The sequence below is a fragment of the Drosophila subpulchrella genome, unplaced genomic scaffold (assembly GCF_014743375.2).
Source record: "Drosophila subpulchrella strain 33 F10 #4 breed RU33 unplaced genomic scaffold, RU_Dsub_v1.1 Primary Assembly Seq28, whole genome shotgun sequence".
Classification (NCBI taxonomy): Eukaryota; Metazoa; Arthropoda; class Insecta; order Diptera; family Drosophilidae; genus Drosophila; species Drosophila subpulchrella.
The window spans coordinates 1,612,068-1,684,156 of record NW_023665563.1 but is presented as its reverse complement, the minus strand read 5'-3'; the positions used below and the strand labels follow the sequence as shown (position 1 = coordinate 1,684,156).

The 72,089-nt window shown below is 37.3% G+C and overlaps 1 long non-coding RNA gene across 6 annotated transcripts; it reads right to left on the bottom strand.

The window, feature by feature from the left end:
- Positions 1 to 24,723: 24,723 nt before the first annotated feature.
- On the bottom strand, positions 24,724 to 61,477 carry LOC119559658. Of its 6 annotated transcripts, none has more exons than XR_005220904.1 (4): positions 61,197 to 61,477; positions 25,292 to 25,586; positions 25,142 to 25,206; positions 24,725 to 25,077 (listed from the first exon to the last, which is right to left on the bottom strand). It is a non-coding gene; the product is annotated as an uncharacterized LOC119559658 (long non-coding RNA). The 6 variants fall into 6 exon arrangements; XR_005220905.1 differs by having other exon boundaries at positions 61,253 to 61,477; XR_005220901.1 differs by having other exon boundaries at positions 24,726 to 25,077; positions 25,292 to 25,708; positions 61,197 to 61,476.
- Positions 61,478 to 72,089: the final 10,612 nt, after the last annotated feature.

The window sequence follows — 72,089 nt, the reverse complement described above, 5'->3', positions numbered from 1 at the left end:
CTTGGTCGTCACTATTTTGTGGAAGAGAATCAGTGTCCTAAATTCGACTAAAGTGGAAAAGTCTAGTCCAAAGATTTGTTTAGCATGACTCGAAATTAAATCGTGTGGCTTAATATTGAAAATAAATCTTGCTATGTTGATCTCAATTTATTCCTACTTATTGAGTCACACTTTCCAAATATTTTAACGCAGTATTATAATGATGGGATTATTATCGACTTTGCCAATGCCCTTTTACTATGGGTTGGTAAAATATTCTGGATCAGTTTTATTAGCCGTAGTTGACAAGTCTTACCAACTATATAATTAATATGGTTGGACCACGAAAGGGTGCTTTTGAACACAATTCCAAGGTTATTTGCTTGACTTACATAATCAATCTCGTCAGTATCAACCCTGAGCCTTTGCATTGGCGCGTTTATTTCTTTTATAAAAATAATCAAACATTTAGATTTTTTTGAATTTATTTGAAGACCATTATTCTTTGCCCAATTGCTTATTAGTTTAAGTTCACTATTAATGACATCAATACATTCAGATATACAGCTACAGGAATGACTCATATACATTTGCATATTGTCAGCATACATCTACACTTCACAATTAGACAAGACATTTGGAAGATCATTCACATATATCGAAAACAGTAATGGTCCAAGGACTGACCCTTGGGGGACACCACGCTTAATGAATAAAAAGTCGGAGGTCTCAGACTCCGTTGCAACACATTGAAATCGGCCCGTTAGGTATGTTCTCATCAATCTTGTAGATGGGTTCGAAAAATTATACAGTTTTTTTTAACTTAGTGCACGGAATAAAACAGTGGTCGGCACACACATACCATCACAAGTTTGCCTTGCGTTAGTGTGAGTGTAAAAATTGAGAAAATGGACCTCCAACAACAAAGAAATATTAGCTCATATCCAAAGCGATCATCTTCTGACAACCGACTTCCTCGACATCGACACTGAGAGCACAGCCAAAACTCTCGGCGTACGATGGAAGGCGACGTCCGATGAGTTCTTTTTCGTCCCACCAGATTTAGCAACGGAAATCTCCCACACGAAACGCCAAGTCCTTTCCCAAATTGCCAAGCTGTTTGATCCAGCAGGCTGGCTCGCTCCATTTGTTGTGTGTGCCAAAATCTTTATGCAAGAGATTTGGCTTCAGGATCTAGGTTGGGACGATAAACTTCCAGTTGAGCTGTGCCAAAGGTGGAACAGCTTTCTCTAGAGCTATTCGGTCGTAGACCAGGTCAGAATACCCAGATGGGTTTCCTTCCGTCCAGAGTTCCGCGTAGAGCATCACGGATTCTGTGACGCCTCGCAAAAGGCATACGGTGCTGCGATCTATGTGCGCGTAGAGGTGGGCCATAAGACGATGGTGCACTTGCTCACGGCCAAGACGCGTGTGGCGCCAGTCAAAACGGTGTCCCTTCCCAGGCTGGAGTTATGTGGGGCTCTCCTTTTGTCCGAGATGGCCGAAGCCATTCTTCCTAATATGCCGAGGCTGACCTCAAAACTTCATTGTTGGACCGATTCCACGATTGTGCTAGCATGGTTAGCCAAACCAGCGTGCCATTGGACAACGTTCGTCGCCAACAGGGTGACGAAGATCACCGATTCCACAGAGGCAGCGAATTGGTCACACGTTCAATCCGAACATAATCCAGCTGATTTGGCTAGTCGAGGAGTTCCCCTCCAAGAGCTGGTTTATAACCCGCTTTGGTGGCATGGCTGCAACGTCCACGCGATCTTAGGCCCAGCCAGGGAACCGACCTGCCGGTGACTGAGATCGAAAAGCGTGCCGTCAAAGCCCTTGTGGCGTCTATGCCGACAGAAGATTTCCTAGATCGCTTTTCCAAATTAGATAAAGCATTGCGTGTCCTAGCGTATGTCCATCGATTTGTCCAGCGATGTCGAAGGCAATCACCGCTTTCCGGGGTCCGTCTAGAGGCCCAGGACCTTGTCGCCGCGGAACAGCTCATGACACTTTGCACTCAGGGCAGGTATTTTTCTGAAGAATACCGCTGCTTGAGTCAGAAGCGTCCTGTGCCCGCGGCGAGTTCGATTCGCTCCCTAAACCCCTTTCTAGACAAGAAGGGGTTAATCAGGACATGCGGCCGCGTAACGGCCTCCGACAGTTTGCGGTATGATGAACGACATCCGATAATCCTGCCGTACGAATGTGCACTCTCGCGGCTTCTGGTAAAATTCACGCATCTCATTACGTTACATGGTGGTAACCAGTTAGTGGTGCGTCTCACTCGGTCCAGATACTGGGTTCCGAGAATAAAGAACTTGGTGAAGACAGTGGTTAACTCCTGCAAGGTCTGCGTAATCCACAAAAAGAGATTGCAAGTCCAGATGATGGGAAGTTTTCCGAAAGAGCGAGTGTCGGAAGTACACCTTTGAAGAGCTGTCCACCCTCCTGGCGAGAATCAAAGCTTGTCTGAATTCCAGACCGCTATCTCCCATGTCCGAGGATCCAACTGATCTCTTAGCGTTGACACCAGGGCACTTTCTTGTTGGTGGACCTCTTCTATCCATATTGGAACCTGAAGTAAAGGGCGAATCCAAGTCCATTCTGAACCGGCGGCAGCACTTAAAGTCTCTCCATCAACAATTCCGCACTCGATGGAAGGATGAGTACCTTAAGGAGCTCCACAAGCGCAACAAGTGGCAAGTCCCCACAGAAAATCTGCGTGTCGGCGATCTGGTCGTCATTAAGGATGACAATTTGCCCTCAAATGAGTGGCGACTCGGAAGAATAGACTCCGTTTTTCCGGGAGCCGATGGCAATGTCCGCGTAGTCGACATTCGTACGACACGTGGCATTGTCAAACGTCCAGTGACCAAGGTGGTTCTTCTTCCAAGAGAGCCGCAAAAAACTACCTCGTAACGGGCCGCGTTTCTGACACACCTTAGTCCGTAGCCATTATCCACGTCATTGTTAATCAGCCCTGTTTGTTTTTTCCTTATCCACACTCTAAACAGAAAAATGGCTCCTCGTCCACGTAGCGCTCAGGCTTTGGATAGCAGACGTACGAGAGGTACTCAGTCCTACCGATGCCGAGTCTGCCGCGGAATCCATCCTCTTCGGAAGTGTCAGAGGTTCCTAAAGCTGAGCGCAGAGAAGCGGCTGCGGGCAGTTCTCATAAACAAGTACTGCGCGAACCGTCTCGCACACGAGCACTCCACTGGGAGCTGTCGTAGCGGTGACCGGTGCAGAACGTGCCACCGGAACCATCACACGCTGCTGCACATGCACGACCTTGTTTCCCGGAAAAAGTCCGGCTCCAAGCAACAGCCCGCTTCTCCTCGCCAAACGCTTGCCCCTCCACCGCGCTCAGCAACCTCGACACCAGCTCCGTCGCTCGCCGCACTTCTCTAGCGTCATAGCGTCAATGTCCTCCCGACTGCTTTGGTGATCGTCGAGACCGGAGAGAAGACGTTCGACACCGCCGCACTCATCGATCCGTGCACCCCGACAAGCTCAATCGATGCATCCCTGGCCGCCGCGTTTCGTTTGCCGACAACAAACGTGAGCGATGAGAGCATATGCACGGCGACGATTCGTTCGAAGGTCGACATCAAGCTGGAGGTGGTCCTCAAGATCGAGCCGAACGTGCGCACCCCCGCACCCCCATCCGTGCGCTCAGTGAGAGCGTCGTCCAGAAATTTAAGGAGCTACCGCTCGCGGATGAGCGTTTCCACCGGTCAGCCACTATTTCATTGATCCTGGGCGCGGACGTCTACACGAAGGTGATACAGCCGGGCATCCACATGGTCGACGAGGGACTGCCAGTAGCCCAGAAGACGGTGTTCGGGTGGATACTCTTCGGCGCCTGTACGCAGGCTTGAGGCGTAGGCGACTGGCCGAAGTTCCGTCTCCCTTTTTTTTTTGCAACGCTAGCGGCGAAACTGGACCGGCCCCGCTATCCAGCTGCACCGCTCTACCGCTCTCCCGCTCTCTCGCGCTCCCGCTCTCCTGCGCTGTTCCCAGCTCCCTCCATGAAGTCTCCGCTGTGCTTTGGAGCGCAGAGCAGAGCTTAGACTTAGTTAGTTCGATTTTGGAGTTCAATAGAAATAAACAGCGGTCGCACCCCCGCCTACTATTATCAGTTAACTTTTGTGCGTAACTTCTTTTCGGTTAAGGGGCACTTCGCGCAGCGTGTGTTTTCTCCCCTACAGCGACCGCAAACATATCGGCGCATCCAACGCCCGTCAGCCGCACCAGCAGCCTTACGCCGAAGCCCACCGCAGCAGCCCTCCGACGCCGCCAGTTTCCCGCCGTCGCCTCCCACGCCATTCCACCAGCGCCGCACCCCGCTACCCCCCGGCGTACAAACACAAAAATCGCGAAGCAGGACCTCAGCCCCAAGTGGAAACGCTGCCTGCTTGGCTGCTGACGAATTGTGCATGACGCTGGTTTCGTCCCATAAGTAACGGTGTCTAGCTTGAACACCCGCTATTGGTCTTCACAGAATGGATTGCAAATAGCTGTCCTGTCATATCAATAATAAAGTCCTGTGCAATAAGTACAGTAGAGTTGGAAGGCAATACAGGGGGTTCTATGACACGAGTTATTGAGACAGAGGCAATCGCTTTTGGAGGCTGCGATGCTTCTTGCGAATAAGTGGAGGCTAAATTTTCCAGGTGAAGCAGGGTGTGGTGCTTAGATCCGTATGTACTGCATTTACTGGAATTGTATTGCCTCACTTGATGACCAGTCTTAGGGCAATTTATGCAAACGGCGAGCATTTTTGCCTCCTAATGGCGACTTGTAGGAGTAAGGTATTTAAAAGTCTAACAACGGTAAACAGAGTGGCCCGCATCATTACAGAATGCACAGATCTAAGGGTTAAGACTTCTGGCAACAAATGCAGACCTGATTGCCCGGCCCATTGTTCGCCATGGCAAAATCTCGAAGCATCGAAACGGAACCATTCTGCACCGCCTTCAGGATCTCTGTAATGTGTTGTGTGGTTGCCATCCAATGGTTTTCAGTGCTGCGTCCCTTAGACATGGTCGTAGATGCTGCAGCTTTTCTAGGTTGGTAAGGTCAGGATCTATCTATGATCGTAGTAAACATAGAAGAAAACAAGAGGGGACAGTAAGGTTGCTCTATGTCAAGGCTGACGCTGCTGAGGTCCAAAAGGATCGGGAGCAAATGTTGAGTGCAAAAGCAATTGCAAAGCGCGTTTTGAACGTCATCCAATCTCTCGCTCAAATCACTTTCAATTTCCTCTAAATCAAATTCTTCGAGCGCGTTCAGAACCTTTTTAAATGTTTCTTGAAACTCCAACCTCACGCAAAGGCCGGACTCGTCACATAAAGTCAACGTCGCCACTCTATTAAAAAGTGCAGTTGCCTTGCGCTTTTTAAAAATATCACACTGTTTGCATCAACGCACACAGCCGATCCGATTTTTGGCCAAAAATACGTTTTTTTTTAAAGAAAATGACCGGACCGAGTATGGAGTCTTTTTTATAATACGTTATACTAATTTGTGCCAAAGTTTGAAAGCATTCGGGCAAGTAGTTTTCCTTTACCGTATTTTTAAAGTAAAAAATTCATCAAATATTGATGGAAATGAAAAAAAAACTAGAAGTCAAAGATGCTTATTTAGCTGTTAGACTTCTTCACAAAACTTTTAGAAGTCATTATTTTCAACAAGTTAAAAATATTAAATAGCTCGTATGTCTTACTTGTTTCCTAAGAAAAACTTTTTCGTTGATTTTTACTGCTTTTTTTTAGCAAATGAGTACATTGCTTTTCGAGTGCTTTTGAGTGCCATCTCCAAATGGAGTCATTACATCAAAAATAAATTCTTTGATTAATTTACTAAAATCGCTCATCGCCGACTCGATGCGGTTTTGCCTTAATTTTCAGATATTCGAGTTTTAAGAATAAATAAAAACGCCATAAGGTTCTAGTGAGAGCGAGCGAAATGGCTGCTGAAAATATCAGAGGGCTTGTTACATTAAATTCGATATCTTGAAAACCAAAAATGGCTCCAATCTATAAAAAAAACCGATTGTATTGGGTTGGCAAGAAAGTCATGTCGTTTTTTTTCAATATTTTCAAAGATGATTTATTTATATCAGGACTTATAATTAATCAATTATGTATTGGCCGTTTTGTTCGACCACTAATGACCATCTCTCGGGCAGCTGCATAATTCCGCGCTCGAAGAACTTTTGGTCTTTTCCAGCAAAGAATCGAGACAAGTGGTTTTCGACAGCCTCATCTGAATCAAAGTTTTTACCATTCAAAGAGTTTTGAAGAGAGCGAAACAAATGGTAATCTGAAGGTGCTAAGTCCGGACTATAAGGTGGATGTGGTAGCACTTCCCAATTCAGCTCCGTTAATTTTTGCCGAGTGACCAAAGATGTGTGGGGCCTAGCGTTGTCATGGTGAAAGACTATACCCTTGCGATTAGCTAGTGCCGGCTCCTTTTCTTTAATTTTTTCCGCCAAATTGGATAGCTGGCGACAGTACACATCTGAATTGATGGTTTCATTCCGTCCCAGCAGCTCAAAGTGCACTACACCCTTCCAATTCCACCAAACAGACAGCATAACTTTCCTCTGATGGATATCGGCCTTTGATGTGGCTTGGGCTGGCTCATCTTTCTTGCTCCATGATCTTTTTCGTTGGACATTATTGTAAACAACCCACTTTTCGTCGCCAGTAATGATCCGCTTCAAAAAAGGATCGTTTTTAATCCGTTGCAGCAGAGAATAGCAGATGTTGATACGCTTAGTTAGGTGAATTTCCTTTAAGTTATGCGGAACCCAAACATCGAGCTTGCTTACGTAGCCAAGTTTCTTCAAATGGTTTTCAACCGTTGTATGCGACACACTGAGCTTCTCTGACATCTCCCGCGTTGAATAGCGCCGGTTTTCATCCAGCAAAGCCTGAATTTGTTCGTCAAAAACGGCCGATGGTCGACCAGAACGTGGGGCGTCTTTAACTCCAAAATCTCCAAGCCTGAATTTGGCAAACCAGCGCTGACATTGGCGATCACTCATGGCATCTTTACCATACACTTCGCACAATTTTTCGCGAGCTTCGACCGCTTTTTTTCCTTTTCGGAAGTAAAAAAGCAAAATATGCCGAAAATGCTCACTTTGGTCCTCCATGTTTAATTTGCTATAGCTTCCACAAATGTTATCGAATAATTACCAAATTTTCGTCGATAGTACCTAAGACAATAAGCTTTAAAACGATACTAAAAAGTGTGACCCTGGTGCTCGATTAGTCGTAAATAAATTAGATTAAAAACGATTACTAAAAAAAACGACATGACTTTCTTGCCCACCCAATAGGTGACGAATGGGGGCATATTTTAAAATTTAATAAAAAATATTTTTTGTGAGGGCAATAGTTAAAAAAAAATTTAAAATTAAAATTTGATTTTATTTTTAAGAAATTAAAAATGTAGTGTGTTTAAAAAAATGTATTTAAGAAGAGGAGGTTTCAGAGGATTTTATGCGAAAGACACGAAATCAATCGGATAACTACAGATGGAGATATAGACTTGCAAATAGAGGGTACTTTTTTAAAACTAGCTTTTATTTACAAACTTTAAAAAATTCTAACTAATAAAAAATAATTTTTTTTCGGCCAAATCCTGATACACATGTTTACTTATTTTCCGAAAAGTATACGCAAAAAAAGTTTCAGGCAAATCAAAAATGTGAATTTTTTTTTTTTGCCAAATCCGTTCGGTTTGTTAAAGAACGGCCCATAAGTAGATTCGTATGACTTGCACCAAATATTGTTCATGCACAAGTCACGTCGCCAATGTTGAGCTAATAAGCTTTTTATTAGCTGTTGTAAAATTTAAGAAATACGAAATTCTTGGATTGGTGTGTATATGTACTGGTTAACTATTTGTTGGCGAAAGGAGTGTGCTTAATGTACTACTTTACAAGAGTTAGTAGGTCGTACGCTGGGTACAAGAATGCAAACCAAAAGAGCGAAATCGAAGGAGATGCAGCTGATATAAGAGTTGGAAGAAGTTATTTAACTGCTGTGGCTGACCCAACAGATAATATATAATATATAATATATAATATATAATATATAATATATAATATATAATATATAATATATAATATATAATATATAATATATAATATATAATATATAATATATAATATATAATATATAATATATAATATATAATATATAATATATAATATATAATATATAATATATAATATATAATATATAATATTATATTAATAAAGAATAAATTGAAACAATTCGTCCTTTTCAATAAGTACTGAATAGGTTAAGAAATGTATTGTATCGTTCAAACGGCATTTAAATTACCTTTCCATTGATGCCAAAGTTAACAAGAAGTATGTTCAAATTATGAGTATATTTAACTTTTGTTTTGTGAAAATACTTTTGACCACCAATGGATACCCTTGCAGTTACATTAATTTTCCGATACTTTCTATGGCAGCTATTTGTTGAAGAATCCCATTTTAATCAAATTTAATACTTTATTCTGAAGTATTTATAAATGCTATATAACGGATTAAAAGAGAATGTAATCAAAAATAACGAATCTATAATTATTTTGCTATCATTTTCCCATGAACTATCTGATCGTTCCTATATACCGAAGTTATAATTACTTAAAATATTATCATTCTTTTTCCAATCATTCCCATGGCAGCTATAGGTTATAGTTGTCCGATCAAACTTATATACTACCTGCAATAAAAAAATATATTTTTGGAAAGGTTTCGTCCCGATATCTTTTAAATTGAGAGACAAGATCGCGTAGAAACAAACCGAAAGGATTTCACAAAAAATATTTTTTCGCATTTGCTTGAAACTTTTTTACTATTCGGTTAATAAGTAAATACGTGTATCAAGAAAAATCGAAGACAATCGGATAACAACAGCTGGATATATAGAATTTCAAACAGAGCTACTTTATTAAATTTGGCGTCGTTAAATTTAATGTTGGTAATTAGAAAAATTCTAACTAAAATAATTTTTTCGCCCAAGTCCTGATACACGTGTTTACTTGTTTACCGAATAGTGTAGGTATAAAAAAAATTTGCCATATCAAAAAGCACATAAAGTATAACAGAACTATTGCCGTTTCTACGCAAAATTAACCTCGGTTTAAAAGCTATCACAATAAAATGATTATCTTTCTATTGCAGAAAGTATATATAACATACTATTCGGGAACAATAAGAAAAACAAGATAGGAAGCTAGCTTCGGCAAGTTACAGTTTCTATACCCTTGCAGGTCCGTTTTAATTTACTACCGTATATGTACTACTTATTGAAAAGAACGAATTTGTGTGAAAATCTACTTTTAGAACTTTTTTCCTCGACTTGAATACTTAAATTTTTTGATGCAAAAAGATTCTTCAAACAAAAATAATAGTAACTGCAAAAAGAATTTTTCATTTTGCTTATATTTTATATAATTTTTTGAAAATGCTTAGAAACATTCATTTGAGCCATATTTCTCTCTTTTTCATACAAATTTTTTCCGACACTGTCACCTTCAAAAAATCATAAAAAATAAGCAAAATGATTTTTGAAAAATTCTTTTTGCAGTTACTATTATTTTTTTTTGAAGAAACTTTTTGCATCAAAACATTAGTTTTCAAGTCGAGGAAAAGAGTTCAAAAAGTAGATTTTCACACAAATTCGTCCGTTTCAATAAGTACTGAATGGGTTAAGGAATGTATTGTATCATTAAAACGGCAATTAAATTACCTTTCCATTGATGCCAAAGTTAACAAGATGTAAGTTCAAATTATGAGTATATTTAACTTTTGTTTTGTGAAAATACTTTTGACCACCCTTGTATATTTTTTTAACACTTTTTGAGCTATATCCGAACCGGCTCGTTCCGACTTATATAATACCTGCAAAAGAAATAAAACTTTTGGGAAAGTTTCAGCCCGATAGCTTTAAAACTGAAGACTAGTTCGCGTAGAAACAGACAGACGGACATGGCTAGATTGACTCGTATAGTGATGCTGATCAAGAATATATATACTTTATGGGGTCGTAAACGTCTCCTTCACTGCGTTGCAAACTTCTGACTGAAATCACAATACCCTCTGCAAGGGTTTAAATATTAAAAAAAAAATTATAGCTTCCGTGTTTTTTGGCTATTAACTTCTACTCTTATGAATATCATTCTTTTAATATTTCAGAATATCGAATAAATTTGACAAGAATGTAAGCTAACTGCTTCACGCCGAAGCTTATACCCTTGCAGGTCGTTACCGTTAGAGCATTGTGTGTACAGAGCTTTCCGATTTTAGGAAAACTAAAAACTAATTACGGAATATAAAGATAATGTTCCGTTTTAATTTTTTACCGTAAATACACGAAAAGAAACGGTCTAAGTATTATATTGATATTAATTACCCGATCGTTCCTTTGGCCGCTACATTTTTATATATTATTATTATTTATTTATCTTCCTAGCGCTAAAGTTAACAATTTAACTTAAATATAAAGCCTAGTCTCGAGACAAAATTTACAATCTTACAGAAAGTTTTAAAAAATGACTTTATCATATATAATAATTTTTTTCGAAGCTGCCTAGCACTTGTTGTATTTGTCAGGGGCTGAGACATTTGCTGGTCTCCTTCTTCCATTTTTGCTGCAGTTGCGTAGTGAGTCGCGGTCAACGTCTTCTCCGTTTAGATATCAAAAGCAAAGAGAAGTCGGCTTCCTTCTGGCGGCTTCTTCTGACACACGTCAAAAGGTATTGCCTCATCCAATTGCAAATTCCTTTTTTTTTTCTCTCTCTCATTTGCAATTCTTTTTTGGTCCTTCTCTCTCTCTCTCAGATTCCTTGACCTAGACCATGACCGCGCCACACTCGGCTGAGACGACACTCTCTCTCTCGTTCTCAGTCCACTCTCAGCAATTGTGCAAATAAAAGGAACCACAAATAACCTAATGACTAGTTTATTTTATTCTTTATTCTTACTCTTTCTTAATGCTTTACAGTTTCTTTTACATTTTCTTTCTTCTTATACATCTCCGACACGGCCATCCGGACTTTCACACGTCCTCGTGTGCATACTGTAACACTAGGTTGGTATCATTCTTGCTTTATTTCTCTTTTCATCTTTTACATCTCTCAACATCATTCTTAACTTAACAAATAGTCTACACACACAACTTTATAAATTGCGTCATCAAATGTCGGTTTCGCAGGCTATCTCGCTTTTTCACATCATACAGTGAGTCAAATCAAACTTGTCACACCAGTCAACCGCGCCACACACCATGACAGAACACTCCTTGTTCCACACTTGTGCCTTCGGCATGACCTGGTTCAACTTTCTCTCAGCAGCTCGTACTCTTCTGCGCAAACCCGACCATTTGGCTATCCTTGTTATCAAACCACAGTTACAGGCTCTTGCCGCCCCACGCGACGCTTTGCACCTTTAGTGCCACGATCTGCTCAGATCCAAACTGCATCACACAATATCATCCATACTAGGCATGACTATTGTTGATCAAATCTAGCCCCTGTATTTGGTGTCTCACGACGAGTGTCTTTTTCACCACTGTCACTTTCCTCAATAGTCTCATCAGAGATCTGCTCGTCCGGCAGCCTTCTTAAACTCTCGTGCGAATACTTGTAGGTTCGCTTGCTAGTTACCAGGTATCGATCACCTTCCAACAACTCGGCAACCACAAAAGGTCCTTTGAACTTAGGATCCAATTTGGTCTGATGCCGCTCTTCACTTCTAAGCAAGACATGATCCCCAACCGTGTGTTTTACAATCTTGGCCTTATTCTTATCAACTCGATTCTTTTCATATTTCGCATTTATTTCAATATTTTCTTTGGCCTGAGCCCTCGCTTGCCTACAATATATTTTAGTCTCTTCATTTATTGGCAGTAAGCTCATTGCCCTGGCCTCTCTTCCAATCAATATTTCTAATGGGCTATACTTTTTTACCCTGTTCGTTGTACAATTCATGGCTAACTGTACTTCACTGAGTGCATCCTGCCAGGAACGTTCACCTATCTCTACCGCTGTCAACATACTCTTCATCGTGCTCATGACTCTTTCAACCTGTCCATTGGCCCTACTTGCACCTGTTGCTATCAAATGTAACTCTATTTTATGCATTGAACAGAACTCACGAAATTTCCCTCAAGAGAAACTCCTGCCTTGATCTGCTATGATACGGTTAGGTACCCCAAAAAGTGATAATGTTGATTTTACAGCCTTAATACAGTTTTCTGCATCTAAATGCAAAGTATGATAAAGGTGAACAAATTTAGTAAATGCGTCTATTTGTACTATGACATATTCCTTGGTATCATTTTTACCACTCAGCTTTCCACTAATATCAATGTGCACAGTATGCCAAGGTATCTCAACTTTCAGAATTGGATGCAAATCCATTTGAATTTTCCCTGATGGAGGCTTTGCTAGTTTTCATGTTATGCAGTTTTCTACAAATTTTCGTACATACTTGGACATATGCTCGAACCAATACTGCTCATAAACCTTGTCTAACGTTTTCTGCCACCCCAAATGCATGATTGCTTCATGGACGTGATTTACTACAGACCACCTAAAGGCTCTTGGGATTACAGGTAGACAGCGTGTTCTTCGATTTCTCTGAATTTTCCGATACAGAATTCCTGCTCTTAGCTTATACGTCATTGCTAAACTCTCCAGCAACTCTCCATCATTCAACTGGACTATAATTCCCCTTACTCACGAATCACGCTGCTGCTCAGCTACAAGCCAGTTGTCTGTCACCTCTGTCAGGTCGATGCGGACTTCGGGTACTCTATTTGTTGTCTCACATTCAGTGACAATCGGATTTCTGGATAAAAAGTCCACGTGCGCCATGCGATTTCCTTTGCGCTACTCTACAGTGAAATCAAATGATTGCAAATATGCCCACCAACGGTGAACTCTTGGCGTTAGTTCTACTTTAGCACGACTTGCTTTCAATGAATTACAATCTTTAAGTATTACAAACTTTCGAAGGTAATGTCGGAAACTTTTTACAGCGTTGTATACTGCCAGGGTTTCTAATTCGTATGAATGATACCTCGATTCTGGGGGCGATGTACACTTGCCTTACCGTCTATTTTGTGCATGAGAATGGCACCATAGCCACTTGCACTTGCACCTGTATGCAGCTCTATGGGATATTGTGGATCAAAAATAGTTAAAACCGGATCATGTGTTAGTACTGAGATGATCTTCTGCCGTATTTCTTCATGCTCAGCTTTCCAAACGAAACTACTAATTTTGGAAGTCAACTGATATAACGGTTTCATCTTTTCAGAGAACTGTGGGACAAATTTACGGAAGTACGTCGCTAATCCTATAAATTGTCGTAATTGTGAAACATTCATTGGTTGAGATAGTCCAGCCAGAGCTTGTATTTTTCGCGGATTTGGTTCAATACTACCGTCCTTGACCAAGTAGCCAAGATATTCTATTTCAGTTTTCAGAAAAGAGCATTTTTTTATATTAAATGAAAATCCTGCTTCCGATAGAGCCTTTAGCACAACTGTCAATCTCTCAAATGCTTCCTCTTTTGACCTTGCTACTATCACTACATCATCAATCTAAACAATTGCATAGGAGTACGCCAGGTCACCCAGTGCTCGCGCTATAGCTCGCTGAAAAATCGAAGAGGCATTCTTCAGCCCAAATGGCATAGATAGAAACTCGTACTGGCCCTCAGGGGTTACAAAAGCAGTTCGCTCTATAGATCCTACATCTATTGGAATCTGATAAAACCCACTAGCCATATCTTAACAAGAGAAGTATTTACCCCCACGCAGTCTGTTTACTTGATCCGATATTAGAGGCAAAGGATATTTGTCAGCCACTGTATTTGCATTTAGCTCTCTATAATCTATGCACAAACGATCACTGCCATCTTTCTTCTTAACTAACAAAATAGGACTCGCGAATGGAGAATTACTTGGACGTATTACATTTGCCGCCAACATTTCTTTGATTTTATCTCTAACTAATTCCTTTTCATCTACGCCAAGTCGATATGGACGTCTCTGCACAGTCTTGTTGGCATCTAATAAACGAATTTCTAATTCTCCAGTCGTGACACGTCTGCTCGGTATTCCAATAAATGCTCAGTGTATTGGTCAAAAATGTTCTTCAATTTAGACTTATCATTATCACTTAAATCATAATTTTCATCAAATAGCTTATCATTATTTGTAATAGTTTCATCGGATATTGAATTAATTTGTTTACTTTTAAAAATATTAAATTTATCAGCATCCATCGTTATGCCAAAGCCAAGTGCCAAGATTTCACGACCAATCATTATGTTATGTTTCAAATGCTCGTCCATAACTACATTAAACATGATTTCCAAATTAAATTGACAAATTTGTATGGTGGACAGTATTTGTAAATTACAGTGTACAACATTTGTTCCAATTCCTTTTAGAATGACTAAATTATTAAATCTTTTTCCGGCCAGTTTGACTGCTAACTTTTCCTTTATTAAGGAGCACTCGGCACCCGAGTCGAAAAAGAATGGAAAGGCCTCACCAAATTGATATAAAATTCCTTTCGGCTCCAACACTGCACAGACATCTACTCGCTTCTCGTTCATACTGCTACTCGATGCTGCTGTTCCCTTCATGCATGCGGATGCAATATGACCAACGATTCCACACTTAAAGCAAGTCACTCCAGTCCTGTCTTGTCCCGCCAGTGGTCTTCCAAACGATTGATTTGGTTTTGATTGTTCTGCCTTCCTTTTACGGCATTCCAGCATTTTGTGTCCAGAAATTCCACAGTAATGGCACTTCATTGGTGAGTGTGCCTTGAATCTCTTCCTGTCGGGGCCTATCGAAAGATCTGAAGCCAGATGCTCACTTCGCTTGCTGTATGCGTACGTCTTCAACTGCTGCTGCAGTTCATTTCTGCTCGTTATATTGGTGGTAAACAGTAGACGCTGCAGTCTAGTGTCGATTTGTGACGTGTGTGCCAGCACGAAAGAAACAGCTATTCCCTCGATGTCCATCGACATCCATTTTGTCAAAAGTGACGTCACTAATCGGCTACCGTACGCTGACAAACACCCGCCCGTTTTCGGCCGTCCGTTGAGAATGTTCAACAAGGTGGCGGCCGGCGTCTCAGAATCGTCGTAGCGCTGAACAAACAACTCTTGGAATTGTAGCCAGGTAATACCAGCATAGCTGATCTGTGCAAGCCATTGGGAAGCGCTCCCTTCTAGTGCTCCACTCAGCGACATAACCAGCGCACTGCCCTCCAGAGGATGCTTCGTGAGAATCATGTCGGCTGTTTTGCGCCACGCGCTGGCGTCAGCTTCAGCCGCATCTGGATTAATCTTTGGCAGTCTCAATGATTTTTCACTTGTTGTTGTTGAAGCAGGCTGCTGCATTGTTTTTAGTATTTCGATGAATCGTAGATTTTGTGCTTCCAACAGAGATCGCCATTCACTATCACGCTGGGCCTGAGCCGATCCCACTTCTGATGTCAGGGGCTGAGACATTTGCTGGTCTCCTTCTTCCATTTTTGCTGCAGTTGCGTAGTGAGTCGCGGTCAACGTCTTCTCCGTTTAGATATCAAAAGCAAAGTGAAGTCGGCTTCCTTCTGCCGGCTTCTTCTGACACACGTCAAAAGGTATTGCCTCATCCAATTGCAAATTCCTTTTTTTTCTTTCTCTCTATCATTTGCAATTACTTTTTGGTCCTTCTCTCTCTCTCTCAGAGTCCTGACCTAGACCATGACCGCGCCACACTCGGCTGAGACGACACTCTCTCTCGTTCTCAGTCCACGCTCTCAGTAATTGTGCAAATAAAAGGAACCACAAGTAACCTAATGACGAGTTTTTTTTTTTCTTTATTCTTTCTCTTTCTTAATGCTTTACAGTTTCTTTTACATTTTCTTTCTTATTATACATCTCCGACATATTCTTTAAACTGTGTGGTAAATTATTCCAAAGCTTAACAGCCCATGCAAAGAAGTGGTTTTCGCTCGAGAAGTAGTGGTTGCTTATTGGTATTATATTATTAGTTCTGGATGACTGTGCAAAGTCAAGGAACGAAAACAAGCAATTCGGTTCCTTGGTCGTCACTATTTTGTGGAAGAGAATCAGTGTCCTAAATTCGACTAAAGTGGAAAAGTCTAGTCCAAAGATTTGTTTAGCATGACTCGAAATTAAATCGTGTGGCTTAATATTGAAAATAAATCTTGCTATGTTGATCTCAATTTATTCCTACTTATTGAGTCACACTTTCCGAATATTTTAACGCAGTATTATAATGATGGGATTATTATCGACTTTGCCAATGCCCTTTTACTATGGGTTGGTAAAATATTCTGGATCAGTTTTATTAGCCGTAGTTGACAAGTCTTACCAACTATATAATTAATATGGTTGGACCACGAAAGGGTGCTTTTGAACACAATTCCAAGGTTATTTGCTTGACTTACATAATCAATCTCGTCAGTATCAACCCTGAGCCTTTGCATTGGCGCGTTTATTTCTTTTATAAAAATAATCAAACATTTAGATTTTTTTGAATTTATTTGAAGACCATTATTCTTTGCCCAATTGCTTATTAGTTTAAGTTCACTATTAATGACATCAATACATTCAGATATACAGCTACAGGAATGACTCATATACATTTGCATATTGTCAGCATACATCTACACTTCACAATTAGACAAGACATTTGGAAGATCATTCACATATATCGAAAACAGTAATGGTCCAAGGACTGACCCTTGGGGGACACCACGCTTAATGAATAAAAAGTCGGAGGTCTCAGACTCCGTTGCAACACATTGAAATCGGCCCGTTAGGTATGTTCTCATCAATCTTGTAGCTGGGTTCGAAAAATTATACAGTTTTTTTTAACTTAGTGCACGGAATAAAACAGTGGTCGGCACACACATACCATCACAAGTTTGCCTTGCGTTAGTGTGAGTGTAAAAACACGAAGTTGGCGCGCAGCGCTCTGAAGCCTGCGTTTCTCTGTTTTTTTTTTCTGCAAAAAAAGCGCGCCGAAGCTGATAGAAAAAAGACCTGAAGACCCTTGCCGAAGTGATACGAACATCTACGTTATACGTGAGCGAGCAGAGGATGGGCAGAACACTTCCCTATGCTCACTAGATAGGCCGCTGCCGACCCCTGGAATAAAATGATCCAGTGTCGAAAGCCTTACTACAGTCTGGCAGTGTAAGAAATTTAACTTGCCTATTATCAGATTTCATACGAATATCCTCTGAGATTTTTAAAACTGCTGTCATACAACTACGGTTTTTCCGAAAGTCTTGTTGTCGTGTATTCAACAGTGAATTATCGTGAAGATACATATTAATTTGTGTGGAGACTAGTCGCTCAAAAGCTTTAGATAAAAGTGAAAGTGCAGATATCGGTCTATATTCACCCTTTGTTTTTGGTATGGGAAGCACTTTGGCTGTCTTCCAACATTTTGGAAATGTAGAAGATGTTATTGCTGTATTAAACAAGAAAGGAAGTTAGCTTCGGCAAGCCGAAGCTTATATACCCTTGCAGCTATAATTATTAAATTTAAAAACACAAAAAATGATATTCCCAATAGTATAAGATAATATGTCAAAAAACACCGAAGCTATAATTTGTTTCATATTATTTTCCTACCAATTTTCCGATCGTTCCTATGGCAGCTATATGATATAGTCGTCCGATTTTGATGAAATTAAATTCGAAACTCAGAACTAATTAAAAAATGTTATTTCCAAGCGTAGGAGGTTATATGTTAAAAAACACCGAAGCTATAATTTGTTTCATATTATTTTCCTACCAATTTTGCGATCGTTCCTATGGCAGCTATATGACATAGTCGTCCGATTTTGATAAAATTTAATTCGAAATTCAGAACTAATTAAAAAATGTTATTTCCAAGCGTTGGAGGTTATATGTTGAAAAACACCGAAGCTACAATTTTTCTCATATTATTTTTCCACAAATTTTCCGATCGTTCCTATGGCAGCTATATGATATAGTCGTCCGATTTCGATAAAATTTAATTCAAAATTCAAAATTATTTAAAAATTGTTATTTCCAAGCTTAGGAGTTTATATGCTAAAAAACACCAAAGATATAATTTTTTTTCATTTTTTTGTTTGATTATTCCTATGGGAGCTATAAGATATAGTTGTCCGATCCGGCTGGTTCCGACTTATATACTACCTGCAAAAGATATAAGACTTTTGGGAAAGTTTCAGCCCGATAGCTTTAAAACTGAGAGACTAGTTTGCGTAGAAACGGACGGACAGACGGACAGACGGACAGACGGACAGACGGACATGGCTAGATCGACTCGTCTAGTCATGCTGATCAAGAATATATATACTTTATGGGGTCGGAAACGTCTCCTTCACTGCGTTGCAAACTTCTGACTGAAATCAATATACCCTCTGCAAGGGTATAAAAATGTGTGGCATGTATGGGACTAGCCTGGGGACAAGGGTTAGTAAAAATTTTGTATGTATATTATCGAGACCTATTGCACTTGATTTTATATTTAACATGAACTGTAGGACATCGCACTGACTCACACAAAGAAAACTAAAGCTAGTATCACAGTTGTTGCTTGGCAAAGTGTTCAGGTACGGATTGTTAGTTTGATCAGGTACTTCAGGTTGAGATTTCACAGATGTATTATTTAATTCATTAGCATTAATATGACAAGCTGGCTCTTTTCGTTGTTTTCCTACTCCAATACTTTTAATATTCATCCAGAATTCTTTTCCAGATGACACATTATTGAATTTCTGTTAATAGAATTTCCTTTTAGCTAACCAGCATGACTTATTTACCTTTATTCTCAAGGAACTGTAATGCTTGTGCAAGTATTCTGTTTTATAGCGTTTCCACTTTCTATAGGCGCTATCACACGCATTTATGGTATTTTTTATTTCCATGCTAATCCATGGGTTCGCATTCGGATTAATTTTTTTTGTCCTGAGTGGTACATATTTGTGTATAGAAGGTCAATATTACTGTTAAAGAACTCTTACTGTGAATCAACATTAGGAATTTTGTACAATGCTTGGCAGTTAAAAGAGTTAAGTTCTGAGTCCAGTAGCGTATAGTTTATATATTTTAAGGCCCGATAAGTTATGAAGTATTTCTCAGCGCTTAATTCTATGTTATACGTCTGGTACAGATACCTGGTCATATAAACGGATTTTAATTGCGTCATCCACAAAAAAAGCGTCAAGTAAGGATTGTGAGGATTTTGAAAAATGGGTAGGGTGTGTGACATTTGCTGGCTGAAGTTCGAGTGATAATAGTTCTGCGCAGAGACTGGATTCAGTTAAAAGATGACTGTTGAAATAACCGGGTAAAAAAATTTTTTTGTAAGGCCATGTTAGGGCAGTCAGATTGGCAAGTAGATCTGAGTAGCAAGTATTATGAATGTGGTCTATAGGTACAGTTAATAAGAATGTTCTGAAAATTTGTTCCTCGTACTTCTACAAATATGTATTCTATTGCCCTTTCTAACGCTTGCTGACATATAACTTTACATTTAAATTGTTTACGGATTAAAATAGCAGCACCACCGGCATGATTTACTCTATCAAAACAAAACAGATTGTAATCAGCACAACGAATATATGAACTACTAATATCGGACGTGAACAAAGTTTCGGATACACAGATGATATCGACTTTTGAATTTTCGAATAGGTACCTGAACTCATCTATCTTATTAGTCAGACTTTGCTTTACAAAGAATTCTGATCAATGCATGGCTGTTAAGGTATTGATTAGGCTCGATTGCAAATATAAGTAATAACAATATAAGTATTTTTAAGTGCAATGACCTGGAATACACACGCAGAACCACGTATAATATAACAATAGTACGAATTGCAATTGAAAGTATATATAAATAGAACTAATACCTTAAAATGAACATTTAGACGAGCTGCATTAACGAAATAAATTAGGTGTCGCTCCATCCTCCGTTGAGTCAGTTTCAGCAGGTGTTTTATGCAGATCAGGATTAATGTCGTTAAGGGCCTTCATGTTCTCAATGTGTAGGACCTCTTTACTTCCCCTTCTTCTTTACGTGGACTGTTGCTCGAGTAAAGACAGCCGATAGGACCTTCTGACGCATCATGTGCATGGGTGCTTTAAAAATCTCGTAGTTTGTTTTAGCCAACTGTTCGTTCAGATAGATTGGAGTGGGCGAGTCTATACCAACGTAACTTAGAGAAAGCTGGCTTTTCGTTTCACGCCGTAGTGCACCCACGGTACACATCAGGTTAACCTTGTCTTCAAGTATATCGAACTTGATCATTATTATAAGGTCAACTATAGAACAACCGTTTCTAGGGGGTTTCAACCGGAAGATATCTCGAATTCTTGGGGTAGGATTAACTTCAAGGTTAAAGCAAAGGGTGTGAAACAATGCCCTCAGATCTTCGCTTTGATTAAATGGTACCCCATAAAGTCGAAGATCACAAGCTACCCTTTCATTTTGCTGCAACTCAGATACAGACTTTAGGCGATTGACTTGGTCTCGCAGGGCCCGAGTTTCCACGACTTCACTCTCCAAACGCTCGACTCTTTTCATGAGTTCCGACATATCACTGTTAATAGCGTCCAGCGTAACAGTAATTTTGGTCGTGACGCTACTCTCCAGTTCAGCCATATGGTTTTTAAAAAGTGTGTTTGCTCAGAAAACTTCTGACATATTTTTATCAAAGCCCGTCAGCTGAAGGACTAAACTCAGTGGAAGTTATTTCCCTGGTTCTCTTTGCTGGCGGTGCTGGCATGTTTAGGCAGTTAGAATTTAAAAATGGTTATATTTGACGAAAAATAAGCTAGCTGCTACAGCACGAACTCTTTTAACAGCCACACTTCAGCGGTGGTGTGATCGTGCAGTGTGAATGGCAACAACAGCTGAATGGCGACCACAGCTGCCATGGTCCACGGTCCACCTCTAGTTCTTTCTGGAATCAAGAGAGTTTTCCGCCTTTTGCCGTTTTCCACCGCTTTGAGTGGTTTTTTTGCGACGCGAAAAAATAGTTTTATTTTACCCAAGTCAGCAACGATACGGGAATAACTTCAGCATGTGCAGACTACTTAGGCTCCGGCGCGAGTGGTTTGTATGTATGTGACGGTGTTTTCGAATTGGTGATAAAGTCGTCCGCCTTTTTTTTATTTTATTCAAAATTATGAAATACTAAAATAATGATAATCCCAAGAGTATAAGTTAATATGTCAAAAAACACCGAAGTTATAATTGAAAAAAACAATTTTTAAATTATAATTCCTATAATTTCTACGGATGCTATAGGATACAGTTGTCCGATCCGGCTCGTTTTAACTTATATACTGCCTGCAATAGAAATGAGTCTTTTGGGAATGTTTCATTCCGATAGCTTTACAACTAAGAGACTAGTTTGCGTACAAACGGACGGACAGACGGACATGACTAGATCGACTCGTCTAGTCATGCTGATCAAGAATATATATACTTTATGTGGTCGGAGAAGTCTCCTTCACTGCATTGCGTACCTCTGACTGAAATCATTATACTCTCTGCATGGGTATAACAAGGAAGGGAGATGGATATGTGCATGCAGCAAATCGACTGTTTCCGAGATTGCACCACGCCACTAAGTGTCGATTCCAATATTTGCTTTTAACTTTTTTATAATTGGTTCAGTTTGGCATGAAGATGGGTATTGATAATCAGAACAAAAACCTTTTTATATTTTTACAAAATATTACAAAATGTGGGCGCTAGTCGGGTTTTACCGTTATGGCGTTTATGGGCGTGGCACCTTGCTGAAAGTTTATATATCAGCTCTTAGTATAGTCTCAGAGACCTTAGCGTTAATACGGACGGACAGAAGGACATGGCCAGATCGACTCGGCTATATATATATAATATATATACTTTATAACAAATGCTTTCTTCTACCTGTTACATACTTTCCGACGAATCGAATATACCCTTCCAATCTACGAGTAACAGGCATACAAATAGCTTCGTTGTCTTCGTTCATATTTTCTTCTATTTCTACAGCAAACGCAACTATCAATAGTGAAACATCGACGTCCCGAGCGCGCACTGAACGATATCGCTGAGGCTAGCAACAACTAGCCGACATGGATTAAAAAAGTAATTTGCAGGGTGAAGTAGGTTGTGACAGGTAAATGTAAGTATACGGATTTAGTGTGGATCGTGTACTGGAATGGATAACTTCAGCAGAGCGGCACCCTATAAATGAATAATATATATTTGTGTGCGTTAAATATATGTTTATGTCGGAAAATGGTTCAATTGTCTCCATGAACTCCGTGTTGGCATTTGGAGCAGTGAGCATCCTCAGTTGTGACATGCCCGCCCTACGCTTCAATCTGAACTACTAGTAGATATTTTAGAATGTTACCAATACTATTACAATATTGACAACATTATCAGTGACCTCTTCGCCAAAGCAACATAACTTATAAGCAATTGCTACAACGAGGCTACACATAACAACTTCTGTTAGGGTCGCTAAAACACACAAAGAAGTAACAAATAAACGGTCTACTGAGCTTACAATATTTCAAGAACGTTCTTATTTAATAAAAGTAACAATTATCGCAGATTTAAAACCAACTTGGCGAAAAATCTGTGGGGTTATGTTGAGTTTTATTTTGAAATTTTTTATTTTGAAATCACTGAAAGTGTCATTTTATATAAATCATTGTGGTAGCCTTGAACATCCTTTACACGGTTGGTAAATGAAATTGGCGAATTGTCTTATACGAGGGCTGTAAGGCTCTGTTGAGTTAGTTTTGATAAAAAATCAGATTGGCGATAAATCTTACAAGATGGCCGTGAGGCTCTGTTACGTTTTATTATGAGCAACACAAATTAAAAATGTAGTAAGTAAGAGTAAGTTTTTTATTAAAATACTCAAAAACAAACTTCATTGTAAATCATTTGTGTCTACAGTTAGTATAAATTGAAGACTTTTTCGTTTAAAGCCTAGTACTCACATCGACGAAAACCGCGAGCTAACCATAGGAGTGAGCGGAGGCAAACAAGCGGCTAAAGCTTTTCGTCGGGTCTGTTTTTCAGCGCGGTACTCAGATGAGCTAAGGAAATACCAGAAAAAATACCAGATTTCGCGAGTGAATTTTCGATGAACGCCGTTAGCCGCGGCCCAAAGAATAAGAATTTTAATCTTTGGCGGTGTTAGTGCACAAGCGGTGGGGAATTTAAAAATTTTAAATGGAAGAAAAACCCCAAAAAAGGTTAAAGGAGGTCAGTGCAGGTGAAAAAGGACGCCTAATCCAAGCTGTTGCCCATTATTGTGGGATTTGACCGACAGGAAGCAATACCACAACAGGGGCAAATCCTCAGAATAGTTGAAGTGCTGGAGGAGATCCACTAGAGAAACCCAGTGGGAAGGAACATGCCGAGTGGGACTTCGCTCTCTACATGGACATCCTGCCGGGCGTGTCCTGGCAAAAAAAGTAAGATCTAGCCAAAATAATTTGGTTGCGTTTTACTAATAGAAGTATCTTTTCAGCAGAACCACCAGTAATATGATCTCCGAAGACCTCTCCATTAGGACTCCGTACACCATAACCACCAGCTACTTGGCAGCTTAAGCGGAGCTGGAGGACGCGCTGCCTTCTACAGTGAGGAGGAAAATAGGGCGCCTGCTAAGGAACAGTTGGAGAAGCCATGTCCAGCCACTGCCAGGATGCTGGCCGACTTCCTGCAGCATCAGCGGATCAACCCTGTTCCCAATCCGGCTCCCATTTCCTCAAGGTCCAATATGCCTATTGGGACTCGGAGTTGGACTGCGTTGGCGCGGGAAAGATGGCGAAGCATCCGTGGGACGAAAAGGAAGTATTAAACAACTAATTTACATAAATAAAAACATTCGTTGAACATTCCATCTATTTTTCATTTAATTTCTTTGTGTACCAGCAGACTCCTCCTTTTTAAATTTTTCCAATTGTTTTGTTTTCCGTTTGGCAACAAACCCAGCTGCTTGTCAGTAAGACCATGCTACATGCATTGCGGGTGAACTTTGAAAACTTCGGTCACACTACAAAGAATAAGATTTTTCGACTAGTGAAACTCTTAGCCGATCTGAGTACTAGGCTTAACAAAAAACATTGTCAGTAGATTCGGTCCCTGCTCTTATATGGTATGTTTTAATGTGAAATTACTGTTTCCAAAATAGAAATACTTTCATTTGAAAATTAAGGCGTTTGGAAGTGACCTTTATGTTTCCCTTAAAATCAGTATTTCGACACATATGCGAACTATATTTTTGTACAACAATCTTACCTTTTTAATTAAAAATCTATTTAAAATAAAATGTTGATCAAAGCTAACAGTAATAGCAGTGATAATGCGCATACCTTTGTATATAAGCGGGTGAGAGAAGTGCTTTAAGTATTTCCTTACAAATGTGAACCACCCTAATAAGTCAGTAAGGCTTCCTAGTCCATTATTGTCTGATTCAAACAACGGAAATATAAATATAGCACACAAACAACTTTCGAAAAACACGTGACTCATCTCGGCATTAAGCCAAATGAATTTGAAATCATGAGACCACTAGATTTCCGCATTTAAGCTTTTGGAGCGAGTTTGTCTTGATTTAAAAAACAGTTTGGTGACTTCTCCTTATTAAAGTATTTATGATTTTTATTAGAAAAAATAGCTAACCACAAAATTGATTATTATTTACATAAACGTTAACATACTATGGGTCACACATAAAATTTCGTAGTGCATATTTTAAGCATCCCTGCTTTAAATTGGTGAATCTATGTACATTGTACATACAGGACTTGTTTCTTTTTGATAAAAGTGTACGAAGCAACACTTTATACTAATATTTCTCAAGCGTTTTATTAAGATGAGAAAACGGTACTACAGAAATTTAAATGTAGCTAGGTTTAAAATATACATGTATGTATTTAAAGATGAATATTTCATAGTCTGAAGGAGCATTACAGCGTGGCGGCGGCAGCGAAATGGTTTGGGCCTACATTTATATTCAAAAAAATAACAATTAATATTGGAAAATGTAATAATTAATAAATATTTACCCAAATGATGCTCTAAAAAGTATTGAGGTAATACATATAATAATCATTCTCTGGAAAAGCACCACCTAAAAACAAAAGTTATTAAATTTGTTATATCATGATATGTCTGACGAAACATAAAAAATACCATTTTAGGGTTGTGTCATTTACCGTGGCATTCACATAGTTGGAGCATCGGACCGCCAAAGGAGTTGGTTGTTGTTAGTACCCCCATCTCAATCCAATAGAGAATTTGTGGTCTAACCTGCTGCCTTGCCATTTCATCAATAACGTATAAACATTGGATAAAGAAAACCACAGTTTTATACCCGTTCTGTAGAGTAAATTGGTATGTAATCGGAAGAAGGAAGTGTTTCCGACCTTTTAAAGTATATATGTTCTTGATCAGGATCGTTAGCAAAGTCGATCTAGCCATGTTCGTCTGTCCGCCCGTAAGCGCTGATATCTTAAAAACCATAAGAGATATAAAGTTGGGACTACGCCTGAAGATTCTAGAGGCTTTTGCGCAGCACAAGTTTATTTCAGCAGGGTGCCACGCCCACAAACGGCCATGACGCTAAAACCTGTCTAGAAACCACATTTTTAAAAAATATAAATTTGTGGTACACAAATTTGTAAATATGTATTGAATTTAAATTTAAATGTACATTCTATTAATCTGACCATTCGTTAAATAGTTATAAGCAAATAAAGGAATCGACGCTATGTGACTGAGTGGCGTAGTGTGCCATCTTGGGAACAGTCGCTTTGCTGCTTGCAGATCTCCATCTCCCTTCCTCCCCTTATTTGAGTAACGCGCATCTGATAGATAGCTATAGAGTTCTCTCTTATTTTTAAATTTGTTGGCCATTAAGCCTAGTGACAGGGAGTAACTCAAAAACTTGTTAGTTTTTAGGTCTGTATACTCGATATTTCGGCTAGCCTAATAACACAGGAACACAAAACTTAACTTTGTGAAATTTCCACGAAATATTTCTTGTTTTCCAAGATATTCGGGTGGTCCTGAGTAAAATACCCATACAAGGAGATTCTTAAAAAAAAAAAAAAAAAAACCAAGTGGTAGCTTATGACCGCCGACACGAAAATGTTGGTCGTGTTCCTTAGGTGGATTAGACATGATCAGGTCTATATAGCAATAAACGAAATTGACGCCACGATAAATCTTTGGAACATTTGCGTTGCGTTCTTTAGACCGGACGGCATGTTGAGGCCAAGTATAGTGTGAACGGTGTGACAAGGACTTCCAAGTTTCTTGAGATCGTTCTCCTCCCATATCGTTAAAATAGGGCGAATGCTTTAAGGTATCTCGGCAAGGAATAGTGCGCGAATTATTGACTAGCTGCTTGACTCAGGAGCGAAGGTTTCAGACCAGAACCTGCTCCTCCTTAAAGTAAACGGCGTAGCTTTGATTCGGCTGACTTTGCAAACTTATCGAACAACCGGGTCTTCAGAGTATCCTACTTGTTGCCGCTGGCGGGTGAGTATCTACAGCTGTGTTCATTAAAATAGCAGTGCGGCAGAGTCGAAACTATATAACTTTTTATAAGCATAGTCCCTTTTGTTAGTTGATCGCTACTACATTTATTTTGTAGAATGGATCATAGAGATACAAAACAAGCAAAAGCCCCATTAGATTTGGTCTGTTTTTGGGTTATTTTCATATTTTGCACAAGGGCACAATATTTTGGCTGTTCACTGAAATAGCAGTTTTTGATTTTCTTCCAGGAAAAGTCCCGAAAATGTTTGTAACTTGATGAAAATCGGGTTTAATTAAGGCCATTATAATAAATTGAACGATAATACACTATAACTATAGAAAAAAATTAGCTTTAGTGGGTAGAGGATCTCATTGCTTCAAGGGAGAAAGGAAATAATGATTAAGCTTAGAAAGGAGGGCAAAACGTATCAACATGTTCAGTGTCCCCTAAAATCTCCAGCCAATATGGTTTACAATGCCATGAATTATGATCCGATGCCCGAAAAACGTGATGCAATTCGGAAAACCACACTTGTAGAGGGCGTACGCATAGTGCGCTTCAGCAAAGCTTATCCTTTTGCACCCTGCAACACTATAAAAGCGACTCTGAGCTTGGGAATCAGTGATGGCACTATTTTCCGAAGTCTGTTAGATGAAAATTTTAATGCTAGAAGTCCACGAAAGGAGCCATTACTTGGTAAAAGACACCCCAAAGACAGGTAGACAGACAGGTATAGGGGTACTCCTACTTTTGTTAATTACTCTCTTCAAAATACGTCACTCGACCGTATATATTCCGTTAATGACTTAGGCGTTCTTCTGGACCCAAAACTTAAATTTGACTGCCACATATTGTCCACTGTCAAGAAGGCCATGAGTGTTCTTGGGTTTATAAAGCGTTGGTCAAAAGAATTTGATGACCCTTATACAACCAAATTATTATTTACCTCTCTTGTCCGTCCTATTTTGGAATATTGTTCTTCGGTTTTTAGTCCACAATGTGCACATTGACCGTATTGAGTCGGTACAAAAAAAATTTCTTCTTTTTGTCCTTCGTAGTTTTAACTGGGATCAAAACGTAAGGCTACCTTCCTATCAGAGCAGATTACTATTGCTTAATTTACCTACACTTGTAAATCGTAGAACAATGCTTGGTACTATTTAGAGGTGATATTGATTCTGTAGAACTTGTAAACCGCTTAACTTTCAATGTCCCTGCTAGACTAACACGAAATTATTATCCCCTAAATTTGCCACGATGTACATCAAATTTTTGTCTGCACAAGCCCTTTTGCGTTCTATGTAGTAATTATAACAACCTTTACCATTTAATTTGCACATCAACTTCTATCCCGGTATTAAAAACTAATATTTTAACTCATTTGCTTCATTCTTATTTGCTTCTTTTATTTTCATTTGTGTCCCGTCTCTATTTGTTTTTTGCATCTTCCTCGCGAACTCGCATTTTTGCCCAAATTGATAAAAGGGCCCCGCGCGTAACAAGCACGTGCTTGGTGTCGTTGGGCCACTTGTTTGTACTGCTCATAGTGCATCAACGTCCATCATATAAGTCACTTGAACTAGCCAACAGTCTAAGCTGGTGTTTTATGGTGGAACCGGTTCAAAATAGTATGTCCGTCGACCACCAAATACCGAGTACCACCCAAACCATACGCTCAAGACCGTTAAGCAGGTGGCCTTAAAATCATGGTATGGGCAAAGACCATAGAATATTCTTTGATCTTCTATGATCTTTGGTATGGGCATGTATCTCATACAGCGGTGTGGGCCCCATACATTTGATCGATGGGATCATGGACCAACATGATTACGTAAATATACTGAGAAACGTCATTCTGTCGTATACTGATGATGAAATGTCCTTAATATGGACATTTCAGCAGGACAATGATCCTAAACACAATAGCAAATTGACCAAGGAGTGCTTTAGCCAAAAAGAAATGGACGTAATGCCGTGACCAGCACAGTCCCCGGACTTAAATCCGATTGAGAACTTATCGGAGTACATACGCGTTATGTTGCCAAGAAATCCCCGACTTCTAAGCCACAGCTTTGGCAAGTTGTGAAGGAGGGATGAGGCCAAACTTCCCGCAAACGTAGCAAGGACTTGGTGGACTCCATGCCACGTATAACATGATATTGGGTCGTAATCAAATCGATATTTAGTAGGATTAAATGATTAATGAGCTATATTGAATTTTATTATATTTATAACCGTTACTCGTATAGTAAAAGGGTATACTAGATTCGTCGGAAAGTATGTAACAGGCAGAAGGAAGCGTTTCCGACCCCATAAAGTATATATATTCTTGATCAGGATCACTAGCCGAGTCGATCTAGCCATGTCCGTCTGTCTGTCCGTCCGGATGAACTTCGGATGAGATCTCGGAAGATAAGAGCTAGGCTATTGAGATTAGGCGTGCAGATTCCTGAGCTTCTTGCGCAGCGCAAGTTTGTTTCAGCAGAGTGCCACGCCCACTCTAACGCCCACAAACCGCCCAAAATTTTTGCTCCTACAGTTTTAATGCTAGAAAAAAATTTTAACTGAAATGTATTGTTCTCATCAATACCTATCGATTGACCCAAAAAAAAGTTCGCCACGCCCACTTGAACGCCCACAAACTTTAAAAATCGTAAGTATGAACGCGGATATCTCGGAAAATATTTAAGATAGAGAAATGGGATTTCAGATTTAGGCTTGAGCGCAGCGCAAGTTTGTTACGCGAATATGCCACGCCCACTCGAACGCCCAAAAACTGCCCAAGCCTGTGGCGCCCACAATTTTCATGCTAGATTTAAAATTTTTATTGAATGTATTGGTCTTGTCAATACCTATCGATTGATCTCAAAAAAAATTTGCCACGCCCACTCTAACGCCCATAACGCTTAAATCTTTCTACCGCCGGTAGGTGGCGCATTTCAATCTCGCTTTGCAGCTTGCATGTATCCCTTTGGTCCCTTTAGCTGAGTAACGGGTATCTGATAGTCGAGGTACTCGACTATAGCTTTCTTCCTTGTTTTCTTTTAAGACTGCTATTTCAATGAACACCATAATTCAGTCTTTCTTTTTTGTTATTATCCATATTTGCTAAAATATTGAAGTACCCAACAGGAAAAAACAATTAAATTATTTAAAAATAAATAATTAAAACTGTTGTATCTTAGTTTTGCCTCAATGTTGTGTTTATATAAGTGATTTTCAATTTTATACGTGCAGGTCGTAAGCACTGTTATTTCAATGAACACAGCTGTAGGTCCTCTGCAGCCAAAACAACGTCTGGATTTGTATGGAAATTTGCGAAAATATAGTCAAATCGTTGTGGACGCCGTGTAAACGAAGTGATCATTCCACTTGAGCGATCCAAAATTGCAGATTGTTGCTTGCGAATTTCGGGAAGTTGTTGTTGATCGTGAGATTGTGGTGGGTGGGCATACACTTTTCGGTGTGTTGGTAGCGTCACTTCTCTCTTAGCTGTACTACTGTGGGAAAAATTAAAGATTTTCAGTTTAAACTTCACAGGCCTAACATTTCGGGATAGCTCCTTTTTTCTTGATGACATCTGGGCCAAATTTCATGTCAATGTCTCTATCAGTAGTATAATTACGCTTGTATTTACCAAACGACCAAGATTGCATTTTTCGATTTTACGACCGAGAGCGCTCCTTTTCTTGCAAAAAAGTCGTCGCGTTGGTGTGTGTAAAACAATGCTTTCTGACAGGATAAGCTCAAATGCATGATTATGGGAGATGAGACTTGGATTTACGACCCTGAAATAACCGACCAATCGAGCGAATATCGTGCTAAAGGAAAGGCCAGACTGAAAAAAGCATATCAAAGTCGTTCAAATATCAGGGTCAAGATAAAAAACATTTTCGATTCTCTTGGTGTGGTGCACAATGAATTCCATAAATTTAAGCGTTATGCTTCGTTTGCGTGAAGCAATTCGTCTAAAGAGAGTATAATTATGGGCCAACTCTTGGTGTTTGCATAACGATAATGCATCGTCTCACACTGCACTCGTTCTTCGTGACTATTTCGCCAAAAACACGACGCATATCGTCCCGCACCGTATTCGCCTAATTTGGCTCCGTGTTGGCATAAGTGTATTTTACCGGGAGGGGCTTACTTTGAAGGAAATGCAATTTAATTAAAGGAATAAATTAAGCGCTTTCATTTTACAATCAAATTCACCCAACTTGCTTTTTTCCCGCAGAAGTATGTGTGTTTGGCTGAAAGTTGTGTGTGTATGTTTTAATTGTGCCTTATTTTGACGCAATTAAAGAGTATTTGTAGTCTGTTCAAGTTCAGGATCACCACTATAGTAACACGGGTTAGTTCCTACTGTTTCATTTACAAAGATTTACTCGTTCTATTTTAAGTTTGGTGTTTCCAGCCGAGTATGTGTAATGGTCGTAGTTTTTGTACAAATCCAAAGTAATGATTTACTGGGCTACGTTCGTGACATTTTTGTCACCTGCGCCATAAGCGTTAGCTTTACGAGTTTGTGAGCCGAACTTTCTAGACGAATACAGAATTGCAGCCAACTTTATTTACTTTCCAAGAAAAAACTCTATGCCCTTATATAAACCCATTCCAGTTGCCATACGTTCTCTTTTGCTGATCGACAAAAAACCGAAGTATAATGCGGTTTATGAAAATAAAAAGAAAACCCAAATCACAAGTGACACAACGTTTAATAAATCTTCTTCCCAGCTCGCAAGCGCAAAAAGTTGGGCAAAGAGCCGAAAACGCGGTTGAAGAACAATTCGTAACCGGGCGGCATCGACAACCGTGAATATCAGCCCTCTGAGATAAACCTGACATTTCTTGCAACAATCGCAAAAGGTAACCAAACCACACCTTATTTCTTACTTAGCTTTCACAAAACCTAACACAATCTCAAACAAAATTTGTTCTAGCGTGTTGTTTTGGCGCTCACTGAGCCCTCACTTTAGTGTGACAATCGTATGGTCTACTGGGGAAAATGGAAGTGCCCATCTAGCATGAAAATTGTGGGCGCCACAGGCTTGGGCGGTTTGTGGGCGTTAGAGTGGGCGTGGCATATTTGCGTAACAAACTTGCGCTGCTCACAAGGCTACGGAATCTAAATCTGAGATCCCAATTCTCTATCCGTGATAGTTTCCGAGACATCCAAGTTCATATTTACGATTTTTTTAAGTTTGTGGGCGGTTTGTGGGCGTATAAGTTGGCGTGGCAAATATTTTTTTTATCAATCGATAGGTATTGATGAGAACAATACATTTCAGTTAAAATTTTTATTCTAGCATCAAAACTGTAGGAGCCACAGTTTTAGGCGGTTTGTGGGCGTTAGAGTGGGCGTGGCACTCTACTGAAACAAACTTGCGCTGCGTAAGAAGCTCAGGAATCTGCCAAATCTCAATAGCCTAGCTCTCATAGTTTCCGAGATCTCAGCGTTCATCCGGACAGACAGACGGACAGACGGACATGGCTAGATCGACTCGGATAGTGATCCTGATCAAGAATATAAATACTTTATGGGGTCGGTAACGCTTCCTTCTGCCTATTACATACTTTCCGACGAATCTAGTATACCCTATGACTCTACGAGTAACGGGTATAAAAATATAAGCTTCTGGCCGAGGTTCGTTGGGTAAGATTATATAATTAAGTCAGTACATTTCGGATTGAAGCCGCGATCGGTCATACAAAAAATAGAAAGTAAAAGTGTCTTGATGTAATAGTGAGTTAAGTGAATTATGGTTTTAAAGGTTTAAAAATAAAAAAGTTATTTTTTTAAATCAAATAAAATTCATAAAATTAATTGACGCCCAACGCGGGGCGATAAAACGATTTAATGAAAAATAAATTCAATTTATAAACGGAACTCGCGCGGCCAACAACTCAACATTTTTAGTGAACAAATTAAGACACACCAACGACAACTAACAAAGTAACAGTAATCATTTTAATTTTAAATGGAAACAATAAATGAAATAAGACATTGAAAAATATAAAGTTTATAAATAGGTGGACCAAAGATCTTAACTCACGAAAAAAATAATCAAGAACACACTAAAATCAAAATTAAATCGAAACGCACAAAATAATGGATCCCATGGAACAAACCTAATTAAAAACAAGAAAGGAAGTATACTTCGGCAAGCCGAAGTTTGTATACCCTTGCAGTTATAATTATTAAATTTAATTCGAAACTCTTAAAAATACAAAAAAAAATATTTCCAATAGAATAAGATATATCAAAAAACACCGAAGCTATAATTGGTTTCATATTATTTCCCCACCAATTTTCAGATCGTTCCTATGGCAGCTATGTGGTATAGTCGTCCGATTTTGATAAAATTAAATTCGAAATCCAGAACGAATTAAAAAATGTTATTTCCAAGCGTAGGAGGTTATATGTTAAAAAAAACACCGAAGCTATAATTTGTTTCATATTATTTTCCCACCAATTTTCCGATCGTTCCTATGGCAGCTATATGATATAGTCGTCCGGTTTTGATAAAATTAAATTCGAAATTCAGAACTAATTAAAAAATGTTATTTCCAAGCGTAGGAGGTTATATGTTGAAAAAAATCACCAATGATATAATTTTTTAACATTTTTTCCGATTATTCCTATGGGAGCTATAAGATATAGTTGTCCGATCCGGCTGGTTTCGACTTATGCACGACTACCTGCAAAAGAAAGAAGACTTTTGGGAAAGTTTCAGCCCGATAGCCTTAAAACTGAGAGACTAGTTTGCTTAGAAATGGATGGACAGACGGCCAGACGGACATGGCTGGATCGACTCGTCTAGTGATGCTGATCAAGAATATATATACTTTATGGGGTCGGAAAGGTCGCCTTCACTGCGTTGCAAACTTCTGACTGAAATCATTATACCCTCTGCAAGGGTATAAAAACAACTAGCTGAAAGAATACAAAGAAGGAAGGAAGAGCTGTAGGGCATTCCCTCGGCATCAACATTGGAAAGAAACTTTTCTTAGACGATAGGAAGGAAGAACAACCAGAATAAAGACCCCATCGGACAGTATCATGAGGATATTTATAATTTTATAATCAGGATCTTTACATTAATAAATTTATGATATAAAAACTCATAGAAACTGTAAAGATGGTTTCTCAATTAAATTAAAGGAGTTAATTTGCCACGCCCACTCTAACGCCCATAACGCTTAAATCTGTCTACCGCCGGTAGGTGGCGCATTTCAATCTCGCTTTGCAGCTTGCATGTATCCCTTTGGTCCCTTTAGCTGAGTAACGGGTATCTGATAGTCGAGGTACTCGACTATAGCTTTCTTCCTTGTTTTCTTTTAAGACTGCTATTTCAATGAACACCATAATTCAGTCTTTCTTTTTTGTTATTATCCATATTTGCTAAGATATTGAAGTACCCAACAGGAAAAAACAATTAAATTATTTAAAAATAAATAATTAAAACTGTTGTATCTTAGTTTTGCCTCAATGTTGTGTTTATATAAGTGATTTTCAATTTTATACGTGCAGGTCGTAAGCACTGTTATTTCAATGAACACAGCTGTAGGTCCTCTGCAGCCAAAACAACGTCTGGATTTGTATGGAAATTTGCGAAAATATAGTCAAATCGTTGTGGACGCCGTGTAAACGAAGTGATCATTCCACTTGAGCGATCCAAAATTGCAGATTGTTGCTTGCGAATTTCGGGAAGTTGTTGTTGATCGTGAGATTGTGGTGGGTGGGCATACACTTTTCGGTGTGTTGGTAGCGTCACTTCTCTCTTAGCTGTACTACTGTGGGAAAAATTAAAGATTTTCAGTTTAAACTTCACAGGCCTAACATTTCGGGATAGCTCCTTTTTTCTTGATGACATCTGGGCCAAATTTCATGTCAATGTCTCTATCAGTAGTATAATTACGCTTGTATTTACCAAACGACCAAGATTGCATTTTTCGATTTTACGACCGAGAGCGCTCCTTTTCTTGCAAAAAAGTCGTCGCGTTGGTGTGTGTAAAACAATGCTTTCTGACAGGATAAGCTCAAATGCATGATTATGGGAGATGAGACTTGGATTTACGACCCTGAAATAACCGACCAATCGAGCGAATATCGTGCTAAAGGAAAGGCCAGACTGAAAAAAGCATATCAAAGTCGTTCAAATATCAGGGTCAAGATAAAAAACATTTTCGATTCTCTTGGTGTGGTGCACAATGAATTCCATAAATTTAAGCGTTATGCTTCGTTTGCGTGAAGCAATTCGTCTAAAGAGAGTATAATTATGGGCCAACTCTTGGTGTTTGCATAACGATAATGCATCGTCTCACACTGCACTCGTTCTTCGTGACTATTTCGCCAAAAACACGACGCATATCGTCCCGCACCGTATTCGCCTAATTTGGCTCCGTGTTGGCATAAGTGTATTTTACCGGGAGGGGCTTACTTTGAAGGAAATGCAATTTAATTAAAGGAATAAATTAAGCGCTTTCATTTTACAATCAAATTCACCCAACTTGCTTTTTTCCCGCAGAAGTATGTGTGTTTGGCTGAAAGTTGTGTGTGTATGTTTTAATTGTGCCTTATTTTGACGCAATTAAAGAGTATTTGTAGTCTGTTCAAGTTCAGGATCACCACTATAGTAACACGGGTTAGTTCCTACTGTTTCATTTACAAAGATTTACTCGTTCTATTTTAAGTTTGGTGTTTCCAGCCGAGTATGTGTAATGGTCGTAGTTTTTGTACAAATCCAAAGTAATGATTTACTGGGCTACGTTCGTGACATTTTTGTCACCTGCGCCATAAGCGTTAGCTTTACGAGTTTGTGAGCCGAACTTTCTAGACGAATACAGAATTGCAGCCAACTTTATTTACTTTCCAAGAAAAAACTCTATGCCCTTATATAAACCCATTCCAGTTGCCATACGTTCTCTTTTGCTGATCGACAAAAAACCGAAGTATAATGCGGTTTATGAAAATAAAAAGAAAACCCAAATCACAAGTGACACAACGTTTAATAAATCTTCTTCCCAGCTCGCAAGCGCAAAAAGTTGGGCAAAGAGCCGAAAACGCGGTTGAAGAACAATTCGTAACCGGGCGGCATCGACAACCGTGAATATCAGCCCTCTGAGATAAACCTGACATTTCTTGCAACAATCGCAAAAGGTAACCAAACCACACCTTATTTCTTACTTAGCTTTCACAAAACCTAACACAATCTCAAACAAAATTTGTTCTAGCGTGTTGTTTTGGCGCTCACTGAGCCCTCACTTTAGTGTGACAATCGTATGGTCTACTGGGGAAAATGGAAGTGCCCATCTAGCATGAAAATTGTGGGCGCCACAGGCTTGGGCGGTTTGTGGGCGTTAGAGTGGGCGTGGCATATTTGCGTAACAAACTTGCGCTGCTCACAAGGCTACGGAATCTAAATCTGAGATCCCAATTCTCTATCCGTGATAGTTTCCGAGACATCCAAGTTCATATTTACGATTTTTTTAAGTTTGTGGGCGGTTTGTGGGCGTATAAGTTGGCGTGGCAAATATTTTTTTTATCAATCGATAGGTATTGATGAGAACAATACATTTCAGTTAAAATTTTTATTCTAGCATCAAAACTGTAGGAGCCACAGTTTTAGGCGGTTTGTGGGCGTTAGAGTGGGCGTGGCACTCTACTGAAACAAACTTGCGCTGCGTAAGAAGCTCAGGAATCTGCCAAATCTCAATAGCCTAGCTCTCATAGTTTCCGAGATCTCAGCGTTCATCCGGACAGACAGACGGACAGACGGACATGGCTAGATCGACTCGGATAGTGATCCTGATCAAGAATATAAATACTTTATGGGGTCGGTAACGCTTCCTTCTGCCTATTACATACTTTCCGACGAATCTAGTATACCCTATGACTCTACGAGTAACGGGTATAAAAATATAAGCTTCTGGCCGAGGTTCGTTGGGTAAGATTATATAATTAAGTCAGTACATTTCGGATTGAAGCCGCGATCGGTCATACAAAAAATAGAAAGTAAAAGTGTCTTGATGTAATAGTGAGTTAAGTGAATTATGGTTTTAAAGGTTTAAAAATAAAAAAGTTATTTTTTTAAATCAAATAAAATTCATAAAATTAATTGACGCCCAACGCGGGGCGATAAAACGATTTAATGAAAAATAAATTCAATTTATAAACGGAACTCGCGCGGCCAACAACTCAACATTTTTAGTGAACAAATTAAGACACACCAACGACAACTAACAAAGTAACAGTAATCATTTTAATTTTAAATGGAAACAATAAATGAAATAAGACATTGAAAAATATAAAGTTTATAAATAGGTGGACCAAAGATCTTAACTCACGAAAAAAATAATCAAGAACACACTAAAATCAAAATTAAATCGAAACGCACAAAATAATGGATCCCATGGAACAAACCTAATTAAAAACAAGAAAGGAAGTATACTTCGGCAAGCCGAAGTTTGTATACCCTTGCAGTTATAATTATTAAATTTAATTCGAAACTCTTAAAAATACAAAAAAAAATATTTCCAATAGAATAAGATATATCAAAAAACACCGAAGCTATAATTGGTTTCATATTATTTCCCCACCAATTTTCAGATCGTTCCTATGGCAGCTATGTGATATAGTCGTCCGATTTTGATAAAATTAAATTCGAAATCCAGAACGAATTAAAAAATGTTATTTCCAAGCGTAGGAGGTTATATGTTAAAAAAAACACCGAAGCTATAATTTGTTTCATATTATTTTCCCACCAATTTTCCGATCGTTCCTATGGCAGCTATATGATATAGTCGTCCGGTTTTGATAAAATTAAATTCGAAATTCAGAACTAATTAAAAAATGTTATTTCCAAGCGTAGGAGGTTATATGTTGAAAAAAATCACCAATGATATAATTTTTTAACATTTTTTCCGATTATTCCTATGGGAGCTATAAGATATAGTTGTCCGATCCGGCTGGTTTCGACTTATGCACGACTACCTGCAAAAGAAAGAAGACTTTTGGGAAAGTTTCAGCCCGATAGCCTTAAAACTGAGAGACTAGTTTGCTTAGAAATGGATGGACAGACGGCCAGACGGACATGGCTGGATCGACTCGTCTAGTGATGCTGATCAAGAATATATATACTTTATGGGGTCGGAAAGGTCGCCTTCACTGCGTTGCAAACTTCTGACTGAAATCATTATACCCTCTGCAAGGGTATAAAAACAACTAGCTGAAAGAATACAAAGAAGGAAGGAAGAGCTGTAGGGCATTCCCTCGGCATCAACATTGGAAAGAAACTTTTCTTAGACGATAGGAAGGAAGAACAACCAGAATAAAGACCCCATCGGACAGTATCATGAGGATATTTATAATTTTATAATCAGGATCTTTACATTAATAAATTTATGATATAAAAACTCATAGAAACTGTAAAGATGGTTTCTCAATTAAATTAAAGGAGTTAAACCTGAAAATGTAATAAGTCAAGTTTTTCTGCAGGTGGTTTAGCCATAACCGCAACCTAAGAGTCGAATTAATAAACAGATTAATTAATGTTCAATTGAGCGAAATGAGCAAGAAAATAGATAATTTTGAAGGAAAGTTAGCTACAGATACAAACAATCGCCTTAACAATTTTACGAAATAAAATCATGGGAGCTGCACACGACGCTTAAACCACTCATGGCACCGTTTTAAATGTTCAAACAATCTTGTCATATTCTTGAGTCCGAATAAGGTATTCTTAGACAGGGACGAATGTCAGATACTGAATACTATAACGATGTCAATAAGAAAATTACTTTACTAATAAAGAAAACCATAATGACATACAGAAAGGACAACATAATTACCACAAAAAGAAACGAAACAATAGGGAGCAATGCTCTACGAATTTTTATCTCTGGACTAAATGGTTAAGTCTCAGAAACCCTTTTCTTATTAAATCCACCGGATTTATTTGCACAATGCTTTGGCAAAGGTCCAGGAATTGGAATCAAGCAATTTCCGTGCTCAATTTGCAAAATGTATTATGGACCTAAAAGTTAAAAAAAGATCAGGGAAATATCTTGAAATAATGATACTAAAGGAATGGAAAGTAATTGGAATTATAATCAAAATATTAATTGGCCAAAAAATAGGAATTTTTGGCAAAACAAAAATCAGAATAACAGTCAAAATAAACAAACTATCGAGCCAATGGGCGTTGATCCATCGCTCCAAATTCAAAATAAACCTAGTAATAATTGGCAAAATAATAATCATAAAGCAGATATATAATAATAACACCAGTTTAACAAAAAATACCGACGAAATACGCCTTGAAGGCGACCCTGGTTTTCCGGTAAGGTACATCTCCCTGATTAAAAAAGGGCACTTAAAATTTTTTCAATTGGACTCCTTTTTTTTAGGTGTATAAAACGTTTTTCGCACTTTTTTATTTTCTAACTCGAGTTCTGATAAACCGATTTCGGTCATCAAAGACTTATTTTACAGGTAATAGAATGCCCTTTAACTATACACAGCATTGAGTTCCATCCATTAGTTTACAATCTACACTTCGTCAAAGTAGAAAAGGGCATTCTATTACCCGTAAAATGAGTCTTTGATGTCCGAATTCGGTTTATCAGAACTAGAGTTAGAAAATAAAAAAGTACGAAAAACGTTTTTTACACTTTAAAAAAAATTGATACCATACAAAAAAATTTACGTGCCCTTTGCTTAATCAGGGAGATGTACCTTACCGGAAAACAAGGTCGCCTTCAAGGCGTATTTCGTCGATTCTTTTTTGTAAACTGGTGTAATAATCGAAATAATAATCGTTCAAACTATTGTCGTATAAACCAAACCAGCAAGACAACTCATGCTTCCAAAAGGGAACCGGAAGGAACTGTTAATCAACCCGCTAATAAGGTAACAAAATTAATTAATAATTTAATTACCAATAAACAAAGAAGAACTTACAGTTCATGGGTATTCCAGTATTAAATATTAACACTATATAAATATATTTGATACAAGACATTTTTTTTATGAAATCGACGTAATGGAAATCGGACCTACTGATTGGGTTTAATCTATTAAGAAAAATTGGTGTTAAAATAAATATAGAAATGGGAGGTTAGAAATATAAAGGGAAGACAAAAAGTGATTGTGAAATTCAAGAAGAAAAAAAACGAAATATGTTTAATCGAAACAGATAATACTCTTCCATTAAACAAATTTATTATAACAAATATGGATAAGAAAAGTTGCGAAAACACAGATTCGATATTTGTAGAAAATAACGAGAAAAATTTTGGATCAAAAAATCATGAACACGTCGACGTAGAAATATCCGTCAATAAAGAATTAAAATTTGGGATCAGAAAATACTAAACACGCCGACGACGATTTATCCGTAAATAAAAAAGTAAAAAAATATGTAGAATTAAAAAACTTGGGATCAGAAAATACTAAAGACGCCGACGACGATTTATCCGTAAATAAAAAAGTAAAAAAAAAAATGTAGAACTATAGAGACAAAGGGAAATAAAATGAATAGTATTTAAATTTCAAGTGTTAATCAAAAAGAAGTTCTGGAAAAGAAAATAATTGACATAATAGAAGAGGAACGCTCAAAAATAAATTTACAAATTGTATTTCGAACCGATATTCAGTTTCAGATTTCGGTAATAATTAAATCAATAGAATGCTTAAGGAAAATATTATAAGACCAAGTAGAAATCCTTATAATTCACCATGGTACCCAAAAAAGGTCAAAATGAAGATGGCAGTCCAAAACATGGACTGGTAATAGATTACAAAAAAATAAACGAAAACACCATACCGGACAGATACCAGATGCAGGACCCGTCTGTAATATTAGCTTATTTAGGGAAGGCTAAATAATTCTCAACAATCGATTGGAAATCAGAATTCCACCAAATTTTAATGACAAATCTGTATCTAATCAGATATTGAAAAAAAAACAGTATTTTCTATGCATAATTTGAAAATTTGAATTTTTTCGAATGCCTTTTGGGTTAACGAATGCATCGAGAATTTTTTAAAGAGCAATGGATGATATCTTAAGGAAACAAGTGGGAAAAACCTGCCATGTTTATATGGATGATATTAAATTATGAAAATATAATATAAATAAATATGAAAATTTTTCTCGAAAAACATACATTGTTTCTCATAAGGTATTTAAAACGGAACTTGAAAAAATTGCCTGTTACAAAATATCCGATTTCACGAAATATTAGGGAACTCCAAAGATTTCTAGGCCTAACAGGCTGTTACAAAAATTTTCCGTAACTACACAAAAATTGCTAAGCCATCAACAAAATATCTAGTAGGGGAAAATGCAATTGTCTCTAAAAGAATGTCTACAAAAAATTTCAACTAACTAATTAAATAAAAGAAAATCTAATAGTACAGTTAGAATTAGTTCAGCCAGATTATTGTAAAAAAAAATTCGTTTTACCAACAGACGCATCAGGCGTAGCTATCGGGGCAGTATTAACACAGGATAATAAGCTAATTACTTTCTAATTTCTAAAACATTAAGTAAAACAAAACAACTTTATGCCACGAAAAAAAAAAATTGTTAGCCGTACTATGCGCTTTAAAAATCCCCGAAATTATTTATATGGAGTAATTAATTATTAATTATATGGAGTAATTAAATAAATACGACATAGAAGTTATTAAAATAATTTTATCACAGATAATTTCAACAAGATTAAAAAGGGTAATAAATGAGTTAGGCACGGTGTGGAAATGGTTGGCTGGATATCCGAATCATGATGATTTCATTAAAGTATTAAATAAGATCGATAACTCATTGATAATAATAATTTATTATCAGTTCCGAATTGTTCAAAGAAATAGAATCTCTTTATGAAGATTTTTAAAAAGGTTTTATTGAACAAGATTTACCATTTAGAAAACATCGCTTACGATTATTGACATTTGCCCTGCAAAGTCTAATTGGTACTATCTCATTGGCAAAAATGTATGTTTTTAATATAAAAAAATTTGGACAATGAATACATCAAAGAAATATTAAAACACGAGCAAAAGCCACTTATCGCCGACTCAATGGATATCTTTGTATTCACTGCATAAAAACATTTAGCACTTTATATAAAGTACCCAATAATAAAAAACAGATGCGACATATTTTACGCTAGAGCCATTTCCCATGCCGATGGAAAATTATTAATAAGCAATTAAGTCGCAAAATGCGCAAATGCAAAAAAGAGATCGTGTCGTTTGGGCCACTTGTTTGTACTGCTCTTAGTGCATCAACGTTCAACAAATAAAACGAAAGTCATAATGAATCGGGACGATCCACCTCAGAAGGGGGACAGTAATCAGTCTATTCCGGATTGAAGCCGCGATCGGTCATACAAAAAATAGAAAGTTAAAGTACCATTATGTAATATTGAGTTTAGTGAGTTAAGGTTTAACACCAATAAAATAAAAAATAACAGAATAATTTTTTAAATCAACGAAATATCATAAAATTTATTTTCATACCTTGATCAAGGCTGAAGGGCCGGTGGTAGGAGGAAACACAATTTCTGATACCATTATGTACAAAAAAATGTATTTTTGTGTAACCGAATACAAAATTTCTTCTATTTTAAGTTTACAGCCAAAATAATCCCAAACCGCTAATAGCAATTTCTGTTACAGTCTGATCTCCAGGACACGCAATTGGAGTACAACAATTTTAACTAACAATGTTTATAATGAGTTTCAAGTTAAAGTCTGCCTTTTGTTCCGAGTTTCAACAGTCGGCTCGGAAGGGTTTTTCATCCTGATATTTTAAAAACTACCGAGAACCCCGTAAGTGATTTACTAAAAATACCTTACCAGGGCTATAATTTTTGAAAAAAAAATTATTTTTGTTGTTCCTAAAGATTTTATCTAATAGAAAAGTAAGCGCAACTGTACATAATTTCTGTGGCTTCACTGAGGGAGAAAATTGGTTGAAATAGGCTAGAGCGACATTTTAACAAACATATCGGAACACTTGTCTGGTTAAGAATGACTTTGGATATTATTATGTGGATTAATTAATAATAATATTTTTTTACGGTAAGTTGTTTCATTTTCATTAATTTTGTTGTCACCCTGTGAATTTCAAAAACTTAAAATTAAGCTGTATTGAACTTTTCACGAAATTTTTCCCCTAAAAATATTTGGAAATATTAAATTTGTTAGTCCTTGCGCAAGGGTCTGAAAAACATTTTGTGCAGGGTGGAAAAAGTGTTTGCCACCCACTTGAGTATACTCGTATAAAGAACTTTGGCGGTCTAATTCCTTGCTTTACCCTTAATTGCAAATAATATTTGAATCTAATAATTGATTTATTGGGGTATCAGATTAGAAAATATTAATATACATTGATTATACATAAATATTTTCTTGTTTAACTTTTTGCTGTGGACTAAAATGATCCGGAACTGTCTGATACGGAGATTATGTTGAACAATATCTGTGTTACGTTTATTTTGCCAAAAAATGTTGGGGATCTAAATAAATACCACTAAATTTTTGGGACAAATTTTCAAGAAATGCTTTTTGGATAGACTCTAGACATTATAAAAAGGAAGCAGCCCTTTGGCGGAAATATCCAGATAAAGCATACAAGGTGTGCCTTAAAAGTTCCCAAACTTTATTAATCAAATTAAAACTACAACCGATTTTTGCGTATTTGTTGTTGTTGAGTTGATGGTTAAAATTTCATTTATGTCAAAAAATCGGTCACAATTGTTGATCGCTGAGAGGCGAATTATCATTATCCTCACTGTTTTGTACCGATGGTACAACCATACTGACACATTGGACGCTATAACAGCACTTACACCCTTTCAAATGTCATGAAAATTGGAGGGAATGTCAATAAAATATGCACCCTTCCAACACAACACTCTCACAAAGAGGTGGCATTACTAGGAAATACCCTGGACCAAAGGTTCGGGAACTTTTAAGACACATATTGTAAGGGCTTTGTTAAGACCTGTAAGCTGTTTCAAGGAGAGTTAATAGCCGTAGAAAAATATAAAACTATTCGAAAAACAAGAGAGGCCTGGACTATTAGATACCCGTTAATCAGCTAAACAGAGTTTGAGAGGGATGGAGACGTGTTTTCTTGTGGCTAGTGCCACCTAGCGCTACTACTAGCGGCTTCGTGGTGTATTAGTGAAAACAGCTGATTTTCTGCATGTGGTGTGCAATGATTTTTTTGTTTTGCTGCATGCTTACCATGCAAGGTGCCTTGACTATGCGGGCCTGGTACGCGATGCAATTAACATGAGTGGCTTCCGCTACTACTGTGATAATTGCGTTGCTTATAAGAACCAGGCAATCTCCGTAATGCAGCTCACTAAAAGCACTGTTACCGAAGTAATCCGAAACAGCCGTATGAATACGAACCTGCATGATGCGCTTGAGTCGCAGCTTACTAGCCGCGTCCTATCTGAGCACGATTCTCGTAAGCTTAAGAGATCGCAGTAGTGAAGCCATTAATGCTGTAGTACCAAAACCTTTCACATGCGTAGTTCCAAAAACAACTACCTGTGTTCCGCAGTGGAAACAAATATTTGTTTCATGGCTGATTTCCCTTCATCTCTTGACATAACGGCCTATATCCGTAACAAAATTCAGGTTGATGATCTAAGCGTCGAACAAATTAAATTTTCATATGCTATGAATGTATCGTCATTTAAGATCGGTATTACTCGTGCTCATTTTGGAACTACGCGACTTAATTGTCTATTGTTATGTTGTCGTTAAATATCCGCGATTTCATGCATTTTGTTGAGCTACAGCTGCATCGCTCCTAATTTCCTTTCAACTCTTTTGAGGACAATCTGCTGTTCTTGCTCTACTACTATATCCCAGTGAAGGCCTTTCCCAGGTTCAACAAATTTGGCCATCATCGGACCTAAACGTAATGCTTTTTAGGCAATTTTTAATGCGTCCTAGACTTTTTTTTAATATTTCGGAAGCAGTAGTTCTTATTAATTAAATCTATCATTTTACCTGTACCTATATGTGACATCTCTTCATGGTATTTGTAAAATACGTGGTTATCCATTTTCATAGAAAAGAAGTCTACCATCATTTGATTTTATATATACCACGCCCTTTCTCACTTCGTATAATTTGAGATCAGGTGATTCTAGCAAGGTCTTAACATTTTTATACCCGTTACTCGTAGAGTAAAAGGGTATACTAGATTCGTCGTAAAGTATGTAACAGGCAGAAGCAAGTGTTTCCGACCCCATAAAGTATATATATTCTTGATCAGGATCACTAGCCGAGTCGATCTAGCCATGTCCGTCTGTCCGTCTGTCCGTATGAACGCTGAGATCTAGGAAACTATAAGAGCTAGGCTATTGAGATTTGGCGTGCAGATTCCTAAGCTTCTTACGCAGCGCAAGTTTGTTCCAGCAGAGTGCCACGCCCACTCTAACGCCCACAAGCCGCCCAAAACTGTTGCTCCTACAGTTTGGTGGTAGAGAAAAAATTTTAACTGAAATGTATTGCTCTCGGCAATACCTATCGATTGACCCAAAAAAAAGTTTGCCACGCCCACTTTAACGCCCACAAACTTCAAAAAATCGTAAGTATGAACGTGGATATCTCGGAAACTATCAAAGATAGAGAATTGGGATCCCAGACTTAGACTCCGTAGCCTTGAACGCAGCACAAGTTTGTCACGCAAATATGCCACACCCACAAACATGTGGCACCCACAATTTTCATGCTAGATACAAAATTTTAACTGAACTGTATTGGTCTTGTCAATACCTATCGATTGATCAAAAAAAATTGCCACGCCCTTTCTAACGCCCATAACCCTTAAATCTGTCTACCGCCGGTAGGTGGCTAAATGCTGCATCTTTTTACCTGCCCTTTAACTCAGTTCATGATCATAATTCGGAAGCTCTAACGCCCATTATGCTGTTCAATTGTGTTCAGAGTCTGAAGAAAAACATAGCGATAAGAAACGACCTGTACTTAGTTGATTCTCGTATACACCGAATTTTATTTCATCAATGTCCTGCTTAGTAGCAACATTTTTAAATTTGTCATCTAATAATTGTGGACATGAAGTTCATAGCCTGTTTTTACTGATGCCAATTTCCAAGCTGAAACTGATTTTATTAATATAATTATTCTAAATTCTAATTGTTCAGTCTACAAACTGCGGTTTTCTGTTACATGGAAATTTCCTTTGTCTTATAGTTAATTTCCATTGGTAATTTTCCATTGGCTTGTTGACAATTAAATTTGGGTTCTTATTTCTTAGAGGGTGTCTTGAGGGTGACTGCATAATGTGTGCATGTATGTGTGGGTGTGTGGACATGTACATAGGAGTATGTTGTGCTATGGATATGTCACTATATATATATATCTAAATGCTAAGAATCGTACCAATCGCAGTGTTATTTTAAATGATATGATTAACAAAGAAAACCATTGCATGGTCAGTAGTATCGCTACCGTCCGCTAATGGCTTCACTACCAGTTCCAGTTGGAACCCATGACATTAAGTCAACATGGGGTTGGAATTGGAAAAAAAATTACTAGCACTCAGGCAAAGACAAAGTTTTCTACCTTAGTAGCATTTGTGCGACTACTGAGATCAACTGCTGAGCTGTAGACCCCGGATCGCCAGAGGGAGTTTCTCTGGCAACAACCGTGGTCTCCTTATCGACCGCGATCTCTTTGCGCTTAAGAGAATCGTGTTCAGATAGCACGCGGCTAGTAGCTGCGACTCAAGCAGATGCGTATTCATACGCCCTTTTCGGATCACTTCCGTAACAGAGTTTTAGGGAGCCGCCTGATAGAGATAATCAGAAACTGCAAGTGAGACAGAGGCATATGTCAAACGAAATATCAAAATTAATTTTAATTAATAACAAATGTATATTTGAACTATCTGGTTTTTTGTATATGGGCATTTCCAGGGGTCGCGAACGTACGTTTGTACGCAATTAGAGCAAATAAAAAATAGAAAAAAAATGTTTTCTGAATTTTGTTTTTTGCTATTCTATAGCATTTTGTTAGCTCTTTGCTTAGTGTAAATGATGGGGTTTATTGAACTATCATTTTTATAATATTGGCAAAAAACATGCGGTCGCGAACTTACGCAAAATGGAAGTCGACTTCGCCTTAATCTAGTAAAATGGAAAAATCTGCGAATTGGGGCGGAATATTCTAAAGCAATAACTTTACTTTCAAAACATTCATGTAGCTTTCTATTGAGTCTATTCGCAAGGAAATATCTCCGTTTGATTTTTTTATTGAATTAAGTACCGGTCGCGAACGTACGGGTCGCGAACGTACGATTTTTCAATGTTGTTTTTTTAACAGATAATTGACCATTTTTTCGCCCTCATTGGATTTTTACCTTCTTATTAGATTGCAATAAAGAGATTTGGTAGAAAAAGTGCAAACAAATCATGTTTTCCTTGCGAAATAATTAAACAAAAAAATGTCTTTGAAAGTGGCTAAAAATGAAAAAAAAATTACATTTTTTCAGTTTTCAGGGAAATTTCTTCATCAAAGCAAATGAAATATGCTATGACTCCACTGTATTATGAAAATATGGCCATTTATTTGTGAAAATACGCAAAAAATACGATGATTACTAAGATTTTTTGCTTTCGGTCCTGGCTGACCATTTGGCGGATTTGCCCATATATAATAATATAACATTAAAAATAAAATAGGTAAGAGCGCTATATTCGAGTGCCTCGACTATCAGATAAAACTTACTCAGCTAAAGTGACCCCATGTTGATTAAGGTATGCAAAAGCATATGTATTGTTAAGCAAATCGAAATCCCATTTACACTTTGAAAAAATATTTAGGCACGTGGGCGCCGTGGTAACCTGATTCTGATCAAGAATATATATACTTTACAGGGTCGCAAACGCTTCCTTCCAGCTGTTACATTACGAATACAATATACCCGTTTACTTTACGAGTAACGGGTATAATAATATGCGGTAATATAAAGCTCAAAATGTTTTGTATAAAAATACAAAATATAACCATATTACAGAAAATAATATAGATATTAATTGGTTTTTCGTGTAATTTTTACATACAACTTGAAAAAAAACTATAGTCAATGGCACTTAAGGGAGTGTGAGGGAGATGAAGATATGCATGCAGCAAATTTCTTCGTTTCCTAGATTTCTGATTCTGATCAACGCCACCTAGCGTCTATTCCATTAGTTTCTTATAACTTTTTAATGAATGTTTCGATTTTAACAATTTTTGGCCTTCAGATTGATAATTAAACCAAAATATATAACTTTACATAATATTAAAAAACGTGGGCGCCAGACAGACAGATTTTGCATTATGGGGATTTATGGGCGTTAGAATGGCAGTGGCACACCGATGTATCAACCTTGTGCTCCGCAGGAAGCCATATTATCTGCGTGCCTAATCTCAATATTCTAGCTTTTATAGTTTCCAATATCTCAGCGTTCATACGGACATAAATACAGACAGATGAACATAGCTAGAGCGATTCGGCTAGTGCTCCTGATCAAAAATATATATAATATATACGGTCGCAAATGCTTCCTTCTACCTGTTCCATACTTCCGGACGTATCTAATACACCCTTTTACTCTACGATTAACTAGTATAAAAACACCGTTCGGCAAGCCGAAGTTTCTATACCCATGCAGGTCGTTCCTGTGGGTGCATTGTATGTATACAGCTTTCAGATTTTTAGAAAACTAAGAACTAATTACAGAAATTTTAAGCTAATGTTCCATTTTAATTTACTCCGTATATGTTTACCGAGAACGAAATATAACGGTCTTTATATTATTTTGACATTAATTATTCGATCGTTTCTATAGCAGCTATATGGTAAAGTCGTCCGGTTTGTTTTAAATTTTATTCGAAATTCTGAAATGTTAAAAGATTAATATTAACAAAAGTAGAAGCCTATATGTCAAATATCTCCAGTTTTAATTTTTATTACATAAAAAGTTTTTGTTTTCTATTGGAGCTATAGGATATGGTTGTCTCATCCAGCTCGTTCTGTCTTATATACAATAATACAAATAATACTTTTGGCTTCTTCCAGATATATATATCTTTTGACTAAAATCAAATTTATCTTTGTAATAAATCTCTCCGTATTAAAAAATGTAAAATTGTAAAAATGTAAATTATGTTATTAAAAAGCACGACATGTCTGAAAAAAACAACTACCCTTCTGTAGACCTTGTCCGTTTTTGTTTAGTTGTTTTTGTAATGCAGTTACTAAATTATTTCCTAGAAAGCTATTACAATCCATATAATCTCTTTTAGGGAGCAGAGCGGGGGAGAGGAAAATATTTGTTTACACGACAAAAGTTTAATGTTTATGGAGCCAATTAAATTAAAATGTATTTCTATATCAGGCCTTAATAACTTTGTTCGGAAAAAGGCTACGACTTAGGTAAAGGTATTAAACGAACCGATAAAGTTTCAGGCTCACTCGATAAAGAGCTTGGACGAAAATTTGTATTTTTTTAAATATTAATTTTTTGAAACTAGACTCAAAATACTATTTGTTCGTCTTTTTATATTACACTTTCCTACGATATACCGCTAAAAAATATATTTTTTGTCTTTAAAATACAAATGAAAAAATTTTCATTTTCTTCGGGATACATATATGTATGTTTCACAAATTTTTAAAAAATACGTTTTTTTAAAACATAGTAGTTTAAAATAAAATCTTTTTATAAATAAACAAAACTAAACCAATTCTTGAATTTTAGAAACTTTTAATTTGCATTTGGTTTTCCAATTTTAGTCCGTAAGTTCCCCTTACTTTTCACCCCCGTTTTATAATACTCTGGCTAAATAATATAATACCGCTCCAAATTTAAGGAAATGAAACGCTTTGCCAAAATCCTAATATCCCTATTCTACGTCATTGTTCAGCTCATTTATTAAATCAGTTGTTAAAATAACAGTCGTCATTGCTTCTCAGGAATTTCTCTGGCTACCGCGAGCGTAACGTTGTCTCTTTGTCGTATTATTTATTATTTTTATGTAGCCTAGCGTTACAAGTTTCACAAACTTTTGAATTATTACGCTAGTTACTACATAATGACAATATTTCTTGAGATACTGCATAGTTGTTTACACAGGTATTACTTATAATATTTTATACTTATTTTAAATTTAACTTAACTTATCTTCTAATTATTAAAGTAATTCAGTTTAGGCAATTCTTTTAAGATGTTTTGAGATCATAAGGCAGATCGTTCGTCCCTAAGAGCACAGTAACCTTGTGCTCGGAAAAATAAAATTACTAGTTCTATAATCAAAAGCAAATAAAATAATAAACAACTTTTAATCAATTTGTGAAAATAAAAAAAAAAACTAAAAACTAAACTAAGAAATAAACTGCAAATTTTAGTTATAGTTATAAAGCGTACAATATGGCACAATTGGGAAATTGTCAAAGTTCTATCCTTTCCACAAATGACTCATAAAATGGACACGCATAAGCATTGTTAAAGCACAAACCCCGCCCTATGGAAACCAATTCAACCTGTTTAATGAGGGGCAGTCTATTTCCTTAATATTGATCAGGTATAAATATAATTAATTTGTTTTTCGTCAGTTATTATAATTAGATATGTTGTATTTAGAAAAGTGAAATCATAATGTTAAAATATCGTACTAATCGATCGTGAATGAAAAGACAATAAGCTAGAGTTTTCGTTACTTGTTGTGTTTTGCGCCTTATGAAAGTGGCACCATCATATTTCCTAGAATACATCGTAGGGTATCTTGACGAATGAAGGGTAGGGTATGAAGACTTTTTTTTTGGGATTTGTTGACATTACCAAAAATAAAAAAACCTAATTTTTGGTGGAATTTGGTGAACTAGAAATCAAACAAATTAATTTGTTCAATTTAAACCAAGAACTGAAGAACCAAATTTTTTAGGTGTACAGTTACTTTTGTATTTCATTATTGTACCTTTTTAACTTTTCGTGAAGGAAAAATAAATAATTTTTACTTAGAAAGGCAGACGTTAACTTCCTTGGTACTGGTAGAATTGATTGGATACAGTTTCATATACTTAGTAAAAGCATCGATAACAAATAACAAATGTTTCCTGTTGGAATTGATACACGGCAGCGGACAGAAATGGTCGATATGGGTAGTATCGAAGGGAACCATGGCTTCTTCGGTACTGAATAAAGAATGGAAGAAATAACGGAAAACAATACTTATTTTTTAAATCAATAACACATTTACCAACACCAAGGTGTCCTTACTTTTCATGAGTTATTAGGATTAACTGATCTTGCTTAAGGTTTGTAGCATACAAATAAAACTTTCCGCCATCATTCTTTTTAAAAACTATTCCATCAATTATTTAAAGCAACTAACAGAATATTTCTCTAAATTGTCTCGAAGTTTGACATGTTCCGGGTCCCTAATCTGTTCGGTCTGTAAAAGTAAATCTATATCATCAGAGGTAGCTCCAATTACATTCACTACGGTATTGACCTTGACATCGCGCAGGATAGACGGCTTATAGGTTTTACATGAATCTGTTACACTGGCGGGGAGATGTTCCTCAGGAAGACTAAAGGTAACTGAAGGGCTTACGGAATCACACGGTTTCTCGAATTCACACGGATCAACTTACATAGGCTGCTCAAACGGTTCTATCGGTTTCTCGGATTCACTACCATCAACGGCTTAGGCTTGGCTGAAACACACGGATCGCACACTTCATCTGCCACGGCTCTAATGCGGTTTGTCGACTTAAAGCATCCATATGTGTCATGTTGGAACCAGGTCTGTGTACAATAGAATAGTTATAGTTTTCCAATTTCAAGGACCATCGTCTGAACAAGGGAGTTCAAATCGGTATAAACATAAACCTGATGTTTTCGTACTATCTCATGAAGCACGTTAGAGATAAATCTCTGAAACATAGCGGGGCCATTTTTCAGGCCAAAAGGGCTACAAAGGTATTCGTAATGATCGTCAGGTGTTATAAATGCGGTGTACTTTACTGATTCAGGATCCATACCGATGAGATGTAATCCACTCTTCAAGTCCATAACCGAAAATACCCATTTTCCTTCAAGATATTTTAAACAGTCTTCAATCAGAGGGGATTGAAATTAATCTTTAATTGTAAGTTTATTTAGTCCTCTATAATCAATGTACATCCGAATTTTACTGTTCTTTTTTTTGACAAGGACAATGGGAGAGGGATACGGCGATTGACTAGTCTTATATTGTTACTATCAAATAATTTGGCTACTGTTTCATTATCAACGCCGCTTTCTAAATACAATAATCTTATCTGTGCATTATGGAAGGGAGTAGTATCAGTAAACTGTAGACTCAATAAACATTTAGGCGACCTGCCCGCATTAGATATCTTGTCTTAATAACACCAGTTTACAAAAAAAAATTGATGAAACACGCCTTTCAGGAAACCTTTGTTTTCCGGTAAGATACATCTCCCTGATTAAGAAAAGGGCACTTAAAATTTTTTCTATAGTACCAATTTTTTTTTAAGTGTAAAAAACGTTATTCGCACTTTTTTATTTTCTAACTCGAGTTGTGATAAACCGAATTCGGTCATAAAAGACTCAAGGAAACTGACGTTATGCATTACAACTTGCGCCAAATTCTTACGTTCCCCAACACTGAAAATTTAAAATAATGTTTAACGGCTGCTGCACCCCAATACTGAACTTGGGTATATACCTTTAAAAATCTGTAAAAAATCGATTTACCAACGGATTGTCGTGATCGATGGCGCATATTCTCCGTTAAGGTTCAGCCTTCAAGAAAACAACATAAAACTAATTTCGGTTTTTAGGCGTGTATTTTTAAAGAAGCCATTTATGCCAGCGTTTTTGCATTTTTTCCAACTTTTTCAACTTTGACGAATTACGAATGAATGGAACTCAATGATGTGTTTAAGAAAGTTAAAGAGCATTCTATTACCTGTAAAATGAGTCTTTGATGACTCGGTTTATCACAACTCGAGTTAGAAAATAAAAAAGTGCAAAAAACTTTTTTTACACTTAAAAAAAATTGGTACCATAGAAAAAATTTTAAGTGCCCTTTTCTTAATCAGGGATATGTATCTTACCGGAAAACAACGGTTTCCTGAAAGGCGTATTTCATCAATTTTTTTTTGTAAGCTTGTGTAATTACACTGGTCGGCATATGTATTTTGACAAAACAAAAGTTAAACATACTCATAATTTGAATTTACTTCTTTTAAACTTTTGCCATCAATGGAAAGGTAATTTAAATGCCGTTTGAATGATACAATACATTTCTTAACCCATTCAGTATTTATTGAAAATGAAATAGTACGCAACTTTTTCGCGATACGAGATAGATTGCTGCTAGCGTTTTTCGATGAATGAAACATCGATTTCAATTAACATAATTATTATTAAAAAATCATGAAGTATGTTAAAGTCTTTACAACTCTTCAGGCCTTTTTTATTTTTACGTGTCCACAATTGCTGTGCGTAATGCTCTAGATGCGGTATCGATATCGTTTTTACAATCGCAATTTTAATTAAAAAACGTTTGATTATAAAGTGATTGTCAAAACCGTTGAGTGGGACCAATTTAAAAAGACATTTGAATTGCATACCACTTGCAAAAAGAGCAAGTGTACATGGCGACAACGTCAACAAACAACTTAGTGGCAAGTGCAGGGTAATCTTCAGTCAGAGCAGTACGGAAATTTCTAATATCCGAGCCCCGAGTTAAAAGCCTAGACTAGGCCTAATAGGAAGTAAAAGGGAATTATATCAGTAGCGGAATATAATCGGAAGATGGCCCGAACTTTCCGACGGTATGGTGGCTGCAGGGCATACCTCTATCCACTGTAAAATCAATGGCATTCGGAAGATGATCATTGTTCCAAGGAAAATGCGTGAGTCCCCCAGTATTTAAATTTTTTCCTGATATATGCGTCATGTTTTAAATAATCTTGTTAAACTATAGTAAAGTTGGCATTGTTACGAATCCAATGTATCGTTATACGATCATAAATTTCGCTTTAATAATGTGTTGATAATCTTATGTTAACCCATACAAAAATAAGATATTTGTCTTCTTTTTCAGAAGCTAGATACATACATCTTCAAATATTATAAAGGAATTAGTGGTCGCGTGGTCGCCGAAAAAGCAGCAGATTATTTAGTTACACATATGGTGAAGGACAAGAAAATATGTGAATTGGGATTGGTGAAACGGGAAAATAATGGAAGAAAGAAGATAACGAAAAATAAAATTCTGAAAACAAATCTTTCGAATGCTACGAATGTCGTTACTAAAATATTGAGAAATCAAAAACCATTAGACATCCGTTTACTGGACCTGCGCTTTGTATCTAATCCGAACTATGTGTTTCTGTCCAAAGTAGCACCTCTTACTCAACCCGAAGAACCTTATCATCCCGCTTTCGAGTTCTCAATCGACACTAACACAGCAGCAGGTGTTAGAAGAAAAATTAGAAAAGTAAACTAAGCGTTTACAGTGTTTCGCAAGGCTGACATTCGTTGGCTAAACTTTTATATATCAAGCTTTGATTGGGGTTCGACTCTACTCATCCCAAATTATGGACGATGCTATAAATTCAAAATTTTTCTGCAACAACTGATTCTGTCCCATAAACGAAAGCTCACTATTTGTTGATCTACAACGTCTTAGGGCCGTCTATTCACCTGGTCCCAATGGAATTCCTTGCTGAGTGCTTTGATATTGCGCGGAGGCCTTAGCAAGCCCCTTCTAAAATTGTTTACCTTATCTTTAGAGTATTCACAATTTCCCCATATGTGGAAGGAATCGTTGTTAATTCAAAGTGGAAGCAAATAATTATTGAGGTATCCTAAAGTTTTATTTATTATTGTTAAATATTACTACTCTCCATTTGCAGCACCTCTGTAAATAAATTTAAAAAATATTTTCAAGCAGATGTTACTTACACTGACTTTATTAAAACATTTGAATCTGTAAATCAAACTTGAATTATTGGCGTTCCCTGTTCCAAAAAATACTTCTTAAAAATTGGATCCAAGTGTAAGGAAAATACTTTTTGTCGTGTCAATCCTCAATATGTGACATACACGCTGAGTGAGGGCTCATTGAATGGAATAACACTTTTAAACGATCTTGGTGATTTGTTGGACCCAAGACTAAGGTTTCCATTGTGAATAAAGTCAGGGGCGCTCTTGACTTTATTAAAAGGTGGTCAAAGGCATTTGATAATCCTTATATTATTAAGACCTTATTTATTTCGCTTGTCCCCCCGATACTTGAGTATGGATAACCCGTCACCTATACGATCATGTTGCTCGTGTCAAATTTGAACAGAAGAACTTTTTGCTATTTGCTTTAAGGCGCCTAAACTGGAATGCGAACCCAATTTTACCTTCTTATTCTAGTAGATTACGTCTAATTAATTTACCCTCCCAAGCCAACTGCAGAACGATGCTTGGAACAGTGTTTATTTTAAACCTTTTTCAAGATGAAATTGATAGCCTGAACTTAATTAGCCAGCTAAACTTTTCAGTTCAATCCAGATTAACAAGAAATCACATTATCCACTTTTAAATCATTGTATATCTAACTATGACTTGCATGAACCTTTCAGAGTATTATGTTCTGACTATAATAGACTTTATCCTATTATCTCAATATCTGACTCTTATTATAATCTTCGCCGCAAAATTAAATCTGAGATTTTTAATTACAAATTAGTTTTATTTTAAAAGTAATAAAAGTAAACATCAAAGATGTTCAAAAATATATTCTTACTATTAAAAAGATAAGCTAATATACATAGTATACAAATTTTAAGCAAATGGTTTTAGAATTATTTATATTCTAAGACATTATGTAAATGGAAGTTTTAAAAATCCAATCAATTCCAATTGGTAAGGCGACTACTTCTGATGCGAGAGGACCAAGGTTCCGATTAAAGCTGTGACAACATCGATGGTACTATTGGTGGAGAGCCTTTCGTGGCACTATCGATGTTTTTTCAACTATCACGATACTGTCGAGCAAATTAAAATTGACTTCAAAAATACTAAGGAAGACTAAATCAGGAAAAATCTTTTGAAAATAATTATGTTGTGGGGACCACCTAATAAGTCCCAACCCCGTGCCAGCGTCTATGGGTGAATGTCAAACAGCTTCCTTGGGTTCGTGAACGGAGATCTCTCTCTCCCCGTAGACTTGACACGAGAAGGTTAAGTGCAAGCTCCGCTGATAGCGAATAAAACTTATAGAAAAAATAAAAGGTCGCTGTGATATTGAACCACCCACAATGTTTTTGTTATTTAGAAAAAATCTAGTGACGTTCGCATTTCAAACAAACAAAAGATCTGATATCAACTTTTGTGACGAAAACGTATTATACGATCTAATAAATAAATAAACTTTCTAAATTTTTACATTTGGCACGCTGCAATTCAATTTGCCTGTACGATTTTTAAAAAGCGTGTCGAATTGGAAAAGTTTAGAAAGTGTATTTATTTAGTAGATCGTACAACTATAATACATTTTCGTCACAAAATCTGATATCAGAACTTTGGTTTGTTGAAGGTGGTTTGGTAGTGAAGGTCACTAGATTTTTATCTCATTAAGTGGTGTTTTTGTTTGATATGATAGAACTAAATTATGAAAAATCATATGAAAACAATTAAAATATTTGTTATTTAGTTTTTTTTCGAACCTTGCTATAATATAAAATTAAAATTGATTAAAACAAGAAAGGAAGTTATTATATACCCTTGCAGCTATAATTGTTAAATTTAAAAACACAAAAAAATGATATTCCCAATAGTATAAGATAATATGTCAAAAAACACCGAAGCTATAATTTGTTTCATATTATTTTCCTACCAATTTTTCGATCGTTCCTATGACAGCTATATGATATAGTCGTCCGATTTTAAAAAAAATAAATTCGAAATTCAGAACTAATTAATAAATGTTATTTCCAAGCGTAGGAGATTATATGTTAAGGAACACCGAAGCTATAATTTGTTTTATATTATTTTTTTTCCAATTTTCCGATCGTTCCTATGGCAGCTATATGATATAGACGTCCGATTTTGATAAAATTAAATTCGAAATTCAGAACTAATTAAAAAATGTTATTTGCAAGCGTTGGAGGTTATATGTTGAAAAACACCGAAGCTATAATTTGTTTTATATTATTTTTTCATCAATTTTCCGATGGTTCCTATGGCAGCTATATGATATTGTCGTCCGATTTCGATAAAATTTAATTCAAAATTCAAAACTAATTAACAAATGTTATTTCCAAGCGCAGGAGGTTATATGCTAAAAAACACCAAAGATATAATTCTTTTAAATTTTTTTTTCCGATTATTCCTATGGGAGCTATAAGATATAGTTGTCCGATCCGGCTGGTTCCGACTTATATACTACCTGCAAAAGATATAAGACTTTTGGGAAAGTTTCAGCCCGATAGCTTTAAAACTGAGAGACTAGTTTGCGTAGAAACGGACGGACAGACGGACTTGGCTGATCAAGAATATATATACTTTATGGGGTCGGAAACGTCTCCTTCACTGCGTTGCAAACTTCTGACTGAAATCAATATACCCTCTGCAAGGGTATAAAAAGAAAGTACAAGTACGAGCCGACTTTTATTTTAATTAAAATGATTACACTAGTTAACGAAAAATATTTTGAATATTATGCAAGAGGGATGACGGTAGATCATGGAAGACAACTAGGTACCAAAAAAAGTTAGATAAATGGTTTTAGGGTAATTATACCCGTTACTCGTAGAGTAAAAGGGTATACTAGATTCGTCGGCAGAAGAAAGCGTTTCCGACCCCATAAAGTGTATATATTCTTGATCCGTCTGTCTGTCCGTCCGGATGAACGATGAGATCTCGGAAACTATAAGAGCTAGGCTATTGAGATTTGGCATGCAGATTCCTGAGATTCTTACGCAGCGCAAGTTTGTTTCAGCAGAGTGCCACGCCCACTCTAACGCCCACAAACCGCCCAAAATTTTTGCTCCTACAGTTTTAATGCTAGAATAAAAATTTTAACTGAAATGTATTGTTCTCATCAATACCAATCGATTGACCCAAAAAAAAGTTTGCCACGCCCACTTTAAAGCCCACAAACCGCCCACAAACTTCAAAAAATCGTAAATATGAACGTGGATAACTCGGAAACTATTAAAGATAGAGAAGTGGGATTTCAGATTTAGATTCCGTAGGCTTGAGCGCAGCGCAAGTTTGTCACCCGAATATGCCACGCCCACTCTAACGCCCAAAAACCGACCAAGCCTGCTGCGCCCACAATTTTCATGCTAGATACAAAATTTTAATTGAAATGTATTGGTCTCGTCAATAACTATCGATTGATTTAAAAAAAAACTTTGCCACGCCACTCTAACGCCCACAAACCGCTCAAGCCTGTGGCGCCCACAATTTTCATGCTAGATAAAAAAGGTTAACTGAAATGTATTGGTCTCGTCAATACCTATCGATTGACTTTTCCACGCCCACTCTAACGCCCACAACACTTAAATCTGTCTACCGCCGGTAGGTGGCGCATTTCAATCTCGCTTTGCTGCTTGCATATCTCCATTTTCCTTTGGTCCCTTTAGCTGAGTAACGCGTATCTGATAGTCGAGGTACTCGACTATAGCGTCCTTCCTTGTTTTTTAATAAAATGCTTTTTTTCAAGAATAATTTGTTGGTATCTCCGTCGCGCGAAGAATACAAAATTTAAACTTTTGGGGTGTCCGTGCAGAAGCGGTGTTGAAACGAAAAATTTAAATTTAACAAACACATTTGATATTTCCTTAATAAGGTTGTTTATGGGAAAAACAACGAATTTGCCACCCTTAGGATATACATAAAAATTAAAAACGGTATGCTCAATTAAATATATGCAGTGTTTATCAAAGAAAGTTCGGAGCTACACTGTCGCACTGGATATGCTTACAAGTAGTTTGGCTGAATAGATAACGCGACAGATTTAGCGAGATAAGAAAAGAAGAGACAGGCAAAGAGGTAAGAGCTGACAAGGGCGGTGCAGGTGTGGTTGGGCACCTGAGTAGGTGCTGGCGGTCTGATGCCAAAAATAAAATTTTCTTTGGTGGCAAAATTCTTTTGTTAGTTCAAACAAATGATTTTTTGACAATACAAATGTATTTCATGTCTTTGGAATTTGACGACAATTTTTATAATTTCTCTCTCTTATGGAAAACCGCCTCTAAAATATAAATCTTAAATGAAAGTAATTTGTATTTTTCTTGGAATCTATTGGCCACTGTATGATTTAACTTCGGTTTAAAGCTACTTCATGAGGATATAATGTTAGATTTTTTATAGCAATAAAGCCAATAAATCGATTCAACATTCCAGTGTTTTATTCAATAAGTTTTTTTTAAGATTTTAGATGATTTTTGTACTTGGTGTATCGGGATTTTGTTGAGAAGAAAATGCATTTGAACTGCTATGGCGCCGTTATAAGGAAATTGTAGTTCATGCAAGGGCTCGGAACCCAGCAATTGATGTCAACTTGAAAAAAAATATTGCATTGCTTTTTTAAGGAAATGACCTCCAGTTTATGCCCTTCCTGGCGATATGAACACATAAAAGGTATAAACGGTTTTAACTTGTGAAAATTCTCGTGGCGTCACTGTGGCTCACAATAGTCCCTGTTCATTTCATTACGCGTGCCTAAATGGAAATCTCATCGTTGATTAACTTGCTAATGACAATGAAATAATCATTTGGCGCTGAAAACATACCACATGCTAGCGGTCCAATTGTATTTAATTTTGAGTTGATTTGCATTTTTTTCGGAGCAACTGAATTGTCACGTCGTCTCCTTTCTTCAGAGACTATTGGGATCTAACTAGCTGGGAAAAATAAATTGACATTTACTATTTTTTGACCAGTGTAAAAATAGGGAACATCTTTGGGGCCATATACCACGTGGACAAATTTTAAGCACTTTTTGAACCCCCTCCCCCACTCGTGGACAATCGTGGATTTTTAACTAACCCCCCTCCCCCCCCCCCCCCCCCCTATTTTTGTCCACGTGGGCTATTTTATTGAAATTTTTTTTTAATTTAAGTTTAAAAGTGGAATAACATAAAGGTTAAAATTAAATTTTTACGTTGTCCACGTGGACATTTATCTCGAGGGAAAATCGTGGACTTTTGACAGCATCAGGACATCCCAAAAGTGCTTCATTGCATTGAAATCTGAAAGTAGAGCAACCCAAGTTTTTTTTTTTTGGGCACAATGCTTAGGATCGTTGTCTTGTTCGATCCAAAATTTACTATCAAGTCTCAGTTTCGTAGCGATATGATCCACATTTTCAATTAGGATGTCAATATACTTATTGCGATCCATTGCGTATTCAAGAAAACAAGATTTTTAATCCTCTGGCCGCCATACATTCCCAAATCATTTAGCCACCACCAGCGTTTTTAAAAGTTGGCCGTTTTTAGCCGTTTATCCCGAGTACCCATAATTTGCTATCGTACCAAAAAATCACATTTTCTAGAGCTCCTTGTGCTAATTTTATAATTTTTTTTGCAAATTTTATCCGCTTGATTTCATTGACTAACGATATGCGTGGTTCTCTCGTGCAGAACGGCTGTTATAGTCTTCTTGGAGTTGGAAATCTTGTGTTCTTGAATCCACAATGGATCACAAGTATATCGATATCCTTGTTGAAAATTAGGTTCAAAGCGCCACGAAACTGGGACTCGGAAACAATTTTGATCTCAATGCCATTAAGCATTCGTGGGATGTCCTTGAGCGCATGATCCGCCCTCGCACCATTATATCAAAGGATATGCTGAAAAGTCATAGTGGAGGAATGGAATAAAATAAAAGAGATGGATGTAGGGAAATTAGTCCAATCGATGCAAAATGGTTTGACTGAATTTATACAAAATAAAGGGTATCCGATTATGTACTAAATTTTACGTATTTTGCCAGAAATACGTATTTTTCTTATGATACATAAGAACAGTGCATTTGTACGCATACTTTTTTTGATGGAATATTATGCCATTTTGTTCATTTTATTTATATTATGAAATGTTTAAGTTGTAAAGGTTAATGCGTTACATCAAATTAAAACTAAATAAATGCACTAATTGTAACCAAAATATATACAATTTATAAAATTTGTTTATTACTTTTAACTCGAAAGTTGCGGAACATGTTTGTACGCGTACCTTTTCTGGCAAGTGTATGTGGGATGTTTTATATCAGCCTGAACCAATTTTTGAATGGAATATTTTTTGTGGCAACTACAATTTAGAACACCGTTCGATGATAAATAATGCAGGAATGAAATAGATTCGTGTTTAGATATGTATGTATAAAAAGGCCAATGTGCGAAGTGGTGCCCGGGTTGATACCGACCATGTAAATATGCATATATGTACACATGTGTCAACTGAATTTAAGTAATCCCAATTACTCAAATGTTTGAGAGGTCACATACATACGTTTAAATGGCACCAAATTGTTATGTATATAATACTGTTGAAAGGAAAAACTGCACCTGCGTTTAATATGTATTATTTTCGAAAATATAAGTTGTTTTATTATGATCGGCACCAACTATTATCGTTTACAAATACAAAACATTAATGCCTTAAGATTTAAGTAATCTCTAAATTAACTTATACTCTTTAGTCTTGTTGCAAGATCATTTAATTATAACTATAGGGAATCGAACGGTTAAGAGAGCTCGATACGATTTTAAATGCTATGTATAGTAGCGATGCTGAAAACATCGATGCCTCCAGCATCGATGATTTTTTAAACGATGTTTTCCGAGGGCTTTCGAAGTTTTCAAAGTTCACTCGCATTGCATGTGGCATGGTCTTACTATCAAGCAGCTGGGCTTGTTGCCAAACAAAAATAAATCAATTGGAGCAATTTAAAAGAGAAGAGTATGCTGGTGCACAAAGAAATTAAAATAAAAATAAATGAAATGTTCAACGAATGTTTTTATTTACGTAAATTAGAAGTTTAAGGCTTCCTTCTCGTTCGACAGATGCTTCGCCATCTTTCCCGAGCCATCTGTAGTCCAGCTCCGAATCCCAATAGGCATATTGGACCTTTAGGAAGTGGGAGCCAGATTGGGAACGTGGTTGTTCCGCCTGATGCTGCAGGAAGTCGCCCCGCATCCTGGTAATGGCTCCACCAGCTGTCCCTTAGCGGGCGACCTTATTTCCTCCTCCGTATAGAAGCCGGCGACCCCATCCCTTCTGCACGAACACCGCCAAAGATAAAATTTCTTTTTCTTTGGGCCGCGGCTAACGGCGTTCATCGAAATTCACTCTCTAAATCTGGTACTTTTTCTGGTATATCCTTAGCTCATCTGAGTACCGCGCTGAAAAACAGACCCGACGAAAAACGTTAGCCGCGTTTCTGCCTCTCGCTCACTCCTATGGTTAACTCGCAATTTTTGTCGATGTGAGTACTGGGCTTAAATATGTAAAAAAAAATAGAAAGACCAAAGTAAGTATATTCATAAGTTTCAAATGGATATATATGACAAATTCCGGAATAACGACAAAAACCAACTTTTGCTGGAGGTACTTCACAAAACTTAACGATAAAGGTGTTAGGTATACCAAATGCGCAAAAGAATTAAAATCGTTTGGGAACACAACAATCCTGAAAGATTACCTGCATGCAGTGCATAAAATAAAGCCTAGTACTCACATCGACGAAAACCGCGAGCTAACCATAGGAGTGAGCGAGAGGCAAACAGGCGGCTAAAGGTTTTCGTCGGGTCTGTTTTTCAGCGCGGTACTCAGATGAGCTAAGGAAGTACCAGAAAAAATACCAAATTTCGGGAGTGAATTTTCGATGAACGCCGTTAGCCGCGGCCCAAAGAATAAGAAATTTAATCTTTGGCGGTGTTCGTGCAGAAGCGGTGGGGAATTTAAAAATTAAAAATGGAAGAAAAACACCCAAAACGGCTAAAGGTCAGTGCAGATGAAAAAGGATGCCTAATCCAAGCTGTTACCCATTATTGTGGGACTTGACCGACAGGAAGCAGTACCACAACGGGTCAAATCCGCAGAATAGTTGAAGCGCTGGAGGAGATCCACTAGAGAATCCCAGTGGGAAGGAACATGAGACATCGCTTGATCTCCGACGAGCTCCATTGAGGACTCCTCCTTCACCAGCTACTTGGCAGCTGGTGATGGAGCGGATATAGAGGATGCGCCGGCTTCTATAGGGAGGAGGAAATAAGGTCGCCCGCTAAGGGACAGCTGGAGAAGCTATCACCAGCCATTATTGGCCAGCTCGGAGCTGGACTACAGATGGCGCGGGAAAGATGGCGGAGCATCCGTGGGACGAGAAGGAAGCCTTTAACTTCTAATTTACATAAATTAAAACATTTAATTTAATAACTTAATTTATTTTTATTTCTTTATGCACCAGCAGACTCTTCGTTTTAAATTGCTCCAATTGATTTGTTATCCGTTTGACAACAAGCCCAGCTGCTTGACAGTAAGACCATGCCACAAGCATGGCTGGTGAACTTTGAAAACTTCGGTCACACCACAAAGAATAAGATTTTTCGACTAGTGAAACTCTTAGCCGATTTGAGTACTAGGCTTAAGTAAAGATGACGTGGAAATCGAACAGAATGAACCAAAAAGGATTGCTATTGAATCATTCATATATTTATAATTTTAAGTTATTTCATTACATATCTAAAAGTCTATAAAATAGAATTCCTACGAAGGCTTGTTTGTGATTATTGATATAAATTAAATAATAGAGTGAAGCTTTATTCAAATTTATTAAAAAATTCATCGATGCAGCGAACATCGATGTTATTTTAGCGATGTTTTCCGAGGATTTTCGATGTTTTTTTGTATACCGATGTTATGCGATGCATCGATTTTTTATTTTAGAAACATCAACAAACATCAACATCGATGTATTCAGTCGTTCTTGCATTTCGAATGTATAGTGGCAGAGACGTCCGTCAAATTAGAGTCGGCCTGTTAGCAACGAAAGTGGAATGGTGGAGTTTATAACATTGGGGATCCTTTTATTTTTAAATTTTCTCGCTATTTGGGGACCAAATCAAAAAATCTTAAATGCTAAATATAAATAAAATCTTAAATTATGCTTAGAAAGAAAAGATCTATCGATCTAGGCAGGTTTGGGACACATCCGAGGCCTATTAATGTTTCAAAAATGCGTTTAAAAAATCGTGTCCCCATAATTTTGTTAACTGCTCACCTCACAGAGGTTGTGCCAATATGCACGATAGGCCAAGCTGTAAAGGGTTAATACAAGCTCCTTTTCTGAAAGTTTCAACAAACTCTTACTTTTGGGGACTTATGCGGATAACTCGGCTTTTTACCTTTGCGTTGGGAACCCTACTGGTGGGCAAAAGTGCAGTCTTCGGTATTTGTTTGGTAGTTTTTGTTATATTTTGTAAATTCTTTACTTATTAAGTTTGAACGCGATCCAACCCCAAAACTTATTCAAAACAAATTATTCTGGTAGTGGAGAACACATATGCTCATATGCTTCATAGCCTGTCCACACAGAGGGGAACAGCCACTCTTTACTCCGTAAGAGACACAACTTCCGCAAATCAACTCAGTGTTTCAGTTTTTTATTCAGTATTTTTAGAGCTTAGGGGATTTCTATATGACGTGGCGGAACTCAGCAAATTATATCAGCGCTTCTATCTCCCAACATTTTTTAAAAACTTTCAGGCTTATAACTTATTCAGACAAGGGGTGGTTCTGCTTCAGCGACTTTTTCCTCCTTAAGCCTAGTACTCACATCGACTAAAAACCGCGAGCTAACCATAGGAGTGAGCGAGAGGCAAATTCGCGGCTAACCTTTTCGTCGGGCCTGTTTTTCAGCGCGGTACTCAGATGAGCTAAGGAAATACCAGAAAAAATACCTGATTTAGCGAGTGAGTTTCGATAAACGCCGTTAGCCGCGGCCTAAAGAATAAGAAATTTAATCTTTGGCGGTGTTCTTGCAAAGGCGATATGAAAACTAACAAGAAAGGAAGTTAGCTTCGGCAAGCCGAAGCTTATATACCCTTGCAGCTATAATTATTAAATTTAAAAACACAAAAAATGATATTCCCAATAGTATAAGATAATATGTCAAAAAACACCGAAGCTATAATTTGTTTCATATTATTTTCCTACCAATTTTCCGATCGTTCCTATGGCAGCTATATGATATAGTCGTCCGATTTTGATAAAATTAAATTCGAAACTCAGAACTAATTAAAAAATGTTATTTCCAAGCGTAGGAGGTTATATGTTAAAAAACACCGAAGCTATAATTTGTTTCATATTATTTTCCTACCAATTTTGCGATCGTTCCTATGGCAGCTATATGACATAGTCGTCCGATTTTGATAAAATTTAATTCGAAATTCAGAACTAATTAAAAAATGTTATTTCCAAGCGTTGGAGGTTATATGTTGAAAAACACCGAAGCTACAATTTTTCTCATATTATTTTTCCACAAATTTTCCGATCGTTCCTATGGCAGCTATATGATATAGTCGTCCGATTTCGATAAAATTTAATTCAAAATTCAAAATTATTTAAAAATTGTTATTTCCAAGCTTAGGAGTTTATATGCTAAAAAACACCAAAGATATAATTTTTTTTCATATTTTTGTTTGATTATTCCTATGGGAGCTATAAGATATAGTTGTCCGATCCGGCTGGTTCCGACTTATATACTACCTGCAAAAGATATAAGACTTTTGGGAAAGTTTCAGCCCGATAGCTTTAAAACTGAGAGACTAGTTTGCGTAGAAACGGACGGACAGACGGACAGACGGACAGACGGACATGGCTAGATCGACTCGTCTAGTCATGCTGATCAAGAATATATATACTTTATGGGGTCGGAAACGTCTCCTTCACTGCGTTGCAAACTTCTGACTGAAATCAATATACCCTCTGCAAGGGTATAAAAATTAAAAATTGGAAGGAAAATCCCAAAATCGACTGCAGGAGGTCAGTGCAGATGAAATAGGACGCCTAATCCAAGCTGTTGCCCTTTATTGTGGGACTTTACCGACAGGAAGCAATACCACAACAGGGCTAATCCGCAGAATAATTGATCATCAGCGGATCAACCCCATTCCCAATCCGGCTCCCACTTCCTCAAGGTCCAATATGCCTATTGGTACTCGGAGCTGGACTGCGGTGGAGCGGGAAAGATGGCGAAGCATCCTTGGTACGAGAAGGAAGCCTTAAACTACTAATTTACATAAATAAAAACATTCGTTGAACATTCCATTTATTTTTATTTTAAATTCTTTGTCTACCATCTCCAATTGTTTTGTTCCGTTCTGCAACAAACCCAGCTGCTTGACAGTAAGACCATGCTACATGCATTGCGGGTGAACTTTGAAAACTTCGGTCACACTACAAAGAATAAGATTTTTCGACTAGTGACACTCTTAGCCGATCTGGGTACTAGGCCATAGAGTAAGAATCTATATAGAGGCGCCAATTGCTCTGCCCGAACCTCTGCCCAACCTCTGCTAAGAGCCAATTCAAGGCCAAGTTTGAAGCTAACTTAGGTGCGAAGCAACAGCAATAGGGTTTACGATTAATTACAAAACCAAAACAGTGAGCAAGAGCGGTGCAGAATGAGGTGGGAAAGAATTACAAGTTCGATCAAACTTTGAAAAAGAGGGGAAATAAGCTTTTTTCGCCTAGGTGGCATCATAGCCTCAATTTCGAAAGAGAGGGGCAGAGCAAATGGCACCTCTATACATAATTACTCTATGACTAGGCTTTAAGAAATACAAAAGCAGGAAGAGACGGTAAAAAGTCGATAGGTCGCTTAGGTGATATTTGCATTTGGCGTTTCGGACTTTTTTTAAATGAAATGCATTTGATCTGCAATGACTCCGCTTTAAGAATTGTGCCGTTGGTGCTGGCCCAAGGAGACTTCCAACGAATCGGAACCCAGCAATTATCTCCTCTTGAAAAAAAATATTGCTGTTTTTTAAGAAAATGGTTATGTCCTTCTTGGCAAGACCTGGAACCTGTGCTACCAAAACGATCATTATTTACCAAACGAAACAGCCATGTAAAGGCGCATACTGCTCACAAAATGGTTGCTTAAAATGAATATATATTTCGTTTATGCGATGGCCATATCACGTTTTCATTTCATGAAATGGGCTTATTCGTGTGTGCATGAACATCGTTTCATGATTTCAACAACACACAAAAGTTGAGCATGAGTTCAACCGTAAAGCCTGAGTTTTAATGTTTTATTTTGACGGTTAAAAAAAATCACTTTATCTTAAATAATAGAAAATGTATTACATGCGAATGGAAAAAAAAATTCGACTTAATAACTTTTTCCACCGGCCCGGCATCTCTGCCAGCTGAAATTAAATAAATGCATGCATTCGGACGAGTCGCTTATACAGGGGCAACTTTTATTTCGCGCTTATAAGGAATCATGAAACTTATAGCATAAACATATTAGTAGTCAAAGAACAGTGTGCGTGGAAGGTGTTATAAATACTTAAAGGGGTCCAAACGGTTCTAGCTCGCAAACTTCTTGTGGCGTCACTGTGGCCCACAGTAGTCCCTATTCATTTCACTAGGCTTGCCTGAATGGAAATCGTATCCTTGATCAATTTCTAATAGCAATGAAAGATTCATTTGGCGCTGAAAACGTTCCACATGTTAGCGTTCAAATTGTATTCAGTTATGCGTTTTTTTACATTTTTTTCGGAGCAACTAGGTTTGCACGTCCACTCCCTTCGGATACGGTTTGCTTATGCCGATCAGCTGTTCACTTCAGCGATTCTCTATGTCAACATTTTAAGCAGCTCTGTGCAGAGGGTATTGTTAAATAAAAATCGCAAATAACTTTTATTCACGATACCTTGGTAAAACTGTTGCCTTATAAAGTATAGCCTAGTTCTCAGATCGGCAAGAGTTTCACTGGTCGAAAAATCGTATTCTTTGTATTGTGACCGAAAATTTCGAAATTCACCCGCAATGCGTGTAACATGGTCTTACTGTAAAGCAGCTGGATTTGTTTTTATTGACAAACGAAATATTAAAGGATTTTAAAACGAAGAATCTGGTGGTCCATAAAGAAATACAAATAAATGGAATATTCAAAGGATGTTTTTTTATTTTAATTAGAAGTTTAAGGCTTCCCTCTCTTGTAACGGATGCTTAGCCGTTTTCTCCGCGTCACTGGCAGTCCATCTCAGATTCGCAATATGACAACATGTGCCTTGAGAGAGTGCGAGCAGGATTGGGAATGGGGTTGTTCCGCTGATGCTGCATGTAGTCGGCCACCATCCTGTCAATGGCTGGTAATGGCTCATCTAGGTGTCCCTTAGCGAGAGGTCTTTTTCGTCCTCCCTCTATAAGACAGCGAGTTCTCCATCTCCGCTTTAGCTGCCAAGTAGCTGGTGGTGGCGGAGTCCTGTGGTTCCCCAATGGAGAGCTTGCCGGAGATCGTATTACTGGTGGCTCTGCATCTGACTACCGCTCACTCCTATGGTTAGCTCGCAGTTTTCGTCGATGTGAGTACTAGGCTTATACTGTAAAAGAATCGTATGTGGCGAAGGTGTAATAAATTTGTAAAAGGGTCCAAACGGTTCCAAATTGTGCAAGATCTTGTGGCGTCACTGATGGGCGCACAGTTATTCCTATTCTATTTTTAATAATTAAGCTCTCATTATTGAGGAAAGCAAAATAGATGAAATATAAATGCTACCGTTAAAATTGTACTTAGGTTTGCGTTGTAATCCGATTTATTTTCAGGAAAACTGAATTTGCTCGTCCACCCCTTTCGGTTTCGGTATATTTACATCCTGAACTTTTCATTTTATTTTTCAATTCCAAACGAAACAAGGAAGAAGGGTAGCCGTTGCTCAGCTAACGGGGAATAGAGACATGCAATCAGCGAAGATATTTTTTTCGGCTGTTACAATACTTTGTATTATTCCAAAAAAGTGCTTACAATGGGTTAACTCCATCACCCGATTCTGAAGATGGGCAATAAACCGCGGCGTGTTCGATTAGCTGAAGTTTATAAGTATATAAAAGCTGTTTGTTCTAAAGCATATGTGTTTTTCCCTTCCAGACGAACTTTTTCGGGTTGGACTGCTTTCAAATTAAGTAAGAAAATAATAATTTTCATAGTCTTGTCAATATTCGTGAGAGGCAAATAAATACAAAATATACTAAAACATACCAAACAAAGCCCAACTATTTGTAAATATAAAATGGTCAAGTCAATAATAGGCTTAAAGTTTCCCTGAGCAACTTATAATGAATGTTGTTCTGATTTCAGTATTGCTAGCTATTAATCCTTCTATGTCTGAATTGGGAGATGATTTCTGATTTAAAACTAAAAAAAGATTAATTGCATAAGTTTTGTTTTCGCTGTTAATGCTATATTTAACTAATGTTGATGTTTGTAATAATATTAATTACATGCTTTACATTTTTTTTCACGGCATCTTTCCGTTTTATATAATTTACCTTGTACTTCAGTGCATAGTACTCGCTCGATGTGAGTTCTAGCCCTTCAGTTCCAAAAAAGAAGTTTCACTTGTGAATCACCTTGGGAATCACGTGGGACATGTCCTCTTGCACAAGTGAAGAACAAGTGACGCCCCATATAGAAAATTGTATGGGATGTCCGTATTTTCACAAGTAAAAATTCAAATGAAAATTTTTCGAAGTCCCACGGGATTTCACTTGTTCCTTATACTCATTTTTCGTATGGCCTGTCACGTGCCGGTGACATGTCCCAAGTGAATCACTTGTGAAAATCAGAATTTTTCCATGAGTTTTCACTTATAAAATCACTGGCAAGTGACACGTCCCAAGTGAAATCACTTGTGAAAATCAGAATTTTTCCATGAGATTTCACTTGTGAAATCACTTGCAAGTGACACGTCCCAAGTGAAATCACTTGTGAAATTCTGAATTTTTCCCATGTGTTTTCAATTATGAAAATATTGAATTTAATGTAAGTACATATTTAAATACATTCTAATTCATTTTAATTAGATGGTATTATTTAAATTTTCAACTAATGGACAATTATTGTTTCGGTTTTTTTGTAAGCTTATTTTTAACATTTGATTTCACCGTTCTTAAACCTTTGTACGGGTCCTCTGAATCCTTGACCAACGCTCCTGAAAAAACATATGTTTAAAAAATGCGTTTTATTTGTTTATTTGTATATTTACCCTTTATAGCTGTGTTTAACCCTTTGCAGGATTTTTATTGGCACAAAACATTTCATCATCCACATTCGGTTAACGAAACCCATTGAATACCTTCAAAATTTACGTACTTTAAACTAAGATCAATGCACAACATCTCAAACTTAATGTAGCACTTACCTGACTTTATTATATTAACTAAACGATTAAAGTAACTCTGCTGCGCACAATTAAAATGGATGCTTCCCTTTGATTCACTCAAACAGAATGCACCAAGTCTTCTCACCCCTTTACTTGATTTATTTTGTTTTCTCTCCGCTGTTGGCGCGTGCCACTGCACTTATACCCTTTCTAAGGCGAAATATATCCGACTATATAGTTTGTACTTCTTAAGTAAAAAATACAATACGAATTTTTTAAGAATGTTAATACTAATACTACTAATGTTTTAAATATTGAAATCAATTTTAACGGACTAATTTTCTATAATTACACTAAAAAAATATATTGTAATAAAGATGTATAATAAGTAAACATAACATTATAAGTAAGACCAAATTACTTTATTTTACTATAATCAAATAATTTACTTTTATAAAACAATATAAGTTGTATATTTTCGATACACAATAATGCTCCTAAAATATTAGGGCATTCACATGTTGCTGCTCCACGAAAATTTGAAATTGAACTTATTCTTCGATTTGGGGTTCAAACTTATTATTGCGAGAGAAATACAGTACAAATTATAAAACAAAAATTATCCATCCCAATTTTTAGGTAACTGTTGTATTTTCATTTTTTTATTGCAGAGAATATTTTTCTAGCAAACAAGTAAAATTTTCAGGTTCTGTCGTTCCAAGGGGGGGGGGAATTTCCCTAATTTAACCTACCCTTCAGTTCCAAAAAAAAAAGTTTCACTTGTGAATCACCTTGGGAATCACGTGGGACATGTCCTCTTGCACAAGTGAAGAACAAGTGACGCTCCATAAAGAAAATTGTATGGGATGTCCGCATTTTCACAAGTGAAAATTCAAATGAAAATTTTTCGAAGTCCTACGGGATTTCACTTGTTCCTTATCCTTTCGTATGGCCTGTCACGTGCCGGTGACACGTCCCAAGTGAATCACTTGTGAAAATCAGAATTTTTTCATGAGTTTTCACTTGTGAAATCACTTGCAAGTGACACGTCCCAAGTGAAATCACTTGTGAAAATCAGAATTTTTCCATGACTTTTTGCTTATGAAAATAATTTCATTTAAATTCATTTTAATTAGATCGTACTATTCAGATTTTTAATAAGGGGACAATTATTGTTAGTATTTCTTTTTTTTTGTTTTGTTTGTTTGTTTTTCACGTTCGTCATCGCCTTTCTCAAGCCTTTTTCCGGGTCTTTGGAGTCCTTGGCCAACGCTCCTGAAAAAATGTATGGGCATATGATTAAAAAAAGCGTTTTGCTTTTTAATTTGTATATTTACCTTATATAGCTGTGTATAAACCCTTTGCGGGATTTTTTTTGGCACAAAACATTTCGTCATCCACTTTCGGCTAACGGAACCCATTGAATACCTTCAAAATGTACGTACTTTAAACTAAGATCAATTCACAACATCTTAAACTTAACGTAGCACTTACCTGACTTTATTATATTAACTTAAAGAAACGATTAAAGTAACTCTGCTGCGCACAATTAAAATGGCTGCTTCGCTTCCAATCACTCAAACAGAATGCACCAAGTGTTCTTCTCACCCCTTTACTTGATTTCTTTTGTTTTCTCTTCGCTGTTGGCGCGTGCCACTGCACCTATACCCTTTCTTAAGCAAAAATATCCGACTATATATTTTTTACTTCTTGAGTAAAAAATACAATACTTTTTTTGTAAAAATGTTAATACTAAAATGTTTTAAGAACTTAAATCAATTTTAACGGACTAAATTTATTTATTTATTTACTTATCGCCAATGGATGAATACTTATCTGGCTACATACGATTACCTTAAATCTATTATTGAAAATTACTTAAAAAATATTCCCTAAGGGTTTGCCTTAGTATATCTTTATTGGCCCCCCAGCTGAATCTAATGCTAGAAGGCAAAGAATTAAATAATCGAAGAGCCCTTAGTAGTGGCTCATTGCGAGCATAATTAGT